Genomic DNA, 72,089 nt, shown 5'->3' with positions numbered 1-72,089 from the left:
TCACGCTGATCTAAGTTGCGGTCATGCTAGCGTATAAGGACCTATGAGCGTCTTCGCCTGCGATACTACTGGCGTGGTATGTATACCTTCGTGCGCAAGTACATAAGCTCTTGCCCTGAATGTCAACGCCGAAAATCGCTGTGCTGCCTTGCCGGTCCTATGCAGCCACTACCATGCCCAGAAAAGCCATTCGAACGTGTGGGCATCGATCTGTATGGCCCACTTCCGTCTACTGCAGCTGGAAGCCGATGGATCATTGTCGCCGTGGATCACCTTACAAGGTACGCCAAAACCGGTGCTCTTCCGGCCGCCACGACTCGCGACGTAGCCTCCTTCCTGCTTGGCCGCTTTGTTCTTCGACACGGGGCACCTAAGGAGCTACTCAGGGACCGAGGGAGGGTTTTCTTGTCTGAGGTTATTGAAGCACTGCTCTCTGAGTGCCACGTCGTTCATCGGACTACCACATCATACCATCCACAAACGAACGGGATCACGGAACGCTTCAATCGCACCCTTGGTGACATGCTCTCCATGTACGTGTCTGCCAACCAGTCGAAGTGGGACCTCACACTCCCATTTGTAACATTTGCTTACAATACGGCAACGCAGACGACCATGGAATTTTTGCTGTTTTTCTTGTTGTATGGGCGAGAGCCGTCCTGCACATTTGACACTATATTCATCTACAAGCCCCACGTAAGCGAATTTACGCAGATTTCAGACCTTGCTCGTCGCGCCGAGGAATGCCGTCGACTGGCCCGTTCATTTACATCGACCGATCAGCAGCGCCAGATACATCGTCACGACCAATGCGTCAAAGATTGCAGTTATAATCCCGGCTCCCTTGTGTGGCTTAGGGTGCCCTGCTCAACACCCGGGCTCTCCCCAAAACTGATCACCAAGTACCACGGCCCATACAGAGTCATTGAGCGTACGTCGCCCGTATATTACCTTGTGGAACCAGTCACACGAATTACAGATCATTGCCACCGAGGGCGTGAAATTGTTCACGTGGATCGGTTAAAGCCCTACTACGACCCTCTAGTTTCGTCGTGCCCTTGAGTACCCAGGATGGCTCCTTTTGCACCGGGGGCAATTGTAACGAGAACAGTTAACGCTGCACAACAATATTAGATACCGAAGCGCTATTTGCCCAATCGGGTATGCCCCGAGGATTATCGTAAAGACGACGAAGGCCCGACTCGGACGTTCATGCTCACGAGCTCATACCGGCTGGACCTGCGCTCGGCACGTTGCCTTACGCGACGCCTTGCTTAAACCCCCACTATCAACTACCGTCGTGACTGCTATTCCCCATCAAGATATATATATATATATATATATATATATATATATATATATATATATATATATATATATATATATATATATATATATATATATATATATATATATATATATATATATATATATATATATATATATATATATATATATATATATATATATATATATATATATATATATATATACATATATATTTATATATATATATAAATAAATAAATATATATATACGTATATATATATTTAGAGAGAGAGAGAGAGACAAAAAATGCGGGCAGTCTACTACGCCAAAGAAGGCATAGGGGAATGGTTAGACTATTTTTTACTGTTACTGAAATTATATTTTATTATATTATGTCAAGCGAGAAAGAAAGAAAAGCGCGTGCCCAGAGTGGGGACCCAACCCACACCTTTCGATTAGATCTCTAATGCTTTACCAATTCGCCTATCTGGGTGACTGTGTTCTCCTTCACTTTCAGGGGTACTTATATTTACTACAACTATATCTGACGCTTGAGGATGGTAGCCAGCGCCACTCCGACTACATGGGGAGAAGGGGACCTTCTTTTCAACCCCCGGGGCGTGACTCGAACGTGTACAGCCTGTCATAAGCGGGTTACTGGCGGGAAACCCTCTTATACTACTTTGGCATCAACGCTGCCAGAACCGAGGCCCTCGCTAAGCTTTCGCAGAATAATATGGTTAGGAAATGAGGGGCTCGTTAGGAAATAGAGAAAGAATTGCGGGCAGTTTACAACGCCAAAGAAGGCGTAGGGGAGTGGTTATACTATTTTTTTACCGTTAGTGAAATTATATTTTTTTATTAATGGAAAATAAATAAAGAAAGAAAAACACGCGCCCAGAGTGGGGACCGAACCCACGTCTTTCGATTTGATCTCGAATGCCTTACTAATTCGGCTATCTGGGCGACTGTGTTCACCTTCACTTTCAGGGGTATTTATATTTATTTACGACAACTACATCTGACGCTTGAGGGTGGCAGCCAGCGCCACTCAGACTACACGGGGAGAAGGGGACCTTCTTTTCAACCGCCGGGGCGCGACTCGAACGTCTACAGCCTGTCATGATCGGGTAACTGGCGGGAAACCCTGTTATGCTACCTTGGCATCAAGGCTGCCAGAACCGATCCTCTCTCTCTCTCTCTCTCTCTCTCTATATATATATATATATATATATATATATATATAGAGAGAGAGAGAGAGAGAGAGAGAGAGAGAGAGAATCAGAAATCAGAATCAGAAATAGGACAGAAAATAAGGGTTGGCAGTCTGGAAAACCTCGGAAAGCAAAGCGGAGGTGGTGGTGGGTCATAGGAACAGATGAAAAATTTTTTGAGTCAGAAAGAAAGTGGTGAAAAAGCTTAGGAGGGTTCAACGCCAGTCGAACACTCTCGAGATGTCGGAGACACTCGAGTCACGGCCCGGGGGTTGAAAAGAAGGTCCCCTTCACCCCGAGTAGTTCTAGTGGCGCTAGCTACAAACCCCCCGTGCAGGATACAAAAAATACCTTAATATAAATACCCGAGAAAAATTATTCATCTGTTCCTATGACCCACCACAACCTCCCATTTGCTTTCCGAGGTTTTCTTGACTGCCAACCCTTATTTTCTCTCTCTCTCTCTCTCTCTCTCTCTCTATATATATATATATATATATATATATATATACATATATATATATATTTATTGATTTATTGTATAAATAAAGAGTCGGATACACCGCAAGAATACCAAAGAAGGTTTACTTACATAGCAGCAACGGGACTTGCCTTCTTCAGAGTATAATTATATGATTTTGCTGCACATACATTCGGAACACATTTGTTATATAGATTTGCAGTAAACTGTGAGAAGGATTGCAAGATGTTCAGAAAACGGAGAGTATGCATGCAGTCGGGCTAAGCCTCTGTTGCAAAAAAAGAGAGAGAATGGGTAGAGGGAGAGACAGAGCCTCTGTTCCAAAAAAAGAGAGAGGAAGGGTAGAGGGAGAGACAGAGCAATAAAAGTCGGAAGGTTGCTCCACGACGGGGCAACGTACCTGGCATGGGCTGCAAGTACGGAAATTGCAGAAGCCTAGACAATCGCTGTTTTAAAAGGAAGGGAAAATTATTCAATAAGGTATTCAGTGGGTGGGGGGACTGGTTCGGGTGGATCAGTGCAGGCATGAACGAAGAATTGTTTTCGAAAGGGCCCCCTTGCGCATAAACAGAAAAAAATACAGTACAAAAAACAGCATTCCACAAGAGCTAGAAACTCAACACGAAATAAGTAGGGTCTGTAGAACACAAAGGCGTAAACGTTTCTAAGTGGTGGGGGGAACGGGGCCTCCTTCCCAAGGGTAAATGTCACTGTTGAGTGCATTAGGGAAATAAAGCTGCCTTATTTGGAGAGTTTCTGCGAATTCTGATGAAAAACTCAAGGGTAGAAGTATTCAAAAACGTTATAAAAATTACGAGATCGCCAATTTTACTCGAGGGATAAGCACGTTTGTTTCCGCAGCTCTCATTATACCAAGCGTCACCAACGCAAACGTATAATTGAGTTAAACTTTCCGAACCTCGCGGTTGTAGAGGGTTTTGAAAACGGATTGTAAAAGTGTTGCTTTAAGATGTTCGAATCTATGCCCTGGAATGTTCACATGTCTTGACAGGGGTAAATGAGAGAAATGGTTTGCATTAGAGCGGTGAGTATTGAATCGTATTTGGAAGGGCATTCCAGTTTGGCAGATATATTGCTGCCTACAAACTGTGCACTCTAGAAGGTATACGACATTAGCGAAGTCAGAGTTAAAGTTACCCTTTATATTTACAAAGCAGAATGAAGCCGTGCTGGTTGCACGCTGTGTAGTGGACATGTGTGGGCATACTTTACATAGAGATTTATTACAGGGCATGCAACCTTGTGTTTCCGTACGGGTGATAGGAGAATTAGTAAGAAAGTCGTCGAAATTCTTTTTATGCCGGCAGACAACGCGTGGTGGTTCGGGGATTAGGCTTTTTAAGCGTTCACTTCGAATTATAATATTGTGATGTTTTCTTTGTACGGTTGACATTCTTGGAGCGGAGGCTGAGTGGGTTCGAAATAAGTTTGTTTGCGGGTTAACGTTCCGGTCTTTTTTCTTACTGATTTTGTTCTGGTTTAATTCGTTGGCTCGATAACTTGTTCCGGGTATTTCTTATTCAGGAGAACGGTCTAGAGTTCTCGACAGTTTGAGTCAAAGTCAGCTTGGTTCGTGCAAAGTCTCCTAAAACGGTGGGCGTGGCTGTATGGTATTGCTATCCTACAGTGTCTGACATGGCTACTTTGGAAGTACAAATACTGCCTCGTGTCTGTCGGTTTTCTATACAGTTCAGTTTGAAGCCTACCTTGGGAAGTAGTAAATGGGACGTCCAGAATGTTTACACTGTGTTTCGAATAGGAATGAGCAAGGAAAATAGTAGGATGGGCTAGGGTAAATGCCTCAATAGAGGTGAGGAGCTCCGCGTCACCGTGCTGCCAGATCGGGAATATGTCGCCAATATGCCTTTTATTGCACAGTGGTTTTAAATTTTGAGTGTGAAGAAAGTTTGATTCCAGGTGACCCATATGATATTGGCGTAGTTGCCTCCGATTCGAATTCCCATGGAGATTCCGCTTACTTGCGAGTAATGAGCTCCGTCAAACTCAATATTGTTAAATTCAAGAATAGCCTAAGGAAAGCTGGGAGAGTAGAAGAATCTATAGGTTTGTCGCACGATGACTGCTCAACGCAAGCGGTAAAGTCGTGATTCTATCTTCATGGGGGTTGTTAGTATACAGGGACGGTAGTATACGTCCCTGCATACTAACGAAATAGTAAAAAAAAAATAAAAGCTTCGTTGATGGCATAACTGTTGACCTTTGAAGGAGGGGGAGATATTCTTGTAGAAAAACACTCTGTAATATCTTTGCAATGATTGATGGCTCAGAATCACCCACAGCCAGAAAAACACTAACGTTATTCATATACATAAGAAGGGAGATCCCAAGGACATCAAAAATAATTGACCCATAAGCATACTCTCTGTTGTGCACAAGATTTTTAGCTATGAGGATAAGCAGTCAAGAAAGCCAAGGAGAGTGTGAGGTAGGTCATATACTATGGCTGTAACCGGTGCAGATTTATAAAAAAATGGCCCTAATCTTCGCTGTGAAGGTGGTTGGAAAGAAAAGCTGTAAACGGCACCTACAGCAATTACCCCATCCGTCATCACTTGTATTCACACACGTGGCTCTACAAAGAGTGAAACCTGACATTCTGCCTTCCGTTACCCAGAATTCGCAGTGGTGGCATCTCGAAAGCACAAGCCTCTGCCATGGCCAGGCTAGAGCTGCAGACGTAGACGCTTGAGCCCGGACCTGCGTCGCAACAAAAAAAAAAACGGCAAGGAGCGTCATACGAAGGGTGAGACCGCGGAACATAGCCAACCTGATGTGCTAGCTCGCGGCTACATCCGACGTGACACAAGTGGGGACACATAAACAAGTCAGCATATGAGCTTGATGATTCCCATTTATACCGATATAAACTAGTTAGTTTAGCAGATTTGGGAGTTGCGAGAAAGCCGAGGGAACTCTTATAGTCACTATTGATAAGAAAAAGTTTCTCCTTTTGCCTTTTGTAATGCCTGTTAAAACACAACCGAACTAGTATCCCCGAATTAAGAAAACGGAGTCCCATTCGTGGCAAGCATAAAAAATTATTCAGCTATAAAACCTTCCTCCCATTGTTAGTCAAGGTTTCGTGTACAATGCGCCGCAATTCACTCTTATGATATTGGGGCGCACAACTACTGTCCCATGTTTTGAGTATGACGACAACAATGAACTTTTCCGAAACCTAATATTCGTAAATGATAACCGGCTACAAAAATAAAGTGCATTGAAAGGAAAAGGACGAGTTGAACGAATACAACTGAAAAGTCAGCTGATCAACAGTAGCTCTTAAAATATTTATGGCACTTATGGTAAAGTATTTAAAATAACAACAGGTTTGAAGTAAACGAAAACAAAAGTATGTCAAAACTTTGCATACCTACCTTTACAGTGAATACGTCAGAGGGTCAATGAAGTTTAGTTCGACTGGCTAAGCTATATTTACTAGGCGCGCGGTTGTTTGTACACAACCACTTTTTGTATATAAAGTGGAGTACTTACCTTCACAAGGCAGTGGGGATTCTAGAAGAGGACCGCTCGTAACTGTGCTTGGAGGTCCAAAATGAGGGCAGCGTGTCTTAGAATAACCTTTTTGGTGGCTCTTCTTTTAGCCACTGTGGGTTTAGGCAGCGGGTGAGTATTATACCGTTCCTTTCTGATATGACGGAATACTTCCTTTTTAAGAAACATCTTCAGGTTACAGCTCCTGAATTTATTTAATGTGGGTTTTTTTGTCACGCCAAAGCAAAAAGTAATGAGTAGATCTAACAATCAGCGCGGCATTATTAATATACGTCTTCTTATGTACCAACAAAGCTCATTTAGAGCACAGGCAGATCAAAGGAAAGCCGAAGTGGTATTGTGCAAATTCATGACAAACGTTTTACGTCAGTTTGAATCTGAACATTACGGCGACCTCTTAACCCTTTTTAAACTCATAAAATACCACTAAAATGGGGTTTTTGTGTTGAAGTTTTACTACACCAAAGGTACAAACAACAGGTTTTATATATCCTATATTTAGCAACAGATATTGAGTAATTATTTGGTTGCACAATGACACCCTGGAAAGAACCCGACTACCACAATTCAGATTACGACGCCATCAGAAATGTGGGCATGAGTGTGTCTTCTCGGAGATCTGGTAGTGCTGAGTGTCAGCCCGTTGAGAAAGAGAAAAAGGGGATTTAAGTTCTAGCAGCAGCTCCAGCGACATCGCTAGATCGAGCACCGCACCTCGCGCGGCAGCCCAAGTGACATGGCGGGAGAGGCGCGGCCGCACGAGCGCACTATAACATGGGGTCTTGCGGTTTGCTCACAAAATAGAATCTCCTTGTTCTTGCGGACGAACGGTTGTCCTGCCTGAGGCTCCTTCCTCTCTCCCGACATAGCGCCCTACACAGTAATCGTCAGAAAAACGAGTTACTTATCTTTAGGTATTGCAAAACATAAAGGACACTTGGTAGGGAAACGTAATCTAACGATGTCTATGTTAGGAAACATAAAAATTGCGCACCAAAAAATTACCCAATATCTGTTACTAAATATACGATCCATACAACCTGCTGTTTCTGGTAGTCAGGTTTTTCCGGGGTGTCATTTCTAACCACTTCCAATAGTTTATGGCATTCGATTTTGTTTTTTTATTCCATTATCCTAAAGGCCCTTACGGGCGTGACATAGGAGTCGCAGTGAAAATGAAAACACATTGTAACAAGTCAAACAACAACACCCATAAATGCGAATACAAACACATTCATGTCGAAATGCATAGTTGCAAACCATTATCCAATTTCTAAAATGCGAGGGTTAAAAAATGACCCAGGCTCAAAATGACAAAAACAGCAAACATTGAACCAATCTAAGAGGTTCAAAAATGACGCGAACACTGAAAAACACTAAAAAAATGTCTAAATACGTTTTTACTTTTCGGTGCTACACAAAAAGAGAAATACAAAAACGCAACTATATCGGTGGTGCGAACGGTTCCAAACTGTTCCAAAGACTTTCGGCACGACACCACCCTACAAAGGTGCATCTTTCACGAAAGTAACAAAAAAACTTCAGTTTTGTAAAAGTGCGGCAGAATATACTTGTTCGCTTTGATCAACCCACCAGCTTTAGAACTCTATTGACAAACAATGGATGAAAAAATGTTCATGAGCTTTCGTGGCATGATAAAGTTTTATTTATGTGGACACTATAAAACGGGTCTAATTTTTGGTTTGTTGGGGAGAAGGTAACCTGCAGAAAAAAAAGCAAAATATAATTAAAATTTCAATGCGGACTGTCTTGTATCAGCGGATGTTGATTGTTAACATTATGTTTAAGTGGCCGGTCCTCAAAGACATCTCAGCAATAACCTGAAATGCGGAGGCAGCTGTGAATTGGCGCGAAACTAAACCGTGAAAAGTTAACGTGTCTTTTTTTTTTCTAATATATATTTGTTAAAAGTTGCCAACACACCCGCACAACTTCCTTTGTTATTGACGGATACGACAATAGTTTATTCTTCGCTGGCGATAACATTCATCAACTGTTATTCCTATACAATCTCAGGATGCGACAGCTGCACGAATAATTTTGATGCCAACCAAATGACGCCAACCAAATAGCAGTCCTATTTGTCCCGAAGAAAAAGTTGTTTTCCTTCTTTATTGCCAATACGTTATAAGCGGGAGATTCAGAGTAGTGCGGTGTTGATATGCCCTGAATTCTCTTGCCTTCTACAAACGTGTCGTGTCATAATCATGTAGACGACGTTTCACATAATTTCACAAGAACCACTTCAGTACTTTGTCGTCCCCGGTGTTCCTCGATGTATACAAAATCGCGACTGTGGAATGATTCCTGTAATCTAACCTAAATCATTTGCACCTTCTTTGGGGCACTAGAAAGTGTTCATCTCTACATAAAATTTGCGCACTTAAGAATTTCTTTCTTCGTGAACATTACGTCCAATAGAAGAAGCCAAACAAGAACCTTTTCCTGAAAAATGTGTTCCTAATAAACTCTGCAATTTTTACTAGTATCGCTTAAGTATTTGGTTAAAGCCAAACACGCAAAAAAACCTTATTCGAAACCGGGATCCGTTACGCCCCAAAAAATTGAGTACCTTTTATGAGCACAGAGCATTTGGCGTTTCATACAGCTTGTTTAAATACTTGAAAGAGCTCATACAGAATACTGGGCCTTCTCATTTAAAGGCTTTTGTCTGCACCCATTTGATATATAAGTACGATATAAACGTTACCTACGTGCGATGTGTGTCAAAATGTGTGGTCAGCCAATTTTAAGGGTTTTGTTTTCCTTCTTTGTATTTTTTTGCACCCGCTGAAGATAACGGGAAATAAATTCAATATAAAGAGGTTTTATGGTTAGTGTTTTATGATTTATGTTTGTGGTTGTCTGATGTGTTCGCTTCTCACGGCGCATCTGTAGAGCGGTAAAGGGGCGGCGACCTCACGAACCGGTTTACTCAGGTTTTTTCTCCGTTATGTTTGGGAACTTCATTCATAGAACACAAATAAAGTGTAACGTTTAAAATAAACAAATAATTTGTTTGTCTCGGTTGAAGAAAATAACAAGGTACAAAAAAACGTAGCAGAATGAGTGAACGGCATAAAAAACCGAATGGTATAAAACTCACCCTATGGCCTATAGGTTGAGGGCAATTGTATCCCGAGAAACATTTTTACTGTACAAAAACGCTCCCTGTACTTAAAAGAATATATACCACTTGAAACAGTACGTTTGTCCCAACGCCTTGTTTTATTGATAGCACCGAAGTGGCGTTTTGTCACATAACCGCTCCCTAAATGTTTCCCGCCAACTTTATCGTACTTTCTAAGCAATCCCAGTATGTGGCCAGCATATTGCCTTTTGGATAAGCTGCTGAATTACCAGTTAGAGCTGATTTTGAAGCTTTTAAAACTGTTCTTAGAAAATATGATGCTTAGGGGCAAATTTGTTGCTGAGTTTCTTTATCCATTACCACCTTTCGGTGGAGAAGCTTCTTCTTGCCTCTGTAAATTTGCTTCGGAGCACAAAGGCAGCTTTTACTTACATACAACAGGAGACTTAAATATTGGTTATTATGCTAAGCAAATATAAACAACGCGTCTTAGTTATCAAACGAACTCGTGAGTTCGGCCCTTGGAGTTACCTGTTTTTGGAATAGGAAAACTCACTTTAATACAAACAACGACGAAATTGCCTTACCTCAAGGTTCAATTTATATTTAAAGCAATGAAAGCAAGATCAGGATTGTTGGAGGAGTTTCTAGCAAAAAAATGGAGTTCAGTTAACTTTTTGGGGTAAAATTCTGTCCGCCTCATTGCCTTGACCCTAAGTATACCAGAGAAATGGAATTATGACTGCATCTAAAGTTGCCACGTATTTCAGCGCAAGAAAGTGCATTAGCCTTCCTACTTGCTTCTTGTCTGGGCCGAAATGCAAACCCGTATTGTCTCCAGTTGAATAGTGTTCTTGTGCACTGTGTAAATGCTTAAAAACTGACCAAACAAAAAAACTATGTTGCATAATCTCGCGTTCATCGAACATTTACTCGCTCGAACTGGGGGCAAGCAAACTAGGTATGGTGGCGAACTTCACCTGTGAGTTTTTTTAAATTTTTGTAGGGTAAAAATTGCCGCAGGAAAACAAAATAAACAAAAATCTGAAAGTAATCATTTTAAAATAATCATCACAAATTGGGTACTTTATGCGAAGAATTTTGCAGACATTGTCGAGAAAGTCGTCTGCGACTTTTATCCCCATTGGGAGATACGGGTGCTGAGTGAAATGACTATCAGAATTTCTTCACTGCTGTATACATAAAAACCCAAAATTACCAAATATTTACTACAAAAACCTTCGGCATATATAAAATACCGTACTGATTTACAATTTTCGCATATATTGCTTTGCTTAAATAGAAAAAAAGGTACAACTGTACAAGTCACATACAGCAGTGCTTCGTAAAAGATATGCAATAACTATGTACGCCAACTTTCCTGAAATATTTTTTCAACAAAACTCTACACATACCATATGGCACCTCTGCCCCAGCAAAATTTGTAGAAATTTTCAAATCAGGGGCAAGCCGGGAAGAAGGGTGTAAGTGCTCTTCTGTGGAGTTTTATTTCTTTTAGATCTCCAACAATGCTTTCTCAGCTACCGATCACCCTTCACTCAGCTAGGGGAAGTATTGCACTTCTTATCATTTAGGTTAAAGCATCTATTTCTTAACAAACATAATTTTATAAACCAAAACAAACGAATAAGGAACGGTGCAATTTCGGCATTATAATACCTTTCTTAGGACTTTTTCCGTAATTTTTGTTGCTGTTTTGCAAACACAGCCTCTCAGGCTGTGAAAAATCAAATTTTCTTCAGAGCTTCGTTGAGCCCACAATTTCTGAGAATTAGGAAATCGTTTTGTGAAATAGCTCCATAATTATTAAGCTCTCTGCAGTGAACTCCATTGTATTCTTGAGAAGTTGCAACGTTTAATGAAAACGTCACAGTTAATTCGTGTCATTTGCCAGCACCTGTCGTATCTACATCAACAAAGCCCTGTAAACACGAGGAACTTTGTTGCCAAGAGAACGAATAGATAAACGTAGCCCTTCAGTTCCAACTTGTTCCAGAATGCGGGCCCTATTACCCTCATGGTCAAAACTTTCTTGGCACTATAATTTTTTTTGTTCTTATGTGGGAATCAAACATATAATTAAGTGCTTCCACAATGTTTAAGGTATTTCCAAAATTTCTTGTGAAACCGCCATGGTCCTCGCTGTAATTCCTCTGGTAAATCCTAATCGTAATTTATACTAAATGACAGTATATTTGAATTCCTCACCTGGCATTTTAACTCATCATCTGTGTTTTTATATCAAATGGCCTTCGAGTCTGAACACCAGCTCAATGACATACCGAAGCCTATTTCCTTCAAATTGAAAGAAGTCGTATTTTGCCTTCTTGTGCCCTTTATTAGAACAAACTGTTACGAAAGGTGGGGCATATGGGTGAAAACGTTAGTGCAGCACAACGAAACGATAACGCTCATAACCGTCAGCATTCGTAACCGTTGCTAACAAAAAACTGAAAAAAAAATATTTCGCAGATCACATGCAAGGATTCTTAAAGACCAGTAAGCCAAATAGGTGTAGCAGAGCACCGGTGTTTTGGAAACGCTTTAGCCCTTGCGAAATTTTGAAAATGATAGTGTTCATTCCATATGTCGGCTGCGCTCGCTTTTCTTTCATATCGTTCTTTTCACTAGAATACTAGAATATATTACTGTTAGAGTTGGCCACGTCAGGTGAATATGATTGCATTGAATGAGCTAATAAATAGGTCCAACGGCTTGTGCAAGCGTCCGCCCCCTCAACACAGCACAACAGCTCAATTTGGTGAATACAATTGATTTTATAAAGCGTATACACTGCCTACAGTTGCGGTTTTTTCTGTTACCAGAAGAAGGTAAAATGTTTCTATTTTGACATATTTATCATTTTAAATAAAACAAATTTTATCATTTGTTAAAATATATGGTCATGGTAACACAAAGCCGAGTAAAATGTGCTGCTTTAAAATATAGTTATTTAAGAGTGCTTCAAGCAATAATTTGCCTATTAGCGACATGCCTAGTATTTTTTATGTGTTGGAAATTTGCATGTTCCCAGAGTACTATATAATCACTTGAAAACAAACAAGATATTGCCATTAGGACCACAAAGCATCGCTTTAACTATTCAGATGTTGACATATAAGCGTTTCTCCTTCTTGCAACTAGCAACTGCTGAAATTGTTTGTTATCCTCATCGTGTAATTTTTGGAAGGCCAATACCACTGTGAAACCGTACTATCATACACTTAAATTGTAAAGAAGCTATTTAGAATGGCAATATTTGCATCGTTGATACATTGAGGAAAACTAATTGCCCCGATATGTTTTCGTAGCTCATCCTTGCAAAGATTTTTAACTGCTTACATAAATGTCTGTTAGTGGCGATGTGTTTGTATAAACGAGACAAGTAAGACTTCAAACATTCAAAATCTTCGTCACTTAACCCTTACCTATTCATTTTGCCTACTGTAATGTTCGAAGTCATGCAGTCGAATTCTTCTCTGAAATCCACAAATACGGATTCATAACGGCGGATAGTGTTTTATATCGCTATGAGCACTGAAACGTTCAAACGTGTTTGCTTAGCCACTATTCTTAGCAGCCCAAATGTCACTGCTAACTTCTTTCGAGACTTATATCTAAAAACGCCTGATAGTCTCTTCAAAGAATAAATAGTATTTGAGCTGCGCTTTTTTAATATGATTCAATACAAGTAAGGAATCCTTACTGTTTTTGTGATACTGAAAGGTTGTCTATTATTTACCTCAAGTTCTTAGTATGCAGTGCAAGACATTTGTCAATAAAAGCATCGTACGCCATCTTTGCTTCATTAGCGCTATGAACTTCACTGCAATTGACATTTCGCGCAGAATTTCAAGAACTATTCACGCATTATTTTGTTATGTGTACGTAGTCCTATTCAAACTTCACAAAAAATTTCATACTGCGTTAGGTGCAGATATAGAAATCACTAAATGATGACTCATGTCGCAGTTAATAACACCTGATTTTTTAGGTGATGATTTAAACTTAGGATTGCATACGTAAGAATTGTGGCACGGTGTAGCGTATGCAAGTTCTTGATCTTATCTCAATAAAGTTTGTATTTGCAAGAAGAGTGCTGAAGTAATATTTGATAGGCAGTCGCACATCTAAGTATTCAAGTCACTTCAGATCAGCGTGTCGTTGTTGTCGGTGACGCGTAAAGGAAACTTTAAACACGTAAAAAAGAAAAAGAAAACTGTAAACACGTAAAAAAAAGCTAAGAAAAAAAAGAGAAAAGGCTAACAATCTTGGGTCACGTTGTTTCTATAGATGACATTCTTCCCTACCGGGAAAAGCTTCGTGCAGTGCAGAGTTTCTAAAACCGATCACCCTGAAAGACCTGCGAAGCTTCATTGGCGCCTGTTTCTATTTTCTGCGATTCGTCCGAAACTTTGCCCCCATTAGCGCCGCTTTGACGCAGCTCCTAACGGCAGAGCAGAAATTACCGATTGGTCTTCTCCTTGTGGAAAGGCAGTTCTGGCTATGCGAAGCCTGCTGACGTCGCCACCAATACTGCGCCATTTTGTACCCCTTGCACCTACCGAAGTGCATGCTGGCGACGGTGGTGTCGGTCTCTGCTGTTCTCGCTCATCGCAAGGCAGGCTTCCATGAATACGTTGTTACGCACGCCAGTCGCACCCTGACGAAGGCGGAGCGGAACTATTCGGTCTAAGAGAAGGAATGTCTGGCTATTGTTTGGGTATCACCAAATTTCGTCCTTATTTCTAAAGTCATCCATTCAACGTTGTCACGGATCACCACGCTCTCTCCTGGCTGTCCTTACTGAAAGACCGTTCCCGTAGACTTGGACGTTGGTGTCTTCGACTTGAAGAGTAGGACTTCCGAATTGTATTCCTGTGGGGACGCAAACACAGTGATGCCGATGCGCTGTCTCGATCACAAATCGTGTGCTACACTCGTTGCCTGTTCACCACAGTGTGCGCGTTGGCGTCACTAACCATACAAAATGTGGCCTCAGAACAGCGCAAGGATCCGCGGATTGCCGCAATCTTGCAATACCTGTAGAGTCCATGAAAAGTTCGAGCTTCCCGGGCAAGGCGCCGCCATGCTCCACACTGCGCCATACGTGAAGAGCTGCTCTACCGCCGCAACTATGCATCTGAAGGCACGAAATTTCTACTCGTCATTCCCGGCCCTTTGCGTTCTGACTTTTCCTCTTACTACCACGCTGACCCGCAGTACGCCCACGCTGTAGTGTTGAAAACGTATCAGCGGCTCCGTTTACGCTACTACTGGCGGGGGATGTACGCATTTGGGATTAAGTACATCCGCTTGTGCACTGTCTGTTAGCGTAGTAAGCCTCTTCCTATACTTCCCACAGAAGCATTTCAGCCCCTGCCGTGTCCAGCACGACCTTTTGACCATGTTGGAAAAGACATGTATGGTCCAATTCCCTGAACACCCGCAGGCATCATTGGGATATTGTGACAGTTGATCATTTCACACGGTATGCGGAAACAGCTGCACTGTCCACTGCCACTGCTCGCCATGTCGCATTTTTCTTCTTCAACGTTTTTTTCTGCGGCACGCAGTGCCCAGGGAACGGTTGAGCGACCGGGGACGAGTCCGAAGTCGTTGAGGCGCTGCTCACTGAATGACGTGTTGTTCAGAGGAAGACTGCATCCTACCACCCAAAAATCAACGGAATGACAGAGCGTTTTAACCGCACCCTGGGCGACATGCTCTTGATGCATGTTTCTCGTGACCATTCGAACGGGGACTTAGTTCGCCTTTTCGTCACGTACGCGTATAATACGGCCACACAGACAATGGTTCTGCTTTATGGTGGTGAACATTCCTGCCTACTTCACACAATCCTTCCTTACCGGCCTGAAATCTCGGAATGTATTCCAGTCTCGTTCCTCCTGTCCCCGAAGGGGTTTGTTACAAAGATAGTGGGCGACCGTAAGAGCACCAGTCCACCAAGCGGGAATAGGTACGACTGATACGGAGGCTGACCCTACGACGGTCATCAATCCTCCAGTGGGTATATATCGCCCCTAGCGACAAAGCGGCAGCTCCATCGACAGTGCTTTGGTGCAAGACCTGCGCGCGGGCTGCAGACCTCGTTTGGAATCGGAAACGGCCAGACCTCCTTTGCCGTTTCATTAGCGGTGATATTTCAGCAACACTTCTCAATGACTCTTACATAAAGTTTGATGTAAAAGCAAGTAAAATGAACATAGTAAACTTCCGAAAAAGTATGGCCGCCTAAAGGCCTTACTCACGTAATCACGGGGCTGTTCATCTAGTTTTGGCAAGGTATACCAGTGGCAAAGTTGCTGCCAACATCACAAATGTGCGCACACCACACTCCCAATGGCCCCAAGTGCGAAGCTGTGGTGCAAAATCGCAGAACAAGCGACTTATTCACTCAGTGAATCCTTTACACAGTTGAAATGGGTAACAACCCTTCATCTGCAACAAACAGACACCTAGAAACGAGGAAAGGGCGTTTAATAGCATAGCTTGCCGAAACGCGGTTAAAATATCTCGCCATAGCAACAAGCCTAACCGGACCAGTCAGCGGGGTTCAATTTGAAGAAAAAAATGCTTGGCATGGCAGGATGCAAAGATTGTTGGCAAAGCTAACGAACACCTTCCACAGCATCAGACACTGAGTTACGGATTGAGAAAACTCTAAACAGGTTTAGCGCTACATCAGAAAGGCCATGTCGACGGACAGAATAGTACTACACGGGCGGTGACCGCCCGAGGAAAGGCTACCTTGATGTATAGTTAGTTTCTATGCAGAAAACACAAAAACAGTGTTTTGCACCCCTTTCGGTGTCCCAACGTTTCAGAACTTTATAGAGCATCGGGTTGCTAACTTTATAGGAGGCCTTCCAAATAGTGACCGTTGTTTGCGGAGCGCGCCACGAACAGTTTTTGCGCCTAGAAAAGCGTTCAAACTGCGAATAAACACACGAAAACACCTTGAATGGCTTCATGGCCAGCTGAGCTTCAAGCTAGCCAATTTCCATGCTCATACACTTCAGAATAGAACCGGCTAATATTTCCAGCGGCAGATATAACTGAATTTCTCATCAGTAAGCTAGCGTCTCAGCCTATTCCTTCTCTACTCCGCCTAAACAAAGCTAAAACGGAAACGCTGGCTGAACATCGGTGCAGGCGTGCGTGCTTCGTCGTTAGTGGAAAGCTTCTGTCCCTCCGTCGCTCTCCTTCGCCTTGCTCTCAGTGCCCAAGGCATTCAGCTATAGACTTGTGTATGTTCCACAATCAACCATCTTCCCGGATATCAAGAGGTTACACTAGAAAGGTTTAGCAGTGCTAGCAATGCTCCTAAGGACACAAACAGCCCTCCCTAAGTGGGGAAAGATGTGGTCACCCTGGTGCTTAAGATGGCCTTTACCTCCCGTTAATAACCACCTCAACTGTAGGCCCTCAGTCCCCCGAAGCTGTAGTGAATCTGTCCATGGCGGTGGTCAGAAAAGAGATGCACCAGAGGGTGCAAGATTGTTTGGGTACGGAGAGGCTGCCTCTGCGAAGGTTCAACTTTCAACAAGGTTCAAGGTTCAACAACTCTGCGAAGGTTCAGCGCCTGCACACTGTCAAGCGAGAGCAGTTTATCTGTACTGCTACACCAGCTCTTGGTTATTTAGCGAGATATTATTTTAGGTTTAGAAGTTAGATTGATAGAGAAGGTTTTATGGAGCTTAATACCGGGCATTTTGTGTGCTAAAATAGACACTAAAAGATGAAAGTACACGGGGTGAGGGGCGGTGGGGTTAATGACCAGAGAAATAGGAGGAAACGTGGAGGACTTGTCAGCATTAGTGAGCGAGTCGCCGCTGGTTGGATCAGCCTAAACAACCGATTCGGCCTAAAGATAGCACAGGCCTATGTGCCAACAACCAGCTATGATGATGGGGCCCTAGATAGCTTTTACAAGGATGTTGAATCAACAACAAAGAAACCAGAAACACACTTCGCGATTGTGATGGGAGACTTTAAAGCAAAGGCCCGTAAGAAGGAAATGGGAGAATGGTCAGTCAAAACGTTCGCAAAAGAAAATCACAACAGTTGAGGAGAAACACTGGTGGAATTTGCAGAGAAAATAACCTCACTTTAATAAAGACATTCTTCTTGAAACGAAAGAATGCGAAATGGATTGAAAAAGTGCGGATGGTACCCCGAAATAAAACGAAATTGACTTCGTTTTAAGTTACAATCAAGGTTTTGTGCAAGACGTTGATCTGCTAAGCAAGATTCGGAGCAGCGATCACAGGGTGGTAGATGCAAGCCAAGGCTGAATCTCAAAATAGAACCAAGAAAACTCGTAAAAATTAAGAACCCCACATGGAGTCATTCAGAGCCAGATCACCGGACTTTCAAGTAACACTTCTCAACAAGTTGTTGTCTCCGAACGAATACAACGAAGTCACATAGACAGGTTAAATTACAACCTAACATCGGTAATCAGGTAATTAGCAACATCTGTGGGAGAAGTAACTTGTAGGAAACAAATCCAAAAACATAAATAAAAACGGAGGAAATAACTGACAAATGTTTGATCATGAAAGTGTCATGTATGGCTGATCAGATGGATTTAGCCCAGTGGTTTACACTGATTACCAGAAGTAAAAAAAACGATAATGGTGCATATAACATGGTTGTGATGGAGGAAATGATGGAAATAGGGGAAGCCTAAAACTAAAAGCTAGCGATCGGCAAAGAGAGGATATACGAGCAGAGTGTTATTACGCACAGTTTGGACGAGATAAGAATGATACCAAAACAATTCTACACCAGTTTAAATGCCTTAGATGTTAGACCCGAGGAGACAACCAAAACAAGAAACTCAACTGCCGAAGTCTGCCGATAAAACTAAAGAGGAAGTATGAAAAGCATGAAAATAGGAAACGCTGAAGGTGACGGCGTAACTTGGATCTTTTTAAAGAGGAAGGAGGCATTCTATTCGAAACTATTGGTGTACTAGTAGCGGAATGCTTGCCAATTTAAAAAGTGTTCCTAGCCTTGAAACCCATTCATTATCTGCCTATTCAAAAGGAGGCAGATCCCAAGGACCTCAAGAATTACCGACCCATGAGCCTACTATAACTTTTCCCGGCCTTTCGCAACACTTTTGTGGCCGTGACTGTGGTTTGACATCGGCGTCGGCGTCGTAACTGAGCAAACAAACACGCCAAAATGCGGAAAAAAGTGTGGCAAAAGTGTTATACGGATAGCATTACTATGCGCCTCCACGAGATGATCGTTGGGTGAAAGCAGTGACACACGCTTTCAGGTGACGACATAACAGCGCCCTGCGTCCTGAGCTCAACGATGATGGGCGTTGAGTGAGTGAGCTAGGGCTGAATCCGTGCCCTGCAGGACTCCGTAGTCCATGCTGAAAATAACGAGTGAAGGAAGCGGGGAATGCGCTTCGCGGCCTCCCGGTTGGTTGACTCATCTGAACCGTGTCACATGTGAGTTCGAGAGATTGAAACACGATTTGAAAAAATTCGTCTGACGGCGGCGCCGTGCTGCGAGATAACGACACAGGGGCGCGCACCATCTAGCATGTCCTGATCATGCATTCCCTTCATGACACGCACTAGGTATGCGCCGCGGCCGATAGGACTGCACATCTCACTGCGAACAAAATTCACATTAAAGGGACACTGAAGTGATATGTAAACATTGCGGGATTACTAGCGCAAATTGTAGTCCGGAGTCCCCAGGCCATGGTTCGACCACTCTAGGCGCGTTTACGCGATTTTATTTAGTAGAAAAACTAATTCGAAAATGCTGTCCTCCTCTCTTTACGCTCGCCCATTTTCTGTGGCGTTTTCGTGCGACGTCAGGAGGGGATGAGCTGGCAATTGGCTGCGCCACGGCTGCGCTACTGCACGGCTCCCCGGCCGACAGAGTCAGTCGGCCCAGCGTTTCGTCCGCCGGCCGCCGGCGGGTCGTCGCAATCAAGGAGGTTAAAAAAATTGCTTCGTCGCAATTCGTTCGCTTAGTTGAAACGAAGCCAGGACACGCTTGTGAATGGAAGAATGTGGCTTTCTTTATTTCGTTTGTTTGTACACTGTATCTAGCTCCAAGTCAAGGTCGCTTCACACAAGCGCACAAGCGACGCTTCGCTGACTGGTACGCCAGTAGGAAAATATAAGGCCTCTTGAAGGCGGGAGAAGAGTCAGCGAAGTCAATATAGGTACTAAGGAAATAAAATCAAATGATATTTTTACCGTACAGCGTAAAACTAGGGCGCGGGAAGCACTTTTTTGCGCTGGGCGCACAAGCACAGCGGTCAGCAGCACGACTACGCATCTGTGAACGCTTTTCCGTCTACGAAATGAAATTGCTAGACGTGAGCTACTGTGGAAACTCGGGCGACGCTTACTGCACGATCGCAGTACAACAAATAGTCACCTGAGCTGCTTGAAATGCCAAAACTAAATAAAAGTGTAAACCGGTTATACCATATATACCTTATATTAGCACGGCCTTCGCGTCCCGCTCCGTGGCTCAGTGGTCTGGGGCTTAGGTATGCCACCGCCAGTGTTTTGCAAGTCACGAGTTCGAATCCCCGCGGGTACGTGCTTTTTTTTGTAAGTTAATTTTTTTGTTTTCCGCCGATGCTTTCTATATTGAGTTCACCTTTTTTTGGGCCGCAACGTTCATGGCTACACGAACTAGTTCACAAAACGCGCGCAGGCTGGCACTGGCGCGCTAGCGAGTTCTCGTTGGCGTGCTGTTGCCATAAGCACCGACTGCTTGCAGGTAGTGGGCACAGGCCAGAATGAACAGACCCTTGGCCTGGTGCGAACACGCTTTTTACAACACAGGCATGAGGGAGGCAAGCTCCAAATACGGGGGAAAAGCGCATGACCTTTGTGCGGCTGCGGGTACGCGGAGGGCGTTCATGCACTGCGTAGGTCTCGGCTAGTGAATGCTACGACTACAAGCCGTCCTGGGAAGCTTATCTTGTGCATTTTACAGCCGACAACATGGCAGAAGCGCGGTACGATGATTACTGAGATATTGAGAATGCCCATCCAACAATGCCATTGGTTATGTTTTACAGAACCGAAACCGAAACCGAAACTTCTGTGATTGCTAATCTTGGGCATCGTCCAATCACGGCGCCCCTCCTCCCAACGTCACAGCCTTAGTTGGTGCGGCCGCCGCAAACCGCGCATGGTAGTTTTTCTTCTTTCGCGCTTTGTAAAATAATTACTGATTTGTCCACCGGATAAACGATGAAAAGTGTGCTAATTTGAGCCAGTCTACGCAGTGCAAGCAAAAACGGGAGCTTGACAAATTCACTTCAGTGTCCCTTTAAGGAGTATAGTAACTGTAAGCCATTTATTTCTAAAAAAACCGAAACCCTAAAGTATGGGGGACTCTATTAGAGTGTTATATCAGATATATGTAGTTATCCTAACCCAGAAAGTTAACTAGGATGACGAAAATATTTTTAACGTGTATGCAAGAAAATTTTGTCCACCTCTTATTGTAGTTGCTACATATTTCTTTCTTGTCGCAACGCATTAAAAATCGTTTATTCTGTAAGAGCAGAATACAATTTTTCCCTAAATGAAAACCTGTTTCCAATTATGGGCTCGACAATGCAAAATGACAGTTCAAATTCTTGCGGCACATTTGATATATTTTCGATGGATTGAGGTGTACCTCTGAACGCATGTATATTGCGGCAACGTTACTATATTAATATTTTGTGCCAAATATGTAAAATATTCTCCGCAAATTCACCTGATCTCTAATTTGCCCTATTGTTTTCCGTTCAGAACAGCAGTCTCGGCGCTTGAGCTGTAATTTTTATTTCTCAATATTCCCAAACACATTGTCAATAATCCCAAACACATTGATGGGAACTTCAGTAACCTCTAAATAATTGTATCGTAGTATTAGGTTGAACCCCAAAGTATTCAAAAATACACACCGGGCATCAAACATTCTTTTAGTATCACATTAACAGAAAAACAGACACCCGTTTGGCTATGTGCAGCCCTTCTTCTGAAAATAACCGGGGTTGCGCAGCTTATTGCATACGCGATTCGGGCCATTTTGCTGGCAAACAAAGCAATTGTGCTTCAGAAAAAAACGTCCATCGCAGATCCGTCACCAGTGAAAGGTTTTGGCAGTGCTTGTACACATGCCCGACCAGAGTTGTCGCTGACCATCAGAAACGTTTCTGGCACGCTACGTTGAAGGACCATTCGATACGACTCGCTCGATGTAGACTTCAATTTCAAGAACTTACCCTCGTGGTGACGAACCAGTCAGGACGAAAGTACACGGCATCAGGCTGTCGGAAACAAGCTCCAGTAGGATAACCGTCACTAAACCTGAATAATGAGGAGCGTAGCTTTTGCTCAGCAGTATGTGCAATGGATATGGTAGTCCAACAGCAAGAGTATACACAACTTCGGCGCCTGAGGGAACACTGGAATGGTACACAAAGCGCAGTCCATCGGAACTGTATTCGCGTGTTACCCGCAGTGAATATTTGTCAGGGCATCCCGCACAAGAAGGATTGCAATTCTGGTAGGGTATTGTGGCGTATCGCTGCACCTAAAAACCTAGCTTTCAATTTACGCAAGCCTGTCATGACTGCCTTAGCGCTACGTGCCATCGGGCATAGTCGCGCACTTCCAAGTATACCAGAACGTTACTATTGGCTGCCACTTGCGAATGCTATGTCTATAATTCACAGCACTACACGTGGCATCATTGTCAAGGAACAGGGACGTTTTTATTATTTTGTGCGTAAACTCCGCCTCATTTCTCCACCAATGACGCCTTCCTAACAAATTGGAGTGAACGTACTTGCCATGTTTTCTATTTCGGCGTCCGGAAATGGGTGGATCTCGACTTGCGAGGCAGCCTGATCACGAGACGGATAGGCAAAAGCTACTTAGATTTGGAAGGTTGGAAATAATAAAAGCACAAAAAAGTGATATTCTGAACACTCCAAAAAAGCAAAACGACAAAACAATTACAAAGGCACCTCCATCTAAAATAAAACGACAGACGAAAAACGCTTACCGCGGTCAGAGTCTGCCCAGGTGGTCCAGGTTATGAAATTACATTTTGGGTGATTTTGTGACCTGATCTCAGGCATGCTGTTCCCCTCCCCATTTCACTTGCGTTCACGCAAATAATGGGGAGAGGAGACGCCTAAATTGCGCTACATGCAAACAACTTGCCAAACCGGTTGACACGGGTTCTAGGACTTAAAAACGATGGCATGTTTATAAGAGTTGTGAGAGTCTGCTCACAAGCCGATCCTGGCATACTAGTTATGGAGGCCTTTCAGTTGCAGTTCGGAAATACCTGTAAGGTGTTAGTTCGAGATCTGCGGCAAAAAGGAGGGGCCGCCAGGTCTTCTGTTTTTCGAGTCTTCCGCACTGGTACAAGTGGTGCCAATTTTTTTTTAACTACGGCTTACTGGTGGCCACGATGCCCTTCTATTTTTTGATATTCTTGAATGGTGTTTAACGAGACCTTGCCTAGTGATTTTCTTTCACCATTTGAATAGCAATGATCACAGTGACGTACAGCATCATGGCCATCGTGCAAAAGAAGAGAAGCTGGGCGAATGAACTCTGAGCAGCTCTTGCTTTCCATGGTGTGTCATGGGCGCTACAGCCAATAAACCTCACTGCTTCTCAATCCGTAACATTTTTGTCTGAGGTGCGGGGTGTGTCAGATTGAATGCTAAAGAGCTCCCAGGATGTGCGTCGAAGCCGATGGCGTGCTGGGCAGCTTCCATCACTTCTTTTTAAGCATAGGAGCCAGGAGCTTAGCAACTTGCGAAGAGTTCTTCTCTTTCCCCCCTTATGTGGTTTTCGCTTTACAGATACCCCCAGTGATACCTTAAATCATCGATTTAAAGGCAAACGAATGGCCTACATACTACCCTTTTGTGAGTCGATATAATTTCTGCGACAAAGACTAAAACTATCATACGTCGCGTTGTCTTTGTATCGGACTCCGTCGGTTAGCTAGGCCACTACAATAAATACTTCACACGTGCGGTAGCTGTCTTAAGGAAACACCCACAGAACCTATTTGAAAAGTGCGCTGCAGTGAGTCGGTCACTTGGCGCCTGGAGCCCGAGCTGTTGTGGGCTACCCACCTGGCTAGGCGAAGAGCATGCGAGAGACCACGACACGCAAGCAAGGCAGTATTCTCAATATTGGGGTGGACGATGCCAGGCGCTCGTCACGAGGAGCATGCTCAATTGCGCCCGCTTGGTATTTGTGTGTTTTTGCGAGCTCCTCTTTTGCTCCAAGTCCGCGCGCACGCCTGGGCGACTCCGCGTGCTCCGCGCACGCTCGCTTGCGCTTGGTATTTTCTTGGCATTGCATTCGATATAGACGCGGCAACCAAGGGCATAAACAGCTCTACTGTTAAAGGTATGTGCCCTCAAGGTTGTGGTTCTATGCACTTTGACGTTTCGAAAATACCTTTTAAAGTCTCCTCAAATCGCGAAAACGACGTTTTTGTTATGACAGCACCATAGGTCGTCATTCCTATCGTCATCTTTCCAATATTGCGAATGTCACATACTAGCGAAGCCCTTTTAAATTGTCATAAAATGGCCGGAATAATGGCCGAGATTTTTTTCATTCATCACGAAACTTTTTCGGCATTTGTGCCATTTTCTTGCCGAAACACTTTCTCCATACCACATCTTAAGATTACCTAAATATTTTAGGCGATCATTTATATGGTTGAAGCAATTTTTGGTGACTTTATAAGGCTGTTGTGAGACATCTGTTTGATATGTAAACTTTATTCGCTCCACGTATCCCTCATATGCCAATAAACTAGGTCATAGTTAAACACAAACTGGCTTCACTACCAATAGGCCGAGTTCCAGTGACTAAGGTTCATCCACACTTATATTGATGTCAGTTTACTTGATTGAGCCCCTGAAGTTTATTTGACTTTAAATAAATTGTTTAGAAAAATATTTGCAACAATGCAACACTTGAGACGAAACCCATTTCTGAGTTTTAACCACAATTAACGCTCGATTTCAGGGACACATGCCACTACCAACCTGTGAGTATTTTTAACATTTCAAACACAATTTTTAAACAGGAAATATATATATTTGATTAGAACTTACTGTACTCTACGTTTATTTCTCGTATAAATAAACACATCAATTTAGTTACGTTAAGCTACACTTGACAACATCATAAAAATTTTAAGCCGATAATAACAAGCCCAAGAATAAAAGCGGACATTTGTAGCAATCACATTTAAACATTTTTAGAAAAAATGTTTTTCTTACGTGTCAATTTTTTGTTGAAGTGAAATACTGCTCCGCAATTTTTTTTTATTGTGCACGGTTCTTTCCGCTCCCTGCCTTAGCTTCGTAGTCTCTGAGTGGATGCTATTCTAGAGGGCATGCGGGCCATGCCATGTGCACCCAGCCCTTCCCCGGCCAAAATTCGTCAATTTTCCTCGCCGCGTGTCACCAGCCCGAGATACGCCAATAAATACAAGCCGATACTAGCCAGGCTGGTACGAGCTGGAGGTGTGTTCTCTATCCTTTTCTCTCTACAGATGTCGAAGAAGTCTAGAGTATTGGCAAGGATAGATCGCCTGACAAGGGCTAAGCAGGCATCACCAAGGTATCTTTAGAGGGGTTGAATCCAGTTCTTCACTATGGTTTGAGCAGCTTACAAGAGGGATGTTGTCCTAGGCCAATGCAGAAAGGAATTTGCCAAGTGCACTGTTTATTTGTAGAAGAGGAAGTTGAGGTGATGACTGTGATTGCCGCTTCTTAATCAGCTGGCTCGGCTGCTTGTTCATCTTATCGCGGTAAATAAACTCACTCCATCAATCAAGGCGGTGGACATGCTGTGTAAGAGTGACCTAGGTCCCGTCGGCCCAAAAAAATTGTAGTTATGCGTCGGAGTAGGCGAATCGCCGGCTTGCCTTTTAAGCCAACTGAAATGGCGTCCCATAGCTGAGAAAACTCTTTCCCGGTGATTGTAAACTGTTTGAATCACACAAAACTATGCACGTTTTCTTAGGGAAATGACGAAGTCAAAGATTTGCCGAAATATTATGGAAGGGTGAGTATACAATCACTGGGACTACGCGGGGAAAGTAGCCATTGTAGTGTTATATCTCGGTGGATCGGCCATGCTGTGGCAACAAAACAATGCACCAACCGTCACAGCATGAGCTCACTGTTTTGAGGAGCTGAGGAAATTGTTTGGCTACTCCACTTCACGCAGAAATAAGTCCAAAGAGGCACTCGCGCAGCGAGGAGAGGTGCCAGGCGACACTTGTATGACATACTTAATAGGAACTGAAATTATACCCTCTTGTAAAGCTGCTGGTGGTGGAGGGCAAGGTAGGCATTTTTGAAAATTTGCATAGCAGAAGATATCTACGACCTTTTGGTGGCACGGTAAATCCTTTCTTCCTCAGCGGATGTGGTCAACCATTGCCACACACTTCCTGCTCTCAAGCTTCAGCGTATATACCCGAAATTTCGGTGTGTTTCCAAAGCAGACAGTGTTGCCAGATTTGGCACTGGTCCTACAGAGGACAGTGCATGATTGGTTTGGGGTAATATAAGAGAACTGGAAGACGAAGGCAAAGGATATACCGCCAATGCGCCCCAATTTCTGAAGCCTCCCGCCAATTGCATGTACCGCCAGTGTACGTCGTTCACATGCGTGCAATAAAGTGCCGTTAGGCCCACCTCAGCAAGGCGACTGATAGCACCTCGGCTAGTTTTCTCGACTCATTTTTAGTGTCCGGATATTCCGAGCGCTGTCCCAAGAACTGGCTGCGAGAATAAATCGCGAAGGCTCATTTCCAGCCATATCCTGGCAACCAGTCGAACCAGCCAGCTACCGGCAACAAGTCGACCTAGACTTGTGATGTGCAACATGTTAGATACTTCTGCGTTTTCATTGGGCACATTACTTGCTTCGGTCACTGCCGCCAGCTGTAGGGTTCTTGAGTCTTAGGTCCTTATTCCTAAACGTGACGTAACGGCAGAAGCCACCAGGACCTACGTTTAGAAGACCCGGCTGCACCGACCAACGGGACCGTATCGCCGTTGCCTGTCAACATAGCATCATGCCATCGCATCTGCGCTAGGGATGGTCACGTCGCGGCCGGCCTGTGCCCCAGTCACTGGAAAACTATCTGATGTCGCCTACGGGGCAACGATTGCACAAGTGCAAGTTTTACCAAATCCAATTTCGGTAGATATAGTAAAGAACAACGTCCATACTTCTCGTGAACGTGTGAACGCAACTGTTTTGGTGGATACTGCTGCTAGTGTTTCAGTAACAGGCCTGCGTTTCAACATTGCCTTGAATATTAGGTGATGATTCATTTGCATGGCAATATCTATTTCTGTTGTATTGGGGGATAATTTTGGGGTAGCTTGATATTCCTCAGCATACGTTGTGCTTGGCTGAGACACCTTCAGAACCGAATTTACTGCATTGGAGTACGCAAGGTAATACGTCATTCTGGGTATCAAGTTTTTCCAAGACCCTGGGGCAAAGTTGGCTTGCAGTGCGGGAGAGATGTAATAGCAAAGTAGCCTACAACAAGGCTGCAACCGAAACGAGCCAATACGTATTCGCTATTTCCGATGACGCGCGTTTGCCTCCTAGGATATCCACGTTCGTTTCCGTGAAGTCTAGCCTAATGAGGTGGGGGAGCTGCAGTGTGGCGTTAGTTGAGCTTCAATAAAGCTTGGTTTTGGAGTAGTTGGTATATATATATATATATATTAGAACAATAGCGCTGAACTTAGCACGACGACAACAGCGTAAAAAAAGAAAAAACGACACCCATTTCATGTGTCCTTTTTTCTTTACGCTGTCGTCGTTGTGTTACGTTCAGCGCTATTGTTCTATTATGGTTAGTTGAGGCGGAAGCGCACATAGCTAAAAAAATGTTTTTGTGTTCGTGCTTAGTTGATGAGCGCATATGTGGACAGTGAACATAGTTTGGGAACCCGTTATTCTTCCTTGTGGCCTGACGCTCGCCATATATGGTGAACATTTGCCATTTGCCATATGGTGAAATGCCAGTTTCACGTCTCACCCTGGACAACTGTGGACGGATTTATATCGGCCATTCATAAAATGGTCAACCAATCAACCCATTCTATGCAACGGCACGCTTTGCAAGTATTGCTGGCTCGGCAGGCTTCGGTGTTCAATTTTTGGGCCGGGTAAATGCCCTCCTTCACCTGCAGAGTCACGGACTCAACAACAAATGTACACCGGAGATAGAAAACACATCGGCCAGAAGCCTTGCCGCTTGTTTCCGGCTTTATGCGAACCTCCAAAATGACCAAAATGAGGCAATTGTTCATAGAGGTGTCATCCACGAATGTACCAGGTCATTAGGCTGCTCCTTTATTACGGGTCACAAATAACGAGAGAGAGAGAGAGAGAGAAAATGACCTTTATTAATAAATCCTGCGAGGGGGGCGGGATTCACCACGCAGGGCTTCACCGCCCCCGCCTACCCTGGGCCTCAAGGGGTACCCAGGCCTTGGCTTCGGCTACTAGGGAGCGCTCCCCCAGCAGGAGGGTCTCCCGTTCGCTTCTGCCGGCCCAGGGCTTCCTCGAGCCGCTGGATCGCGTATAGTTGGTCGCCCTCATCCGTCGAGCGGATGCACTTCTCGATGTCCGGTGGTAGCGGGCCGGGGCCCCGCACACCCCGCACAGGTTCGTCACAGTTCCAAAGTATGTGGGCCAGGGTGGCCAGTTCCACCCCGCACACACAGCACACACCGTCGCCGGGAATGTCCGAGCACATGTGCCGGGCCAGTGCCGGCGTCAACACTGTCCCGACTTGTAGCTGTCTGAAGAGCACGCCCTCGTGCCTCCCCAGCCCCCGATGAGGGCCGGGAAGCTCGCGGCGTCCCTCCTTGTACCACGCCAGTATCTCACTGTAGCCGGCTAGGGCCTCCATGTTGTCTTCCGTCCGCAGGGCTTGGGCACGGGGGGGCGTCGCGCGGTGCACGATTTGTACAGAAGTCCCGCACGTTAAGGGCCTCAGAGTCTTGGGTATGCACCTAGACTCTGGGGGCGACAATCACACGGCCCTGGAACGGCTCCTGTCGAAGATTGGGGTGGCCACCCGTCTCGTCAAACAGGTATCCACGAAGCACAGCGGCATGCGGGAGGCAAACCTCCTACGCCTCCTGCAGTCGTTTGTGCTGAGCCACGTCGCGTACGTAGGAGCCTTCCACGCGTGGCGGAGACATGAAAGAGACAAGATCAATGCGGCGATCAGGAGCTCCTACAAGGCGGCGCTGGGACTGCTGCAATGTACCAGTAACGCGGCCCTGGCAAAGTTGGGCATACATAACTCCCTGGAGGAAATCGGGGAGGCCCAACGGGCGGCGCAGATTGCCCGCCTCGGAACGACCGCGACGGGAAGAATGATACTGCAGAGCGTCGGGGCGAGTCCAACGACGACCGGGGAAGATCGCGAGGACCTGCCTGCAGAGCTAGCAAGATCACTGAGGGTGCCGCCGCTCCCGCGGAACGTGCATCCGGAACGAAACGAAGAGAGAAGACTCGCGAGGGCGAGAGCCCTGGCGGAGGCGCACAAGGAAGACCAGCGGGCGGCCTACGTCGACGCGGCGGCGTACGGCGGTAAGCCGGGACGCTACGCAATCGTGGCGGTCAGGGCGTCCGACGGGGAGATGGTGGCAGCCGGCAGCGTCCGGGCGGCCACGAGCGAACAGGCAGAAGAGGCAGCCATAGCGCTGCCGCTAAGAAACTGCCCAGAGATGACTACAATACTCAGCGACTCCCGAGCCGCCGTGGCAGGCTACAGCCACGGTCGCGTTGGAAGACCGGCTGCGAGAATCCTCCCGAGAGGAAAGGAGACCGTAACAACGCTGAGGTGGTTCCCGGCCCACGTCGGAGCCCTCCCCGGCGGTACGCCCAACCGCAACGAGGGCGCGGACGCCGTCGCGCGAGAAATCGTGCAAATAACGACGACACCTGGCACGTACGCGTTGATTACGTTATACTGAACAATGTTACGGCGAAGGACGCTTGCCTACTTGCGGGAATTGACGGCGGCATCTGTTGTCCTATTTTTGACTCCTACTTTTCCTGTGTAGGCCTTCAATCTAGCTACTCGGAGATTTCTATGCTCTCGAAAGACCAAGAATATAGCATCTTAGACACCAGATTGCTTGACAAAATTTATAATGGTATCCTTGGGCCTGTTTATTACATCTGGTTTGTTTGAGCGAATAATAGATACAGTCCAGCGGTGCTTGAAGCGATAAATCTGCTTGTGGTATTTAAATGCACTCATTGGCTTCTAAAGGACGTTGGACGAGCACAACCAGCTACCTTACGTTTTCCTCCAGCGGATCGACCAGACTGTCGTGGTGCAAAACTTGAAGACGTGCCACTAGGAGCAGCGCCAGGTGCTTCTGGTCGTCTTCCTTCTTAACGACAATAGAATGAGTACCGATCCAAAAATATTGCTCCGGTTCGTGATACTCAAAGCCCCGAACACTGAAAGTCATTTGCGGCTTTCTCGGATTGTGATCCTACTTTCCTCGGTTCTTCAAAGACTCAGCCAAGATCGTCTTTCCTCTCGCAGCTCTTGATCGCAAGGACACTCCATTTTGTGGACTCCTGAAGGCAGCTCGTATGGCTGCCGGCTTGTTGCCATCATCAGATGTCAACAAGCAGTCATGAAGACATCTTGGTGACATTCGATCCCATTTCGTTCCGTGTTGACCCTACGGCCGTTTTGAGATATACCGAGAATTTAGCGCCATAGTGGTCGGTACTTTTCTGGTGCAGCGGCTTGGTGGTGCGCAAAATGTTGTCGCCAATACAAGTTGTGTTCTTACAAAGCAGGAGTGCATTGAAACTGTAACAAAGCTAGGATGTCTTGGGATGATTTTCGCAAATCAAAAGTTCCGGCCCTACGTTTATGGACGCAATTTTATTCTACTAACCGATCGCAACTAACTTTCTGGCTTGTCGGATTACGCACCCCTCTGGTACACTCTCTTGCCTGTTCTCACGGTCCCAGGAATTCAATTTTATCGATGTCTACAACAAGGTCCACCACCACACAGACGCTTACTTGCAACCCCTGAGCAAACCATCCCACCGTTAATTCAAAAGGGCTTAGCATACGGTGCTTAAGCCTACGACACCTTTTTAAAAAGTAGAAGCTGAGATGCTCAGACCGTTTTCCAAATCGGTAGCAGGCAGTCGCTGGATACTGATATGTGTCGATTATCAAGAACACTTGTGCCAGCGTCTGTTTTTCCATCTGCTACAAATTGTGAGGTGGCACACGTTTTGTGGACTTCCTTAAACTGCGCCTCGGTACACCCCGCTCGGAAACAAGATATGTCGGCCACAAATTCTCTGCGGATATCGTCGATGAGGTCCTTCGCCTCTGTGTTTTACCGTACCGACACAGAACTCCATAAGACACGGGAACCATGACGGGACGGGGCAAACACATCGTACGCTTGCATATATGTTCGCCATGTTGATATTATGGGAGTACAAGAACAGGGACGCTGCGTTATCTTTTATAGCATAAGCTTAGAATAACGCTAAGCGCGAGATTACGGGTACGCACCCTATTTTCTTCTCTACCTAGGGCTACCGAACAGCTTCATCAACAATATCCTGCCCTTTCCTCACAACCAAGATGCTGCCATAGCGAAGACTATCTGTCAGGCTGAAGAGGGCCCCAGGATGTCCGACTATAATCAGTGAAATCTCAGGTGCAGGTCAAGACACGATATGACTAACGCCACACGCCAGCTTCACACTTTACCGGGGACTGAGCGGCTGTCGACGGCTCTACGAAAACTTGGTTTGTTTCAAAAGTTTTGATCAACAAACACCAGACCTTTCCTGTGCGCAAGGTTGCCTGACATTTCAGATAAAAGCGCCTTGAGTCTTGCGGGAACGGTGGTTTTCAACATCATTTTACAATGGCGAAAGTCCGTCATTCCTGCTAAACTGAAGTAGCTCACATTGCCCGCCAAGAGCCTTGTCACCGAAGATAACTTCAACTAACTGGGCAATCTCCATCTTGCCCTGGGCAAGTCTTACAGAGCTGTTTCTACGAGGCATGTTGTCCCGGGCCAATATCGCAAAGTAATTAGCCCAGCCGATTTTAGATGTGGATAAAGGCAGGTTGAGGCTGCTACTAGGGCAGCCGCTTCCAGATCTGCTGGCTCTGCTGTTCCTGCATTTCAGAGCTCCAAATAAAACAATGTTACTATCAAGACCGCATCAAAATGTACGTTGATTACAATGCGCCTTCACATTAAAAACATCTTTTAGCTAAAGCCGATGCCAGTACTGTAGCCCTGGAGTGGGGGGTGAAGTCACCGAGGTTAAATTGAAAAAGACATGTGGTGCAACTCATCAACATAAACTACGACGAGGTAGTTGCTTGTGTGCAGCCCGCGAGGGCGCTCTTTTTTCTTCGTATTACAAGTTATAGACCGTAGATGTTAAATTCTGCCGCCACGCAACAATACAGTGTACTCCGTGATGGTATTTAATGACGCTGTTTTGCGCATTCCCTCTTGGTCGGAAAATATTTTGACTGCTTATGCTGTTTTGTCTGTAATTGTGCAGTATGCGTTACCATTACGTAACGCGCAAGCACTTTGACAATATTTTCGTCGCCGTTCAAGCTTATGTTCTGCGTGACTGCTGGTGATTTTTTCAATCATATCATTAAGGTGTCGCTGTAATCACCCGCTTAGGAGATATTCTTTCTGTGGTGTACTAAAGCGGACGCTTTTTTGCCTTTTACCTAAGTTAAGTGTCCTAAATACTGGAGCCTTGTTTTTCGGTCACTAGACTCACCAAGGCATGACCACGACACCAGACCCTGATGGCATTTCATATCTAACCTTTTTCCAATGCATCGTGACGAGGGTCAAGCGCTATCCGCCGATCACTGCAGCTCAAGCCTAACAACGGCATTTGACGAACGCCCGTGTCACCATTTTGACCACGTAAACTACTAGTAAATATAAGGGTAAACTAAGGCGCAGTGTCTTTTCCTGCGCCAAGCCTATCACATGTGCCCCCAAAGTTTCCCACTATTCTAACATGACAATTTTATCGCATGGTCCGGCTCTTCAACATTACCGAGTTTGCGGACACCGTTTTCTGTCCAACCATGTGTACGGCATAATGATGCCCGTTGAGTGGGCCACTATTCATCATTGCAGCCCAATGCGATCCACTGCAGGACGAAAAAATCTCCCAGTAACCTCCAACTGTTCCTGTCCTGCGCGTCTCGTGTGCGCAGTTTACCCCCCAATTTTTCTCTTTTATTCATTCATCGATTTATTGGCCTTCTCCTTCTACACCAATCTCACAGTCATATTTCATCATATTCACAGCAAGAAGTTACATCATTTTTTTTCAAGTTGACATTTTTCACATTTACGGGAGTAAGATGCATGCAGCCCCACGCAGTTCGCACAAGTGAGGGTGCTAAATGTACAATTGTTGCTCGGATGATGTTGTCTGTTCATTTTTCAGAAGTTGTTCGGCCACGGCAAGAGCTTGTACGTTGCCCAAACTGCTGGCACATAAACAGCGCCGTGGGTTCGGGATGTAGGGACGTATTGAGCACCGGATAAAACCTGCATTTATAGGTTGTGGGTGTACAGAATGGTCAGAAATCAAGACGATGTGCTTGGTGGGAATATCTGTTTCGTCTCTGCGGACGGTGATGCGTCTCACGGGAGTGACACCCTGATCGTTCAAGCCCGAACGGAGATCCGCAATCGTTTCGTTCAGAAGATCTGGCTCTGATATCACACTCTGCAACCTGTTGCGGCTCTAATGGGTTGTGACCCAGATGTCTAGATAAGCCAGACTAGTCTGAGCTAGAAGATTTGTGGACTGCTGCTCGTCGTCTACCTCGATGAAGAGTTCACCAGTTCTTTATTTTTGCACTAAACAATTTTCCAATTATCGCTTCATGGTATTTTGCGACCAAGAAGACTGACTGAAATGCAAGAGGGTGAGATGGGGTGAGGGACTCTATGAAAAGAAATCGAGAGTAATTATCCGGTTAAGGAAATTTTAAGGTGGCGATGGGGAAAAGATACTTCGCTGCGGCTCCTTTTCAGGGACCGATCACGTTTTGGTGAGGAGGATTTGAAAATACCATAAAGCATTGTATCAAAACAGCGGATGGGGGTACTTTCTTCGCTCGGATTACCCTGATACCGAGTCAGGTCCTGGGGTTCCCTGCCTTGTAAACAGTCCGGGAGCCCATCCGCCGGAGCTTGACCTAGGCTCCGACGGCCGCCATTTGAGGTTTCGGCCCTTCACCTTAAAACTAATTATTAGGATTGGTTACAGCGTGAGTATGGGGGCTCGAGGTCCGCGGTGTCGGCAATACCGTCACCAATATTATTCAAGGTGCCCCGTGCGGGGGCCTTAGTGCATGCTCAAGATGACCAGTTGGTTAAAATTAGCCGATAGCAATTTACTACGGCACGCCTAATTTTCCACATGTGGCTTCGTCGTGCAAAACCGCGCAATCAATGTGGCTACGCACCCATCGAACGCATAGCCTAAAAAATGCCATTCTGCAATACCAGAGTATTTCTTTTACTAAAATTCAACAATGCGTTTTTCCTATTATATTTAGTGTTGCAATTTTTTTGGCTTTGCTTTCGTTTTTATGTACTGCGAAATGGTATTTACCAGGTTCAATTCCCGTGAATACAGTTGAAAATTTCTACTATTTGGTTTGGAATTTCTGACCTGAGGTTACATTAATGCCAACAGGTGAAAATGAGAAGCTAGCTACGGGGTGACAAAAGGTGTCAGCTCCTGATCTCCTTTTTTAAGGATACTCAAGATGAAAATCTGCATTAGCACCCACTTTGTAAAACTAACTGACGCACGAAAATTGCCCAATTTAATTGTTAAGGTTAACACAAACAAGCTTTTGCGTAAAATGCCCTTGTTTGGCTAGAAAATATTGCCGAATATTGAAACTTTTTAATGGTTCACCTGTCATAGCCATTCCGTATGCCAAGTGGTCGGGTGGTGTACTTCAGCAAAATGTTTCTTTTCGGCTGTAGTATATAGATTCCTGAAGGGACTTCTAACGTACGGGTGGCCATCGCGAAAGGGAAAGTTTCAAAGGCCACTCGCGGCCCATTTTGTAAATAATGAATCCTCCACATATTGTGCCGAGGCATAAAGGATCAGTCGGTTACACGCATTAGTACTCTCTATGTTTACCTGCCTTAGAAAATATACAAACCCGGAATGCTTCAAGAGCGTGGAGCCTAAACGGAATACAACGCAGTGAATCCACAACATACCCTCTTTTCAGACTTTCCCAATGTCGTGTGTTGCGAAACAACTTTAAGCATTAGAGCGCCGATTTCAACTTTGCCGTAACACGCCTCCTAATTTTTCAATCTAAGCTTGCACAACACAAAGTATACCAGAATAACAGTGGTTATGGCTCCCTAATAGAGTTCTACATACAGCTGCGCTGCGTATCGGGCACTTGAAAAGTGAGAGCACCGACAAAAACTTCCTGCATTGTTCTGCAGTCTGGTCACGTCAATGGGGTCGTTTTGTGTTATGTTAAGGCAGGACGCGCCAAACGTTTTTTGTTGCGACAGGTTGTAGTTGTGAGGTTCCACTCACTAACTTTTTGGATCGTTCTATCAATGCTGGTTTGGCGTCAATTTTTTTGGTGTATTTTCTTTAATGAAGGAATTCGAAAATTCAATTGGTACCAGTAAAGTGTTCACTTGAATATTGCTTTCGTAAAGGCTGAGGGTTTCACAAAAACGGGGTTCACATAAGTTATTTAGGGCGTGTGCATCAAGTTATTTATTAAAACATTTTGAGAATTTTTCACAGCTCGCTATGCACTCAATATTGTAGCAAATAGTCATCGTTTGTTTCGGGTTGTTTTACAGGATTCTTAAGAAACTTGTTTTTATATGCTTGTTTCGGTGACAAAACATGGCCGCATCACCTATTTTCTTGAGCGCAGTTTTCGTGCAGTATATCAGCAAAAATAAAAGGCTTAAACAATTTTTGGCGCCACTCCCTATTCCTAAGCAAAACGTTCTTTCATATTTTCACATAATTCTGTCAAGGAGCGCGGTTCATAGCGTTATTCATTACAGGACTCAGTCGGCTCTGGCTTTTTGGTAGTGTGGCTGAAGTTGAATTGGGTGCGCGATACATACAACGCGGCAAGCCATTTCGATGACGGTGTTTTTTACCCTAAATGTGACATATGTTAAGTCCTTTTTTTGTATTGGTTAGGCGAGCGAAAAGCTGAGTTTACTTCGGTTAAGCCTATACCCCAAAACCCGCGTTGTTGTTTGAAGTATAATTTGGCCCTTCCGCCAGCGACGTCCCAACGGCAGTGTTCTCCGCTCCTCCGGCAGTACAGAAATAAAATATATCCGCTGGTATGCGAAAGCCACATAGAGACAAAAATACGCAACCAAGACAGAGGATAGCATAAAAAAATCAGTGACGACACAAAGAACTTGCGTCGCAGATTTGCTTTCACCATCCTCCCGCTCGTAATACAAAGGAAAACAAGAATCGGACTTGTAGACGTCAAATAAATGCTAAAATTGATTGCATGGCCAAGTGGACTAGAGGAAAAGGAAGAACGAGTGGCAGGAAGAGTGTTTCGGATGCATGGCCGTTGAATATGTTGGACCCGAGTAGCGTCGCTGCGTTAAACCGCGACGAAATCATACCACTCCCCTTTAACACGGTGCCTTGAAACAAAGCTGCCGCTATTCTTCTCAGGGAGCTGAGGTCTAAACGGTGGCAGAAGCTTCTAATGAACGGCATCACCCTGGTCCATACCTTTTGATGTTGTGTCGTTTGGAAATACGTAAAATTTTGAAGAATGAGTTTTTATGACTTTAAAAATCATTTTCAAACATCTTTATAATTTAAATTCAGATATGATTGAAAGAATGCACACCTTTATCCTGTGTGATTGTAATAAGCATCATTGATTTAAAGCGAAGGCATGAGATACTCAAAACAGAAAAAACTCCGCAAGTTGTATAGCGGATAGCCCCAAGATTGCGCGCTCCTCAAACAAGCATTTTTGGAAATGAGGGTACTTGTTTTAATAGGAAAACTTCACGTGCCACGTGGGGAAATTACGTGAGCTGTAAATTGGCCCAAATTCTAACCGGTGCCCCTTAAAATAAACGCCTATGCAGAACAGCGGACATTCACTTGCCAAGAGAGCTGCCTTACTCTTGGTGGAATGAGCTTCCACTTAGTTAGCGCCGGCGTTTTTACTGATACTATGCACTTTAAATCAGCAAGTACGCGGCAAGGTAGTAGAAGAGGATGTGAAAATTGCAAAATCTAAAGCAGTACGCGGGACCTTTGCTTATACATGGCATCGTATTTCAACAGATTGCAAAATAGATATGTATATGGTTAATACAGAAAGTCACAATGCTTTCAAAATCAGGTCAACTCAACAAAAAATTCCAGTTAAACGACGCATGTGGAGCTACCAATAAAATATTGTCGTCCTTTAAAGCGGCCGCCATCCGTCGTACAACTTTCCGGGAATGTGAATTCAGGTGCATTTTACTGCCGCAAAAGATACGACAGCACATTTACAGTTACGCACAGGTGTAGCGCTCGCGAATGTGAAACTTCCTACCGCTTTTTCAAGTCTATGGCACCGTGGAGAAGTAAATTCATGAAAACTGTAATGTAATTTATATTCAAATACCTTGCGTGTGGGTAGTTTTAGACGTTCGCGTAGGGTAAGAAGTAAATTCCCATTACATGTAAACTGCTTAAGTGTGGTATGCCTACAAAGTTGTCAAAAAGAGTACCAACATGCTACAACTAGGTACGCCATATATGTTCAAATAGTGCCCAACTATTACATACCTGCCACCCTTTAACTTTGCATGTTGTAGGTAAACCGATTAGGCACCTCGAACATCAGCTAGATATGGTACAAAGAAAGACATTATGATTGTTAGGCGTGTTTTTATAATTTTATAGTTTTGCGGGACGTGTTTAAAAATCTCTTCATGTGTAACTCAGTTCTAAATTATCATACAGTAATGCAAGTACATTTCCAGCCCTTACCCGCAAGTTACTTTTTAGGCACACAACACACGAAATGAATCGCAAACAATTTACTCTATAAGGACAACACTAGGTATAAATTGTGTGAACGTTACGCAGAAAGTTGGGAGAAAATTGTTTGGTACACCTGTATTTTACTATCATTTTTTCAATTGAGAAACATATCCTCAAAAGAGCATGTGTGCAAACGTGCACATTGCACAAAGGAAGAAGTCCTGTGAAAAAAAAAACATTTTTTGTAATTTCTACTACAATTTGTTTCCAATAGTTCTCTGTTCTTATTATGAGATAGCTTTTCAAACTTCCATCAACCAATTTTAAATGCTAGCACTTCATGGTCGCTACACATTTTTTACTGGGCCGTTATTCGTCTTGAAGCCCAAGAACTACCAAAAATGAGATGAAGAACAATAGGTAATATCACCAAAATAAATGCGTTCGTTCGGTTTTTTTCTACCAGTATTCCAAAATTCCTACCTCTATAACGTTAGAGGCTTAATCACGAACTTAATCATGAACGCTTAATCACAAACGCGTAAGACATGAAGGTATACAAGGTGTACGCACCCTTCACGACCATAACGAAGGTTTAAGTCCACAAGTGCGGACGGTTTGGTAGGTCGTTTCTGCTTCAACAAAATTTACTCGGTCAATCTTGCTATAAGTGTGAGCTTCGTTTGTTCTTTTGGAAGTCATAATCAATGGAATTGGCGGGCCTTAGGCTGTGGCACGTCTTTTTTGTTCAAGCAAGTGTTCCCGCGAACGGCGAACGCTTGAGTCTTTCTCGTTTCGAGAAATTTTTGCCACGATGTCGGCGAGTTTTTTGCTCAATTTCGCCAATCTCCCAAAATGCATATGTTTGGCTTTACAAACGCGTGCAGGAGAGGCTGGGCGGTTGCCGCGAAGCACGCACACACGAACACTAGGCTTTTTTTTGTTTTTGTTACCTTCAGCTCCTAGGCGCGCGCGCGCTTGAATATTTCTTGGTATTTTTAACTGCGGACACAAAAATTACGATTTCTTACAGCTTGGCTGTTAAAAAAACGTCGTTATGTTAATATGCACAACTGAAACGCCTTCTGCATAGCTTACGAATGCTTGGCATTGACCTGTTGCTAGTTGGTCTCTCCTGCTGCTGGCATTTATATCAACTAGTATGTTACATTAAATGCTGATGAAACATCGCAGAAATGTTGGAAAATAAAAGGAAATGCGCTCCCAGTGCTAAATGTCAATCTGGATATTGTGATTGCTAATACATGAGAACAACCATGCGGCACGCCATAGCATTTCTCTGTATTTTAAAAAAGTTCTTTATTACAGTACTGGCCCCAACTACTGTATGAATTTTGTACAATTTTTTGTGAAATTTTGTATCTAAGTTTTTTGAGATCTTAAGATTTAACTTATTACAAACACTGTGGTATTTGACAGGTGTAATTTCTTTGGTATTTTCTAGAATGTGTTTTCATTGACAGTTACTGGACCAGTGACCTTTGCTGCAATTCTAATGTGTTCTTTCAAGTTTTTACTCGAATTGAAGAAACAACCCTTCGTATCTGTTTCAGTGTACCCCAGCAAATAAGAACTGCCAATCATTGTACAAGTGCACGTGTTCTAACAGAAAGTGTACACCGATGCTTGGAATGGGTAACCCCTGGAATGGTTAAGGACCGGCATTTGCAAAACAACAAAAATCGCATGGACAGAAATACCTTAATCACATTTCTAATATTCCAAGTCAACCAGATTTGACATCAAAGTTCCTATTGTGGTTCTCGAATAATGTGTTGTGTAGTGTAGTACACAATAAAAAAGTGAAACGGAGCACCTGGTATTTTATTATATAATTCAAGCTACATGTACTGGGTAAACAATCCCCTAGTTATGTCACATGTACAGCTGAAGCGTGCGGAGTATGTCCACACGCTGAAGAATAAAAAAATTGTTCATCGAGGTAAACTATTCGCTGTATTTGCAGACTGAAGGTGGAACTGCACAGTATATGCTATATTTTGTATCTGAACTTCAATCAGGGCATAATGTACAGTTCTACTTCAAATATATAAGCATACTGAACTAAAGAAAAGTGGACAAAACAAATTATGAGTTACTCCTTTTTTGGGAAACGTCCATATCCCACACTTTGTTTTACTTTATGATATAAAAGTTAAACTGATTGTAGGAAAATTTGACAGAAAACATTTTTTAAGCGTTCGTGGCAAGCATACTTACGAAAAAAAACATGGGAATTGCTTTTCGGTGCTTTGTGGTCGAACTGCAGTTAGGCACGCGTCTGGAGAATTGGTGTACACAGCTCAAAGGTCTGTGGGCAATAACATTGGCCAAAATCTTATGGAGCATATCCCGTTGATTGATAATGCTATACATTTTTTACATCACAATCGCACGCCTAAAGGCAATATAAAAATCCGTATTAAAATAATAATTTTTGTTGCCTCTAATAGCAAGTGTGACTCATTTTATTTTGTTCTCCACGGCCCCTGATCACTTCGGACAAGAAAAACAATTACAACCCCAAAAGAAGATTGTTTCAAAATTACCTAAACATTCCCTCAAGCATATGTATATGTATATGTTCGCAGTGAGTTGTCAGCCCTTGCTACATCCCGAAAATACTGTTGCGACTCAGTAACAAAAACGCACAAATCATTGTATACAAAAACTAATGCAAACATTCTTGAACTCAAATCGATAAAGTAACAGAGAACAGCTCTTCGTAAACGACACATATAAAAGTTCTAGTATCTCCAAATTGAAGCAGTTGGACTCCCTACCCTGTTATAGCTTAAATATTGTAGAAATACTGCCGGATAGCAATAATTATTCTTCAAAACATAGTTTCACGCTCTGCAAACACTTCAAGAACGCCATTTTAGCAAAGCGTTAGTTATAGGTGTTATGAGTGCTTCATAATATCTGCTCTTAACCATAGACGTGTTGTCGACCTTGTAACGTGTGAACGAATTGTAAACGTCATTTTTGCGTTAGTCGAGATAAGAAATAATTTTCTAGGTAGCCCACGAAACCCTTAAACAAAGATGTACATTTCAATAGATAACGCAGGTGTGAGGTCGTCGTTTCAGTTTACATATTAGCGGCATACGAGATCTGTTCAGACTGCCGATGCTATGATCTACTACTAAAAAACGTACAACCTAAAAGCCCTCACGCTCATTTAGGTGCAGAAGGTGTGCTACAGTGTAACATTGTTAAGCACATTGGCGGGCTGGGGCGAGGAAAGAGGGAAAGGGAAGGCACTATGCACGTGCATAAAAACTTTGGAGACGTTGTGCCACTCACAATCCCTCCACGGCAAAGAAAAGAATGAAAAGAACAAAAAAGCAAAGTTTCATAGTAACAGGAGATACGGTACCATGGGTGACAAGATCTTTCCTAAAAAGCCAAGCAATTAACAACCTCACTCTATTGTAAAAAGACATGGTGTGAAGATAACAAAAACAGACTATTCACGTACAAGTATATGTATATATACATATCTATATCCATCTATATATATATATATATATATATATATATATATATATATATATATATATATATATTCATATCAAGGTTGCAGTCGTCATTGCCAGTGCTATTCGGCTGTTTCCAACAAATTTCATATTGCCGAATGACGTGTGTTTGTCATGTTTCTTTGTTATAGTGATAAAAAAGCGAAAATATAGGTCTAGAAAAAATCCGCCGTTTTTCCGGGAGCGGGAGTCGAACCCACATCTCCGCATAACGGGTGCGGTGCACTAGCCATTATGCTTTTTTTATTACCTTTTGCACACACGTAATACAAGTCACGGATAAATTAAAAACCGCCTTGCAAACTTTGGCTGACGGAAGGACTTAAAATAAACATCAAAAGTACATAGCTCTCCAAAACAGGCAGCCATTCAAGTTCGGGGTCCTGTAACTTGTACACTTCATACAACAACCTGACATTTTGAGCAAAATACTAGCGCACAGTGAGCGCATTGGGGTCCGCATGTCGCACAGCCATTCTGGACCTCCACATGGCATGCAAACCTATCGCCATGATCAAATCATACGGGACTTCACCTTCACGCTCAACCGGAAGGAACCGAATGCCATGCGCTGAAATGGGAAGGTCTTTTTTTAACGTTCTCTGTAAAACGTCCCAAAAAAATACGGTGTCCCAGCACTCCACAAAAACACGTTCCACTGTTTCGGCTTTCGCACACAGCGCACAGATGTTTGAACAAACCAATAAACAGCCCCTTCTCCTCCATCCATGTTTTAACTGGCAGCGTTCCTGTATGTAACTTGAAAAAGAAAGTTTTCATGGATACTGGGACTGCCAGTTTTTTCACACGGGATAACACATCCTGCCCAGGGCCAGAACTAAATATTTCACGATAGCTTGGTACGGGGAACAGCATCTCCCTCAAATTATTTGTAAGGGTCTTTCTCGAAACAGTGGCTAAATATTCTACCGAAAATCTCACACTAACAAAACGAAAGGACTCAACCACTTCCTTCATATAGCCTTTCACGGCACCTCATGTATCACTTACAGAAGAAACAATATACATAGGCAAGGCATCTACTAATGTAATGTGCATTAAAGTGCGAAGAAAGGGATCACGTGTATCACGCAGAAACATAAACCGGCACACAAGCTGGCGAACAAATACATAACACAGGTCAGCACCCCCATGCCTTACTCGGCGAAAAAGGTTACTCCGACTGGAACGCTCCCGCACCGATGACCACATAAAGACTGCGAATACTCTGTGCATTCGCTGCACGTGGACTCGTGAACAATGAAGCACCTGCAGCACATACCACAGCTTTGCCATAAGAAAAAGGTTGCATACCGTGGCTCGTGCGAAAACCGACAATGCGCGACCACCCGACTTTGTTGGTTTTTCGCGCAGCTTCGCCGTTTCGGATTCCCAGTACTCGCCGCTATCCTGATAGCGATCCAGCGGAACTCCGAGATAACGCGCTTGTGTACGCGACCAAGACACGTTTTCAAATACAGATGGTGTTGACCCCCACTCCCCGTGAAAAAAACCAGCACACTTGGCCCAATTAACACAGCTGTTAGTAAGACTACAAAATTCCTTCGTTATCAATATAGCTGCGCTTACACTTTCCTCGTCTTCAAAAAAACCGCCACATCACCCGCGTATGTTAGTAACTTCACTTCGCTTGTGTATAAATTAAAACCACGTACTCCACTGTCATTATTTACTCTTAAACAAAAAGGTTCCAAATAAATTGCAAACAGAAGAGGAGATGCTGGACATCCTTGTCGCACAGAAGACAGTACAGGAATACTTCCCGTGACATTCTTGTTGATTATCAGTTGCGTGCAGCAGTGAGAGTACGCCATACGCACTCCCTGTATTATCACATTACCAACATTTATATGCTACAAAATACAAAAAAGAATCTCATGGCACACTCGGTCGAACGCTTTCCGAAATCATTTTGAAACATAGCGACCTTTTTAAGAACATATCGCAACACTCCAGCACACTGCGCGCAACATGAACATTTGTAACTATACTCCTCCCCTTTATGCCACAGGTCTGATGCGGCCCTACTAAACTTGTTATAACACTCTGCAATCGTTGTGCTAAGATCTTCGTAAGAATTTTGTAATCTACATTGGCCAATGTAATCGGCCGGTACCCAGAAACCGACTGAAGTTTAACACGATCTTCCGATTTGGGTATGAGGACGGTATGTGTGCGACAAAAAGACCGCGGCAATACCTTGGACTCGTACGCCTCGCGAAAGCTCATAAATAAAAACGGAGTACTATATCTGAGAACATTTTATAAAAATCCGCACAAAGCCCGTCAGGTCCTGGCGACTTACCTACTTTTAACTCCGATATTGCCGTCTGAATTTCGCCAAGCGATATTGGTCGCTCTAAGTCCTCCCTCACATCATCTTCCAACCTTGGCATGGCTGTAAGAAAGTCTCGCTTGAACTCATCAGTTTTTGGAACAGTGGGGCTAAACAACTCTGTGTAATGTTCTTGAAACGCACTTTTTATTTTCTCTTTGTCAGTGGTAAGCGCGCGTCGCCAATATATTTCCTCGATACCATTGCCCCTCGCGTACCGCCCTTCGTCTTTTACCGCTCGCTTTGTTGGCGCTTCACCGGCCAAAAACACTTCGGCCCTCGCCCTCACGGTCGCTCCCCGTTATCTTCCTGTATCGATGGCTTCCAGCTTATTTTTATTGGTTCTGATATCTTCTTTCTATGCCCCAGGCATTTCGCATTCGAGTTCTAACTTGTGTCGCAGATTATTTCATAGTTTGTTTTCCACTTCCCTTTCTTGCCTTTAAGCACTGTCCCCTTCTCCATCGCTACCATTTTGCATTCCTGTTTGAATAACCTCCCACCTTTACCGGCAGCTGGTGATTTCGTCGTTTGTTTGTTTTTCTGCAATTTCCTGTACTCTATCCGTAAATGTGGTGTCTTTTAATAATTATACAATAAATTTCCAAAGTTCCCAGCTGAACTTCTTACACTCCTCCCTCATTTCCCCAAACACAAATGAAACAAGGCAGTGGTCACTAAAAGAGACACTATCGACCGCGTAGTTCTTACACGCCGCAGCGAACTCGAAAGATACGTATGCACGGTCCAGCCGCGCATGGCTCGTGCCGGGAAAGTGCGTGAATTTTAAAGCATTTCTGCTCCCTGCGCAGTGCGCTACATCTTCTAGTTCGCAGTCTTCAAGAACTTCTGTCAGGTCCCTTGCACTCTGATCATTTGTCCGCGGCGACACATTTCTGTCTCTTCGTTCACACACACAATTGAAGTCGCCCAATAAAATTACTCTTTCTTGCAGCTTTAAATAATCAGACAACTCTTCAAAAAAAAAACCGTCCTATGCCGTGTAGCATTTGGTGCATAGATACACACTGCACGAAATTCTACTCCACAGTAGTTGAAATAACAACACACAATCCTGCCAGTTTCGCTCGACGTAACTGTTTGTACACGAATACCAAGTGAATTTCTAACCAAAATACAACACCTCCGCCCCCCCCCCCCCACGAAGTTTCCACAGAATGACTCACGCAAACGCTGTAGCGGCCACTAAAGGGCCTTATCATGCTCTCGGTGCTGCTTTCACTTTCTATTTTTGTTTCTTGAATTGCCATTACATCTATTTCTTTTTAGTTCATAATCCTTCGTAGCTGATACTGCTTGCGCCTAGCCCCAAGCCCTCTTACGTTTAAAGTAGAAATGGGAAGCGGCCTATTTAAAATAGCCATAATATCGAATTAAACACACTGAGAGCAAAATACAACGACCAGCTCAACGAACCCTCTTCTTCTGAAGAAAACTCAGACAGACCACGTGTAACAAACTGTCAAGTTACTTGTAAATACGGAGAAACGAACGTACCCAGCACAGATTAAAGTAAACCATTTCGAGGTCCTTCTCATTTTCCACAGAGCTGAAGTACGACAAGCTTCAACTCCTCAATTTCGCCTATGTGGGCGTGCCTAGGAGTAACACACCTGGCCACTGGGATATTTTGGGAGATCATGGGAGTTTTTGTATTGGCGTTCGTATTATTTCAAGTTCAATCCTTGTGCTCACTAAAACTGTCTTTTCCTGACACTGTCTTTATCAGGACTAGCTTATTCGTGACTAGCCTCACCGATAAAAATATGCACCTAGGTTATGGGTCAAAATGCTGAAAATATCAATTATAATAACCCTATTTTCGGATTTTATGTGCCACTGGGGTTGAAAGTGCACCTTAGTAAATAGAGACGGGGAACTGCGGAGGCCTTTCAATTTTTGTCTCGCTTCAAACTTTGAAATCACAACACACAGCCCTGCCAGTTTCGCTCGACGTAACTGTTTGTACACGAATACCAACTGAATTTCTAACCAAAATACAACACCCCCCCCCCCCGAAGTTTCGACAGAATGACTCACGCAAACGCTGTAGCGGCCACTAAAGGGCCTTATCATGCTCTCGGTGCTGCCTTCGCTTTCTATTTTTGTTTCTGGAAAGGCCATTATATCTGTTTCTTTTTCCAACGCCGCCTGTATTAACATTGCCTGACGCGTCGCGCGCTTTTCAATGGGAAGTGTAGGGACGCTTAGTTCAGGCACTGATCCGCTATGTGACGCGTGCCGGCGGACATCTCGCCTTACGTCACTGCTCGCCAGTCGCGAACGCTGCACCCACTTCTACGACGTGTGTCTGTCAGTTTGCCTGTTGGGCTTCAAGGGCCGTTTCGCTTACATCTTAGACGCGACGGTGCGCTAGTTCTTCGGCGCACTGGGGATCTCGTTCAACGTGTCGCTCCCTTCATACTTGCTGCATTTTTCCAAAGATAAATACGGAGGCGGACTGAAATAGTGTAAGAACATACTGATTGTCGGGTACACATATAGCTAACAGAAAAAAGATATTTTCTGCTGGGGCAGCCATTATTTTACTGATGTTTTTCTTTCTGGAGTATATAGAGAAGAAAAACTTGCGTGCAGGTTTTTTGTTCAGGCGCTCACTTTTACGATTACTTTCCAACAATATCACGTGCTTGTAAACTTCAGAAACTTATAGGAAACAAAAGGATAAGCAGCTGAGATCCCGCCACGCTGTGCGGGCGCTTCTACAGTACAGTCCTCAATTTTAGAAGTGCGTACCGATGCGGAGTGCCAACAGCGGGGTCAAAACAATACCTAAATGCGGAGGGGATAGAGGTGGGATGCCCCACTCAGAAAATTTCAGGGCCTGCGATCCGAGTAGATAAGCGCGCAAAGCCGGTATCAGCCTGCGGCAGCGCAAGGGATTTTGATTCGTGACAAAGGAAGTTTTAACAGTGACAGACCTAGACAGACAGGCATGGTGAAAAACAAGAAGGTAGGAGCGCCGCCTCGGGAACGCTAAACAAACTTTCCACTATTTTGCATAGTTTCCGAGAAGCGGCGCTGGCTGGCGGACACGAAAGCATGCTAGAAGGCTACGGAGCGGGGAAGGGTACGAGAGAGCAACAGAAGAGTGGCTGTTTGGCCATTTTTCGCTCACGCGTTAGGCAATGTTTATACAGGCAGCGTTGCTTTTTCATCCATAATCCTTCGCAGCTGATACTGCTTGCGCCTAGCCCCAAGCCCTCTTACCTTTAAAGTAGAAATGCGAAGCGGCCTATTTAAAATGGCCATAATATCGAATTAAAGCACACTGAGAGCAAAATACAACGACTAGCTCAACGAACCCTGGGCTCCAGTGTAGCGACGGCGGATATTCCGTGTGCGTTGCCGTGCCCTTGTTTGTAGACTCCCCGGAAACGGCTGTTCGCTACGCTGCGCTGCACGGAGAGAATCAGGGCGCATTGTTCGCGTTGCACAGCCGAAAAGGGACGTTACGTTATGTGTCCGGTGGCTTCCTGGGCCGCTCCGCGTTGACGATGGGTTTCACTTTCACCGACGCCCATCGAGCATGCGTCGGAGCCTTCGGCAGGGGTTCCTCACCGCTCGGCTCGGCGGTGCTGGCCTGTTTTCCCTCAACATTTTCCCTTGTACGTTTTGAAGAGCCAAAAAAGAACACCTGTCATCTCAACTTCTTCTTCCATGCTTTTCTCTCCCTCCAAAGCGAAGAGTGGTGCTTCGGTCACGCCCGCAGCGTCCGTGGCGATTTGGTTGCCCTGAACGTCCGGGACTTCGGTGGGCGTTTCTCCTACGGCAGGCGGTTCGGCGCTCGGTGCCACGGCGGCTGCAGGTTCAGGGGGCGTTGCTTCCTTCACCGCGTCCTCGTCCTCTTCCTTGCCCTTCGAAGCGCTCTCCGCGTCTTCGGCGTCCATCACGTACTCGGACTTGTGGTCGTCGTCCCCTGGTCCGGCCACGTTCGCGTAACTGCGGACGCACTCGCTATCGCTGTGGCCGTCACGGCGGCACCACCCGCACCGTGGGACGCGGCTGTCATGCGAAGAAATCGCATCGGCAAAAAGGACCAGCACAAGACGAAAAGACAAAAAAAAAGTGACGAGAAAGAAGACGCAATGCACGCGGCGCCCAAATTTATCGACACCGTCCACGGCGCCAAGGGCTCGCGACCATGGCACGAGCTTGCGCCGACGACCAGCCAATGGGAAGCAGCCAGCGACAGCGCCCGGAGGGCAGGCGTAATCGTGTTGGGAGAGCATCGAGAAGAGTGGAGCGTGACCGGGATGCACGGCAGTCGGGTGACCGGACCCGTGTCGTGCCCAAGGAGGTCCTCCACCGGCACAACCTCAAAGACATCTTCTCCACAAGCGAATCGTGTTACCGGGCAACAGTGAAAACCAGCGGACCCCGAGACAGCTGCGTTCGCCACAACGGTGACGGGAGCTCGGAGCGCGCTGCACTGCCACGGCATCGACCCACTGCGTAAACATCTTAACGCTGCCGCAGACCTGTGCCGGTAGTATCCACGCACTGCGTCCTTTACCTTAATTCCCGGACCGTGACTTTTTTTTGTTTGTTCAAACCCGCTTTGGTTTTCTATACCGCCTTTGCAATAGTCTCAATTGTTCCCCATTTGTTATTCATTCCGCTTTGCACTTTACTACATTGCTTGTATGTTATTTGGGTCTGGAGGGTTATAAAAACTAGTCTCGTTCATAAAGCTTATTCTTATAGTTTTTATTGTCACCGAACCTGACAATAATTGGCGTCCACGGCAGGACGAGGCTAGTTTATGTTGCATACCCCTGAAAAAAACCGAGCCCAAAATGGACACAGGAGAGCTAACTGAACTAGGGGTGCGCCTAGGCTTAAGCGGTGATGGGCTTGAGCAGTGGGTGCTTGAGGAGCAGAGATGCTGGCGGGAATACAAAGAGTTAGAGCTAGAATAGCTCAAAAAGATTGCCGAAATGGAGGCAGCGCGTGCGGCAATAGAGAAGGAGCGGGGCGAGCATGTGCGAGCGCGTGAAAAAATTGAAAAAGAAACTTTGCCGCTAAAGCTACGGCTCGCGGAACTTGAAGCCACGCTAAAGGCGGCACGTGAATCTAAGAATGCCGGGAAAAACTTTTATCAAGCAGCTTTCTCAATACCGCGCTCCAGCGCGGACAAACCTTTGACCCCTTATGAAGAGGCACGAGATGCCGACGAACCGTGTGATCGCGATATTATGGAACACCAGGTGGCCCTTCAATCAAATGATGATCAAGAAACTTCAATGAAAACGTTTGTGGCAGCGTCGCACTTGACGTTTTGCGGGTCTGCTGAGTCCAAAATTAACGATAACCGTAAATCGGGCCTACATGACACCTTACCTGATCAGCACTGCTCTGTACTAGAAAAGACCCCGACTAAAGACAGAGATGTCGAACAATACAAGACATCAGTCCAAAGAGACCAGGTAGTTCCAAAAATAAAGCATCCCCCTTGTTGGCTAAGAATGCGCTACTCTGGTCAGACAAAGAGGCGGAACTCAAGATCTCAAAGCTCTATAGGGCCGCAAGGACAGCTATATACAAACCCAGCGGTAGCTCGCAAAATGCAAAAACTACTAAAAGAAACGCTTCTCGGTATGAACAATTCCCACAGTCTGACAGAGAGTTGGCATATCCACGCGAAGCGTGTGAGGTAAGGGGAAAGCCTACTCGCTATTTTGCTAGACGCTTGTACGCAAGAGGCAGAGAGTGGCACCGCAGCCACTGCCGAAAAAGGGACAAACTATCTGCCTGATTGCTTTCTTGGTTGATGTGTGGTCCAAGATGTCACTTGAATGTCGTGTGTAAATATGGTTGGTGTTTTAACTCGTGTACAATGATCAGTGTTTTGTGAACTCGTATTTGCTCTTGGGGACATTCAAAGTGCAGTTGTGATGACTAGATAATCTGTCACTGCTCCCCAAGGACTGTGTACATGGTGTGTCGGACATGAGTGAGCAGACATTTTTCTGTGAAAAATTCTTAAGTGGGGGGACCTGTCATGCGAAGAAATCGCATCGGCAAAAAGGACCCGCACAAGACGAAAAGACAAAAAAAGCGACGACGAAAAAGACGCAATGCACGCGGCGCCCAAATTCATCGACACCGTCCACGGCGCCAAGGGCTCGCGACCATGGCACGAGCTTGCGCCGACGACCAGCGAATGGGAAGCAGCCAGTGACAGTGCCCGGAGGGCAGGCGTAATGGTGTTGGGAGAACATCGAGAAGAGTGGAGCGTGACCGGGATGCACGGCGGTCGGGTGACCGGACCCGTGCCGTGCCCCAGGAGGTCCTCCACCGGCGCAACCTCAAAGACATCTTCTCCACAAGCGAATCGTGTTACCGGGCAACAGTGAAAACCAGCGGACCCCGAGACAGCTGCGTTCGCCACAACGGTGACGGGAGCTCGGAGCGCGCTGCACTGCCACGGCATCGACCCACCACGTGAACATCTCAACGCTGCCGCAGACCTGTGCCGGTAGTATCCACGTACTGCGTCCTTTACCTTAATTCCCGGACCGTGACTTTTTCTTGTTTGTTCAAACCCGCTTTGGTTTTCTATACCGTCTTTGCAATAGTCTCTATTGTTCACCATTTGTTATTCATTCCGCTTTGCTCTTTACTACATTGCTTGTATGTTATTTGGGTCTGGAGTGTTATAAAAACTAGACTCGTTCATAAAGCTTATTCTTCTAGTTTTTATTGTCACCGAACCTGACAGCGGCACTCCCGACGAATGTGGCCATTCCGGTGGCAGCGCAAACAAGGCGGTACCAGTCCGGGCACTACGACAAGGGCCTGCTCACCGGCGATCCGTAGCTGGTGCGGGATATCGTCTACGGTGACGCCCGACTTTACTCGTAAGGTGACCAGGCGTGTCGTCGAGAGCTGCGAAGTGCAGCCCGGCACACGCCAGCGGTCACGGGTCACTTCGGTGACCTTCCCGTAAAGCGCCAGGGCGCCTCGCACTTCGTCGTCGGGGACGTTGTGGAGCACCCAGTAAAGCTTTAGGCGTACGTCCTGGCTCCGCGGATTGAAGATCAGGCACCTCCGCCCCTTCACTTGAAGTTCGGAGGCGGCAACCAGCTTCGCAGCTGCCTCGGCGTCCTCGAACGTCACGGCCCACAGGTGGTTCATCTGATATGCGCCCAAGGCCACAACCTCGGGCAGCAAATTGTCGAGGGGCGGCGCTAGTCGAGGGGCGGCGCGAGTTGACCGTCCTCAGAGCACTTGTAAATATAAACCTCCCCAGTAAAGTCTAGAAAGGAGCCGCTGCAAGATAGCATAACGGCGAGTCCAACGCACGCGTTATGTGGAGATGTGGGTTCGACTCCCACTCCCGGAAAAACGGCGGATTTTTTCTCGACCTATATTTTCGCCTTTTTCTCACTATATCAAAGAAACATGACAAACACACGTCATTCGGCACTATGAAATATTTTGGAAACAGCCGAATAGACTGGCAATGACGATTGCAACCTCGATATGCATCCATACTGAGTCCTTCATCCCGTATATTATATATATATATATAAATATACATATATTTTTTTTCCTCCAACTATCTTGGCGTCTCTCTCTTCGTTGATCATTTTTTGTTCATTCTTCCAATAAGGAAGATGCCCGCTTCGTGTTTGTGTTCTCCACGTATGTTTGTCTGTGGTATCGTTGGCCATTCGTAAACCCGCTTTCCACTTTCGACATATTTGCTCTCTTCCGAAACTACCGAAGCCATCATTCCTGTAGAAGTCTTGTCTCGAAGTCGAAACGTCGAAATAAACCCTCCGCTGTTGCTGTTACCGAGGTTTCTTACTTTGTGTTCACCACGCCTTCGGCCCCATCGCCAGCATGCCAGTTGTTTCAAGACCGGCCCCCGGCGCACCCTCGGAGCAGCAACTCACGCGGAGGTTCCCCAAACATCCGCCTACCTCTGCAGTGATCGGAAATTCACAGACTCGTTACCTTCACCAGCACTTCAATCCGTATGACACAGCGGCCCCTGCCTTCATCACCATCCGAGGAGCGACCACGTTCGAGATAGAAAGTGAGCTTCCAAGTATTCCAAGAACTGTGAGAACACTGGTGTTCCACGTCGGTACAAGCGAGCTGGAGCATTACGGCTGCGATGATACCCTTCCCCGTCTGCGCCGACTGGTAAACAACACCCTTCGAACCAGACCGGAGCTCCAGAAGTTGGTCGTGTCATGTGTGTTGCCACGTCACACCAACCGCCGGCTTGACCGACCAAACGACCACTTCGTGAAGTGGTTTAATTGGGAAGCCCGCAAATTCAACGAAACAATCCGGAGCTACTGTCGTCGCCCAACCAAAGTGACGTACGTGGGCTATCAGTTTGACTCACTCCCGCCCCGTCGTTTCCTGGCTGCGGACGGGCTTCACCCCAGCTACCTAGGAGTCGCTGTGATGGCGCAAACTTTGAGGGGTCTTCTGATACGCGATGCAACAACGACGGCACCCGGGTGGTCATCAAAAGCGGCCACTGCCAGCAGTCCCTCGCTTTACCAACCGGCAACCCAGACCAACAGAGTTCCGGTTCACGACACCGCGTCAAGTGAGCGATCATCATGCCAACCAGGAGAACAATACAGCAAGCCCGGCCGCCACAGCGGAGAACCCCGAAGACCGCCGCCACCCCCCCATTGTGAACACGGTTCAAGTGCCCTTTCCCGGAGTTCTGGCTGAAAACATCGACGTGGAGTTTCCGACAATTGCCCAGAGCATGACGCCCGGAACACCTGTGCAACAACGCCGCTCCATATTGACGACCGATAACCTACGCCAGCCGCCCACACCTGCTCCCCGCATTAGGACCGACTGATATGTAAATGGTGAGTCCGGTTTTGTGCCTACATTCCACAGCGCCACATTCCTAAAAATAAGAAAACTTTCTGACAAACGAATTAGACATGATCTTCATAAATCAACGCTTCAAGTGTACCTAAAACCTGGAGTAACCCCTAAAGGTATCACGCTCTCTCACGCGCCTTCCATAACGAACCTTGATCATCACGACCGACTAGCATGGCAGAACGTTCTCTCAAGTGCTTCTCTCGAACTTGTAAAAATTGCCATCAATCATAGCGAAAAAAAAGGTGAAACAGCTAACTGCCCAAACCATAGCTCTTATCCGCTCCAACGGGCCCCTGTCACCAGACGAAATAAACTCCTTAGCGGAGTTCGAAAAAGCTAAACACCGTGACCTCATAGACACAAAAATTTGCAAACTAAGACGAGATAGAGTTCCCAACCCTACTTTGCCTGAAATTTCGCCTTTCAACTATAGCCCCGACCCTCAACCACTTTCTTGCATAGTGAATAACCAACCTACTACAGAACCACGCGGCACCGCTATCGTAAACTTATCTAGTACTGCCCTGTCACCTGATGAAACAAAACTACTCTCGAAGGGGCTGAACTTCTGCCCCACAACCGGCTGCTTTAATGAATTCCAGTTACTTCAAGACCTTGATAACTTTGCAAGAAATTTAAGACTAAGAGAATACTTTTTAGATAAGCCTCCTAACGTTCAAGATGCGCAGACACGCCCAAACAGGGATTGGACGCCAAGCACTCAACGTGACGATTGCCTGAATCTGTACATCGCCGCTGTGCAAAAAGATGTCATGCGGGAATATGAAATTCACAAACGTAAACGTCAAAATTTAACAAAGTCTGAAAAAGCGTGCTTGAAGGGTTTGGAAAATAGAACTGACATAACAATTAAGCCTGCCGATAAAGGAGGAGCGATTGTAATCATGAATGTGGATTACATTCGGAATGTGGATTACATTCGAGAAGGGCACCGGCAACTTCATGATTCAAACTTTTATGAGCGCCTTGCGAAGGACCCCACGATTGAGCACCCCAAAATCGAAACTTCGGTATTAAAAGATCTCTTGGACGGGGGAAAAATAACCTCCAGTGAGCACAGTTTAATGCGACCAGTGCAACCCCGCCCGGGCCGATTTTACATGCTTCCTAAGATCCATAAAACTGGCAACCCAGGGCGCCCAATCATATCCGGCATTGGCACAATCACCGAACCCATATTGGGGTTTGTGGACAAACTAATAAGGCACATTCCCAGCGTCCTGGACTCGTACATAAAAGACACCACGGATTTCCTCAAAGTTATTTCGGATCTTCGTGTACCCAAGGACTCGTACCTAGTAACCCTTGACGTATCTTCCCTTTACACTAACATCCCCCATGACGAAGGGATAGCCGCACTAACCAGTATGTATGCGCTCCATAAACAGCCAGATACCCCAGACTGCCATGTAGTTGCGAGGTTAGCGGCCCTCGTCTTAGAACTAAATTCCTTTGAATTCAACAATGAGTACTTTCGGCAAGTTAGTGGAACCGCCATGGGAACCAAGATGGCACCAAGCTACGCCAATCTGTTTATGGGGAAGTTAGAGGGCACATTCCTGTCTGAATCCCACTTAAAACCCCTCCTGTACAAAAGGTACATTGACGATATCTTTTTTATTTGGACCTACAACGACGATGAGCTCCTCCACTTCATCGACTGTTACAATGCTGCACACCCGAACATCAATTTTACTCACACCTACTCTCAAGAGAGCATAAACTTCCTGGATGTGACCGTGACAATTGAAGACGGTGAACTCACGACAAAGCTGTATCGGAAGCCAACAGATCGCCAGCAATATCTACATTACCAATGCAACCACCCACGTCACTGTAAGAATAGCATTCCTTATAGCCAGGCCGACCGTTTCAAACGAATCTGCTCAAAATCGGAAGATTTCACTACCAACGCCAAAAATTTAAAAACCATGCTGGAGGGGCAGGGGTACGCAGCGCGTGTAACTGATGACGCCATAAAAAGGGCCGAAGCACTCAACCGCGTGGACCTAATTGCGAACCGTCCCCCACAACGCGACTTACAACGAACAGACCTATGCTTAACGTACAGCACCAACTTTCCTAACGTAAAAAACATCTTGAAGCGGCACTACAACATTCTCGAACAAAGTGAACGCCTCAAACGGGCGTTTCCGTCCGTTCCAGGCGTCGTCTACCGACGATCCTGGAACCTCAAAGACACACTCGTGAACGCAAGGACAAATTCATTGTCCGCGCATAAAGAATGCCGGCCATGCCTGAAACCGCGGTGCCTTGTCTGCAAGGCAATGCAACAGACAAGCACTGCTCAAAGCTCCAACTCAGAGTACTCTTTAAAATTCGCGGGAACATGACGTGCGACACTTCCAATGTGATTTATTTGATTGAATGCAATGTGTGTCGAATGCAATATATAGGGCAAACAGGGACCTCTTTCAGGCTCCGGTTCAATAATCACAAAGCGCACGCCAAAACGCGCCCGACCCTGCCCCTCTCCAGACACCTCAGCCTTCCAGATCATTCTTTCCATAAACTAAGCGTCACTCTCTTAGAGGCGGGGTTCAGGTCAAACCGCGAACGAGAACAACGTGAATCATACCTCATATACCGATTCAATACAATCAAAAAAGGTATAAATAAGGACCCAGGCACACTTGCAGCGATTAAAACATTGTCATCTACCTAACCGTATCAGTGGCGCTGTGGGTGTAGCCGGAGCCGGACTCTCGAAATCACATGCACGTGAGCGTTTGTTCAGTGGATTTTTCCCACATTGCTGATGTCTTTCCGTTTTTGTTTTCAGTTTTATTCCTTCTCTCCTTTTCCTCTCTTCGTGTTCACTCCTATCCTTTTTTTTCTTAATTCTCTCTTTTATAATATTGTCTTATAACTTTGGAAACCTTTTCTAAATCTCCGTCACAATCTTACAATTAATTTATGTTGCTTAGTGTCGGTGCTGTTTCAGCAATAACTTCTGTTTACCTTCTCCCCAAAACATGTGTTCGAAAATTGGTTGGGTGATTTACACGTTTGGATATGGCGCATAACCCGGAAGATAAGCAATACCATTCTGGGGTCTGCGTTATTACTCGAGCGCACATATCTTTGGCACTTTTATCACTATTCGCCCCCGCGGACTGGTTACATTTTTAACTGCTTGCAAATCTATTTTTCCCTCCCTTGCACCTACAGTCGTCTTCTAAGCCCGGCTACCGAACCATCGGGGTTTATTTTCTCCGTTCCCCCCCCACCCCCTATTACGTTGAGCAGCTTGCGTTCTCGTTTGGCTGTTTCCCCCCCCCCCCCCATCCCCCACTCAGCGGAGGGGAGACACCGACGACGCACGGGTTGTAGCTGAACTGCAAAGTGGCAGCTCTTAACAAAGACCTGAAAACTCGGCCTAGCGCCCCGTTCTCGGAAGGCGTCCGTCCGGCGAGGGAACGGTGGAATGGTGGCGGACCGTTTCCTTCTGCACGACCACAAAACGTCCTTTAATTGTCTCAGCTCCGGGAACGGGCCCATAAACGGGCTGTAAAATGCCTTGTTCGCACTTTCCGAACATATGGCGGGACACTCGCTTTCAATCAATGGAAACGCGATCCCTCGGAGCGTCTGGGCGTTAGCATGCTGACGGCTAACGGCGGAAGATATATTGCCTTCTCTCCTTTGTTCTACAACTCCACTTTCGGACGCTGTTGAGCTTTTCGCGTTTCCGCCACCACTCGAATTCCTGTTCAGTGCTCTTTCATCTCCCTTTCTGCCCTTTTTTTTTTCCTCCAACTATCTTGGCGTCTCTCTCTTCGTTGATCATTTTTTGTTCATTCTTCCAATAAGGAAGATTCCCGCTTCGTGTTTGTGTTCTTCACGTATGTTTGTTTGTGGTATCGTTGGCCATTCGTAACCCCGCTTTCCACTTTCGACATATATGCTCTCTTCCGAAACGACCGAAGCCATCGTTCCTGTAGAAGCCTTGTCTCGAAGTCGAAACGTCGAAATAAACCCTGCGCTGTTGCTGCTACCGAGGTTTCTTACTTTGTATATATATATATATATATATATATATATATATATATATATATATATATATATATATATATATATATAGGTACAGGAAATGATTACCCTAACACAAATACCTAGGAAACAGGAGGGGAGAAGAGCCCCGCCGGATGTGTAGTGGTCATCATACCAGACGTGTATTCTGGAGGTCGTGTATTCATATCCCACCCGGCGGCGATTTTTTCGCATTTTCTTACTTCCAAGAAAATATATCTAACCGACCACATCTTCTCCCTTGCTTTGTTTGGTTTTCTTCACTGCCTACCCTTATTTCGGTCTTCATTCAACGTGCCTCTGATTACCCGTGCTGTTTCTCTACATTTGCACAAAACAACGCACACTCAAGCCTTGTTTTACCGTAGCGGGTCCTAACGAGATAATACATATGAAAAATAAAATAAAAGTCACCCTGAAGTCTTCATAGAGAACCACGCTTCCGAAACTTTTTTTTACCGAAGTACACCTTACCAGTAATAGATATAACGAACTATAACACTTTCCCTTAACAAAACACCCACCACAGTGTATAAAGCCATCCTCATTGCTCAACCAGTGGAGCGGAACGAGTGGCGGTGCGGGCTACGTGAAGCCAGTGAGCATCGGTGTTGTGTGGTTCCCCTGAGCACCGACTTTGTCACTGCAGAGGTGCCTCCCGATGATGCTATTGTCGCAAATATCATCGACAAAGACGGCATTGAAATCGACAAAGACGGCATTGTCTCCGATTCACATAGGTTGGACTTGCCGACGTCATCGTAGGCACGACGTTTCATCGGCTCTCGATGCGGCGGTGAAAATGGCATCAACGGGGTGGCCACCTTAAAAAAGGAAGTCTTTCGCATGCGATGTTCCAAAGAAAAGACCGTCCCGGGCTTTTTTGTATTCATGCCTAGCGGACAATTAATTACGCAGTGTGTGCATTTAGCTTGCAAAATATTTGTGTATTAAATTGCTGTGGCTTGCGTGGCCGCGTTGCGGCGCGGTGGGCCACGAAGTGGTTTCCTTTCCATTCCGATAGTTGTTCGCGAAAGTAAGAATACGTTGCCGTAAACTCTTATAATTGATTTCACTAAATAATGAATAGAAAGAAATGATTGCCGATCTCTTCAAATTATATATAACGAGGTTCGAGTGTGTATGTTCTAAAAAAAGCGAGAATGTTGGAATTCTTCGGTTCTTTTCGATCAATGATTCTGTGATTACTACTTACAATTTTCGTTTTAAAATTTGTAGAAATACACAAACTTAGAGCACCTTCCAGCCACCCATTTTCTTCGGTTTCACCGTGATAGGCTTGTTCAATTAGAGTTTTTTGTTTCGGAGCACACTTTAGGACCTCCGTGTTTTGAATGTTAGAGATCGAGCACAAATTTTTCGAAGGTTACACGCTCCTATCATTACCTAATATTCGTGAGTGGTTGCGGAAAATATACCCTAGATGTGCGACAAAATAAATACTGGATGAATTTGCGCGCCAGAAGGTGCCGAAACGCAAGTAAGTCGAGCTGCGTTGGCATTCATGTTTATTTCTGCCAAATCGCATAACCGACGCTGTTTGCTCTTTCGGTTGAAATCGTCGGTGAAGGTGCCACGTCATTTTCTATGCACCATGGTTCTTTTCGAGTAAGTATACATTTCTTTGCATTGTAATGCGTGAAACCAAACACATATTCTAAGCCATTTAGGCGGTTTTACTGAAGATGCAGGTCTCTGGAGGTTGCAGGTTCACATTATATATGCTAACACTCAACGCGCATAAAGCATATAGTAATTCAGGTCTGCTATGCTCTAAAAAACACAGGTCCGTATGCCAGCTAACGAGAAAAATTGATGCACGAACAGCGTCCCAAAAAATACAACTCCTAACCTCAACATGCATTCCTTGGGTTGAAAATAGGAGTAATATTTTTAAGGATCTATCTTCAAGCGATGAATGGCTGTGTGACGTTGGATGTCCACCTCCTCTATAAATACACACTTCAGAAATAAGCAAAAGCTTCTAGGGGTCAAGGTTTTTGCCAAGATTTCCCGGCATTTGCTGTGTGCTTCATTTTAGGCTAACTGTTATTTTGAGTGAATAGGGCGTGGCTTTAGTGAAGGGGCAAAATTTGTAGTTTCAGAGTCATTTTAAACAAAGCACCAATAAAACTCGTTAGTTGGTCTTGTTTACTACATTCTACTTCTGGGAATTTTACTGGGCCCCTGTGGCGCCACTGGGAAGGCTGCTGTGTGATTTATCTCTCCGGAAACAAATATTACCCGGTACAGCCAATAAAAGTGCTTCAGCTTAGGAGCATTTAAACACATGTCAATAAAATTTTAGGTTGAAGTGAAGTCAGACATGGTGGTATGCTGAAAAAACAAGGCAACGAAGTGCGTAAACATGGCTTGTGTCTTTAAAGGGGTAGAAACATTGGCCCACTTCTTTTTCATAGTTTTCTTGAAAAGTATGTAATAAAGTTTAAAACAATACAAATACATGCGAGACCATACTCACAGGTCTGTCATAGCATATAAAATAGGACAGCCTAGGTCCAAGGCCCGCTCGTGCCACCGTATCGCTGAAACTTATAAGATGTTATCACTTTTATATATTTTACACCATTACTAATATACTCTTCGAATAAAACCGTAATATCTTGTTGTGAAAAATATCGAATAGGTCTAAAATGTTGAATGAAGTATGTGAACTATGGAGAGCCGTAGGAAACAGCGCAATGGCGGTTTGCAAATGGTAAATTTTTCAGATAATAAACGACTGACCCAAATAGACGAATAAACGACTCCGTATCCACACTTGGAAAACACTGAGTTGCCGAGAAGGAAATAACGATGTACAATAACTACAGCAATTTGCTGCACTTGTATCACAAGCGAACAATTAATTATAGCATAGATAGTTTATTGGGGTGCAACTAAGGCGTCATGTCCTTGCTATAAGCTACTTGTACTAATAGCGAGTACAATAATGTATATATTTATTTAGGGTTAGCAAACCATAACCTGAAAATTAAAATTTATAATAAATCGTTATTGCAGTTTACTCTTTTTGAATGGTTGATTGTAGCAACCATACCTATGTTTTGCACCCAACAAATAACGTCAGAAAGTGAGCACGATGCACCGTGCCGAAGGAAGTGATATTCAGCAAGTGTTTCGATATTTCGGGAGAATATAAAAAAAAAACTTCTTCTCAAGAAAACTCAGACAGACCACGTGTAACAAACTGTCAAGTTACTTGTAAATACGGAGAAACGAACGTACCCAGCACAGATTAAAGTAAACCATTTCGAGGTCCTTCTCATTTTCCACAGAGCTGAAGTACGACAAGCTTCAATCCCTCAATTTCGCCTATGTGGGCGTGCCTAGGAGTAACACACCTGGCCACTGGGATATTTTGGTAGATCATGGGAGTTTTTGAATTGGGGTTCGTATTATTTCAAGTTCAATCCTTGTGCTCACTAAAACTGTCTTTTCCTGACTGTCTTTATCAGGACTATCTTATTCGTGACTAGCCTCACCGATAAAAATATGCACCTAGGTTATCAGTCATATATGCTAAAAATATCGATTATATTAACCCTATTTGTGGATTTTATGTGCCACTGGGGTTCAAAGTGCACCTTAGTAAAGAGAGACGGGGAACGGCGGATGCCTTTCTATTTTTGTCTCGCTTCAAACTTTCCACAGCAAAAGTGCCTTTGTTTATCGAATCTATAAACACTTCTTGAGAAGAAACGTTAATGCTTTGTTCTCGTCCTATGCACGACTCTTTTACAGTGCCTTGGTATTATGAAATACACCATGCTTTACGATTAACCAGTGCCAGATTGTCAATCGTAGTTGTAAAGCAGCTGCTTTCAATGGCCCCCAAAATTACGGACGTATGGTGCACAAAATCATAAAATTATCACTGAAGAAAAAGTTCCTTAAGCAAAGTACGCTTATTTTGCGCTTCCTTCTCGGGTGTTCTGGTGTCTCTTCATTTTCCTTTGGACGTCCACTGGCCGCATTGACTCGGCACGCTTTCTTGCGTATATGTCGAGTTACGGTTTTTTTTGCGCGCCTTCGTCTGTGGACGCGACGTTTTTGTGCAAGCTTACATGAACCGCGTTCTACAGCTTCCTGAAAATCCCGAGTTAGGTGATCCGTCTTGTACTTACAGGCCTTTAAAATCGGGTGTCATACGGCATGGACTATCTTATCTATTATTACACCGTCTCCAACAGGCAAGAATAGAATGCAAATAACACCCCAGGCTCCTAATTCTGATACCTTGCTGATTTCCTATAAAAAACGAAATATATCATTCGCTGTTGAGAACCCAAAAAATTCCTTTGGAGAACAAAAGAAAAAACGGCGACAGTTTTTACGAAATCTAAGCGTAACGCTGTGCTATAGACTGTTCAACAAATTCTCGGCGGGTACACGTATTGCTTAGAAACGGCCTCATAAACAAAGTGCAAATCCAGGTGAAAGAAAATGGTCAATTTTGGGCTAGGTGGGATTTCCAGCAGCAGTTGCCGGAATTCGTGACTATCATGGAGGCACGGTTCCAACTCACTCAAGCTAAAGCCATTGAATTGGCGCGCAACTTCGAGCTGAAACAGTGTTGTATAGATATACCTACTTTGTTATAAAGGCGACATTTCCCCACGGCAGTTACAGAAGCAGTCATTAGGGCGCCATGAACTTGAATAAGTAGAGCTATGAAGAACTACCCGTCAATGCAGGGAAATATACTACTCGAAAGGGATAGAAACCGACAAAATACTAAATAGGGATTATCTTAATAATAAGAATACACATGCGCACCAATGTACACGTACAATTGTTAGAACCGAGCAATTACCATGCACAGAATGAACGTGTTGCTTCCCAGATAACCGTTGTTTGGAAGATTTTAGTGCTGCTATATATATATGGTGATTTACTCTCAACTCTTTTCCGCAACAGCACTAGTAGTGCAACGTGGAAAAGTTCAAAGTATCAGCTTGTTTTTACACTACCGAAAATGCAATCATATCTACTACATATCAATCATCGCAGAAGTGCACTACAGTTTACACGCCTTCTTAGGCGAAAGCAGAAAGCTGGGTGTAGCTCATTTCTCTGTAAAGGGGGATTATTAGCAAATTGAAAAACAAAACACTTTGTTGTAATCTCTGCAACGAAGCACGTAGCGAAACAGGCGTGGTACTAAAACAGACTTTAAGCGATTGTATTGGCATAAAGTGTGCGAAATATTTTATTTCCCTGTCACAGTGGTATATAAATAGTATCCATGGCCTCTTAAGATGGCAAGGGTACCCTACACTTATAAAGATTGGAGGGTTTCTATGTATTTAAACGACAATTTGGCGTGTTCGCGTGAATATTTTATGCGCAGAAAGATAACTTGAAGGAGTGATGTATGACTACCACATAGTCCCAATGAAGGGTACGGCTTCGTCAATCTTTTTCCTTGCGACAGAAAAGAGCCTTAGTCACGCAAGTTTAGTTGGTAACAATTGTACTTATATATCTAAATTTCTTCATATTATTTGGTGTGGTGCACTAAACGCCTTACTGGAGAAAAAACCAGGGTGACATCCCATTATTCTGACTCCACTCTCCACTCATCTCCACTCTCCGGTAGCTACGAAACGCTCTTCACGTACCCTCATAGCCTTAGACGAACAAATTAGGACCAGTGAAGGTGATTCCGGTAGCAACTAAACGCTTGCCGCGGACCCTCGTAGCCTTAGATAAACGCATCAAGACCGGTAGAGGTGTCTCCGGTAACTACGAAACACTCCCCGCGGATTATCATTGCCTTAGACAAACGCATCCGGTAGCTACAAAGCGCTCACAGTTGACCATGCTCGCATTAGACAAACACATGTAGACTGGTAAAGGCGTCTCTGGTGGCTACAAAATGCTCCCTTTGGACCCTTATTGCCTTAGACAAGCGCATGAAGACCGGTGAAGGTGTCTCTGGTAGCTAGAAAACGCTTCCTACAGACCCTTATGTCCTGATAAAAATGCATGAATACCGGCTGAGGTGTCTCCGGTAGCTACAAAACGCTCCCCTCAGACCCTTATCGCCTTATACAAATGCATGAAGGCCGGTAGAGGTGTCTCCGATAGCTACGAAACACTCTCCACGGACCCTCGTATAATTACACGAACAAATTAAGACCTGTAGAGGAGTCTCTGGTAGCAACAAGACGTTCCGCAGGGACCCTCATCGCCTTTAAACAAACACATGAAGACTGGTAGAGGTATCTCCGGTAGCTACGAAACGCTCCCCACGGGCCCTTATCGCCTGACACACGCATGAAAAGCGGTAGAGGAGTCTCCAGTAGCTACTGTTGAAGAACCGAGGCGGGGACCGCGGGACGTGGGTGATTCGTTTTAATGGCGGATGGGACTTTACAATGATGGTGATAGTTAAGGGCAGCTGCTAATAGCCACCTCTTCCTCTTGTAATATTTTTAACATCCTCCGGCCGCGCGATCAGCATAGGAAGATAATAAAACTAGTTTTCAGTGGCTATTTAGCGTCGCTCCCTTCGTTGCACCGAACACCAAAGTTCAGTAAAGTTCGTTAATCAGTCATAATTGAAATCGATGTAGTGTCCGTGGTAGCTGCACCTGAGCAGTCCATACTTCTGTTTCCACTTGTGTTTCCAGCATCGGTGGCACAGCCGTTCTGTGGAATCAGACCGTCGTAAGCGGTCCGTCTTAAACGTCGGTCGTCCTCGATAACCACGTAGCGATTCCCGCGGAAGCATATTGCTGAATGCGCATCGGACAGCCTGTGGTGTGTTGGAGGAATTACTGTGCCGGTTGGGTCCTTTCGTACGGATGTTCATCGCGCACCTTTCATTTCTCTTTTTTCAATCAGACGCCAGTTGGTCAGGTGCTTTGGGACAACCTTATTTCTGGTAGTTGGGTGTGCGCATAGCGGGGCCCCTGTGTTTCGCCGTTTCTGTGGTCTTCGTTTGAACGTCAGCGTCATCACATTTCCACGTTTCACCTGGGCCAGTAAAATTCTTTTCAAACCTTTGCTGCATCAAAGGCGCCATCTCTCCGGCGTCTCCATGGGTGAACCAGAGTTTCTTTTGTGGTTTCGATAACTCTGCTGAGCTTCATTATTCCGTGGTTTTTGTAGCCTTTCATTAGCTCTTTTCTTGCGCATTGATCTTGTTTTCTTCCCAGTAAAAGCTTGCACACCAAATGGCTCTGCAGGTCCTTGCACAGCGTTATCATTAGTATGATTATTCGTCATTCTTGTTGCCGGTAATCGAAAACTTTCGTCGTTGTGGTTGCAGTCATCTGAGAGAACAACAGGAACGGGGGCCTCCACTTGGTTATTCCTTGAACTAGCCCCTTGCTTGATGGAAACAGCTTGTTTCCTAAGTTCTGTCTGATGATGGAGTTCTTTCAGAGGCGTCGTCAAATTGCTGTTTTTGTTCATAAGGTTACTGTTTTCCAAAGCCGATCCGTTGACATTTACGATACCATCCTGCTGTTTCAGGGCTATTGTAACGATTTCATCGGAAGAATACTTTTCCAATTCCGGGAACAATCGCTCCATTTTAAATTTGGTCAACAGGATAAGATCTTCGAATTCATAGGGGGCTTCATATTCTTTCTCCAAATCATCTAAGTCGAGAAGTACTTCAATCTCGCTGTCCAGCTTTTTTAATATCCCATGTTTGGTCATTAGGCTTTTCTTGAGCGAAAGAAGCTCACCGATTGATGGTGTCTCTGCATTCATCCGTTATTTTATGACCTTGATAGGGGTAGTGGCGTCGTTGCGGATTAGGTTTCTCCGTTCGCGAAGGGCCTCCATATCGATGCTCGGCGTCGTTGATATCTCTTGGTCGCCGAGATGAGTCATGGTAGGCGAGAAATCTAACCCGTTTCTTTCGTTGGTCCCGGCAGGCGTCCGTTAAGAGTCCGTAGCGTTGTTGAGGCAGTCCGATCGTTGGTCACTTGGCGAGGCCTCGATTGATGCTTGGGTAGTCGCGTCGGCCTGCGGTCCGTAGTCAGCGGTCACAATCTAGTCCCATCGTTGTGGTTACTCACGTCATCGTTGTGGGCGGTGCGCACTCAGGTCTTCAACTGTATTATCCTTTGATCCTGGTCACGGCATCATTTTGTTGAAGAACCGAGGCGGGAACCGCGGGACGTGGGTGATTCATTTTAATGGCGGATGGGACTTTACAATAATGGTGATAGTTAAGGGCAGCTGCTAATAGCCACCTCTTCCTCTTCTAATATTTTTACAGCTACAAAACGCTCCCCTCGGACACTCGTCACCTTAGACAAATGCATGAAGGCCAATGCGGGTGTCTCCGGTAGCTACGAAACGCTCCCAACGGAGCCTCGTCGCCTTAGAAAAGCACATGAAGACCAGTGGAGGTATGTCCAGCAGCTACGAAACGCTCCCCGCGGACCCTTATCGCCTCAGACAAACGCATGAAGGAGAAAGGAAGTATCTCCGTTAGCTATGAAATGCTCCCCACGGACCCTCGTTGCCTTAGACGAAAAAATTACGACCGGTGGAGATGTCTCCGGTAGCTACAGTATGCTCACCATGGACCCTCGTCACCTTCAAAAAACGCATAAAAGCCAATGGAGGTGTCTTCGGTAAATACGAAATGCTCTACATGGAGCCTCGTCGCCTTAGAAAAACGCAGAAAGACCGGTGAAGGTGTCGCCGGTAGCCACGAGACGCTCCCCAGGCACCCTCGTAACCTTACACGAACAAATTAAGACCGGTAAAGGTGTCTCCGGTAGCTACGAAACACTCCCCTAAGACCCTCGTTGCCTTACACAAACGCAAGAAGGCCAATGGAGGTGTCTCCGGTAACTACGAAACGGTCCCCAAGGTCCATCGTAGGCTTAGACAAACAAAGACGAATGAGGGGTCTCCGGTAGCTACAAAACGCTCCCAACGGACCCTCGTCACCTTAGACAAACGCATGAAGGCCAATGGCGGTGTCTCCGATAGCTACGAAGCGCTCCCCACGGAACCTTATCACATTAGACAAACGCATGAATACCGGTAGAGGTGTCTCTGGTTGCTACACAACGCTTTCCTCAGACCCTCGTCGCCTTAGACAAACGCACTGAAGCCATTGAAGGTGTCGCCGGTAGCTACGAGACGCTCACTATTGACCCTTGTAACCTTACACGAAATTAAGACCTGTAGAGATGTCTTCGGTAGCTACCAAATGCTCCCGTCGGAGCTTATCGCCTTAGACCAACGCAAGAACAACGGTAGAGATGTCTCCGGTAGCTACAAAACGCTCCCCTCGGACCCTTATCGCCTTAGACAAACGCACGAAGACCGGTTAGGTGTCTCTGGTAGCTACAAAACGCTCCCCTCGCACCCTCGTCCCCTTAGCCAATCGCATGAAGGCCAAAGAACGTGTCTCCGGTTGCTGCGAAACGCTCCGCACGGACCCTCATAGCCTTAGACGTACAAATTACCAACAGTGGAGGTGTACCCGGTAGCTACGAAATGCTCCCCTCGGACTCTTATCGCCTAGACAAACGCATGAAGACCGGTAAAGGTGTCTCCGGTAGCGACAAAACGCTCCCATCGGACCCTAACCGCCTTAGGCAAACGCCTAAAGACCGGTAGAGGTATCTCTGGAAAGCTGCAAAACGCTCTCCTCGGACCCTCTTCGCCTTAGAGAAACGCATTAAGGCCAATGGAGGTGACTCCGGTAGCTATGAAATGCTCCCCACGCACCCTCGTAGCCTTAGATGAACAAAGTAAGAAGGGTGAAGGTGTCTCCGGTAGCTCCTAAATGCTCCCTTTGAGCCCTGATCGCTTCAGACCAACGCATGAAGACCAGTAGAGGTACCTCCCCTAGCTACGAAACGCTTCCCACGGATTCTCGTCGCCTTAGAGAAAGGCATGAAGGGCAATGGAGGTATCTCCCGTACCACTACAAAACGCTTCCCACCGTCCCTCATCACCTTAGACAAACGCATGAAGGCCAATGTAGGTGTCTCTGGTAGCTACGAAACGCTCTTCACGGACCCTCGTCGCCTTAGACAAGGGCATGAAGACCGGTGAAGGTGTCTTCTATAGCTACGATACGCTCCCCACAAACCGTCTTCGCCTTAGACAAACGCATGAAGACGAGTGAAGGTGTCTCCGGTAGCTATGAAATGCTCCACTCGGACCTTTATTACCTAAGACAAATGCATGAAGACCGGTAAACGTGTCTCAGTAGCTACAAAACGCTCCCTTCGGACCCTTGTTTCCTTAGACAAGCGCAAGCAGACCGGTAGATGTGTCTCCTGTAGCTACAATACGCTGCCCTCAGACCCTCGTCGCCTTAGACAAATGCATGAAGGCCAATGCAGGTGTCTTATGTAACTACGAAACGCTCCCCACGGACCCTCGTCGCCTTAGACAAACATATGAAGACCGGTGAAGGTATCTCCGGTAGCTACGAAATGTTCTTCATGGACCCTCGTATCATTAAACGAAGAAATTAAGACCGGTACGGGTGTCTCCGGGAGCTACAAAACGCTCTCTTCGGACCCTCGTCGCTTTAGACAAACGCATGAAGGCCAATGGAGGTTTTTTGCGGCAGCTACAAAATGCTTCCCACGGCCCCTCGTAGCCTTATACGAACATATTAAGACTGTTAAAGGTGTCTCCGGTATTTACTAAACTTTTGCCTCGGACCCTCGTCGCCCTAGACAAACGCATCAAGACCGGTAAGGTGTCTCTGGTAACTACGAAACACTCCCCAAGGATTCTTGTCGCCTTAGACAAACGCATCCGGTAGCTACAAAGCGCTCCCCACGGACCCTGCTCGACTTCAACAAACACAAGAAGACCGGTGAAGGTGTGTTCGGTAGCTACAAAGAGCTACCAGTGGAACCTTATCGCCTTAGACAAATGCATGAAGACCGGTGAAGGTGTCTTCAATAGTTACCAAACATTCCCCGCGGATCCTCGTCGCCTTAGACAAACAAATGAGGACCGGTGGAGGTATCTCTGGTAACTACGAAACGCTCCCAACTGACCTTTATCGCCTTAGACTAACGAATGTAGACAGGTGAAGGTGTCTCCGCTAGCTATGAAACGCTCCCCTCGGACCCTCGTCGCCTTAGACAAACACGTGAAGACCGGTGAAGGTATCTCCAGTAGCTACGAAATGCTCCCCACGGACCCTTATCGCCTTAGACAATGGCATGAAGACTGGTCAAGGTGTCTCCTGTAGATACAAAACGCTCCCCTCGAACCCTTGTCGCCGTAGACAAATACATGAAGACCGGTGAAGGTGTCTCCGGTAGCTACGAAACGCTCCCCTTGGACCCTTATCGCCTTACACAAACGCATGAAGACCGATGAAGGTGTCTCCGGTAGCTACGAAACGCTCCCCGCGGATCCTCGTCGCCTTAGACAAACCCATGAAGACCAGGGAAGGTGTCTCCGGTAGCTAAAAAGCACTACCCTCGGACCTGTATCGCCTTAGACAAACGCATGAAGACCGGTGGTGTCTCCGGTAGCTACGAAACACTGCCCTCGGACCCTGGTAACCTTAGACAAACGCATCAAGGCCAATGCACGAGTATCCGGTAGCTACGAAACGCTCCCCACGGACCATCGTAGATTTAGACGCACAAATTAGGACCGTTAGAGGTGTCTTTGGTAGCTACAAAACGCTCCCCTCGGACTCTCGTCGTCTTAGGCAAACGCATGAAGGCCAATGAAGGTGTCTCCGCTAGCTACAAAACGCTCCCCACGGACCCCCATAGTCTTTGACGAACAAATTAAGACCGGTGAAGGTGTCTCCGGTAGCAACTAAACGCTTGCCGCTGACCCTCCTCGCCTTAGACAAACTCACCAGGACCGGTGAGATGTCTCCAGTAACTACGAATCACTCCGAGCGGATTCTCGTCGCCTTAGACAAACGCATCTGGTAGCTACAAAGCGCTCCCCGCGGACCCTGCTCGCCTTAGACAAACAGATGAAGACTGGTGAAGGTGTCTCCGGTAGCTACAAAGCGCTACCCGTGGACCCTCAACGCCTCAAACACATGAAGAACGGTGAGGGTGTCTCCAGAAGCTACGAAACGCTCCCCATGCACCCTCGTTTCCTTAAACAAACGCATGAACACCGTTCCGTGTAAAGGAGAGCGTGATGATGCTCGCGTGAAAGGTAGCACCCAGTAGAAGAACACCATCGCATAAATGTCTTCGGGGAGCGTCTGGAGCGTGCGATTACGGAAGGTAGTGTAACAATCACATTGCCAGACCAAATGTATGGCTGTCGTGGGCACACGGCTCTGCTGTCTGAGTCCTTCGGCGGCGTCACCACCGCAGAATTTATGGCGAAGCACCGTGGATATAGCTGTGCTAGTGGCGAAACTGGGGACCCGTTTCTGTGTGCCTCGCAGTATCCCCTCCTGTATGCGAGGAGCAAGGCGCACATGCTGTTGCAACTGGGGTCCCTTTTCTTTAAGAAATCACCATAGTGTCGGTCGCTGGCTTTGTTGCGCGAGCTCTTTCTTGGGAGTAACGCTGGGCGGGCTCGCTTTGATGATGGGCACTGAAATTACAGTCTTTGGGTGTCCAGTAGCAGCTCACTTCTCGCTGTGAGCAAACTTATTACCCTAATTACCCGCATGTGCGGGAACTCAAGCGTTTTCGCGGTTATTTTAGGGTGAAAATGTAAATCTGCCAAAATTGCGAACGACTTCCGGAGGATTCCTGTGTATAGGACGGAGACCTGCTCACTCGCTTGCAAATGTATGCGCGAGCCGAATCACTAAAGAGCAAAAGCTTGTGTGATATGGTTATTGACGAGACAGGGTTTCTTACGCTCCGTGCAGTATGTAGGAGGGCAAGTATTTGAAAGTGCGTTGTGTCGACACCGGTGGAACTGGGAAGGCGATCTGCGTTTGTGATGCATTGGGTGTTGTCAACCCAGGCTACGGCACAAACTTGTAATGGGAAACGTTCGTCCTCCTCCACAGGCTAATTTTTTGGAGGCAGCGAAGTCTCGCCAAACCAGTGGATACGTTGGTGTGGAGTACGGTGGATTTAATTATGACGCTACAATTGGGAATTCCGGCAAAACGTTGTCGCCGTGCTGATTACCGAGGCAGGGGTATCATGTCGCAAGTAAGCAGCTTTCCATTCCTCATGGGAGGCCACACAGCCCATGGAGGTTGTCAGGGCATGAGACCACAGGCATACGGGGTAATATTGCAACCTCATCTCAGATGGAATGTTACGAGTTAGTGCTGGAAAGACGTGCCTTCTTGGCTGAGATGTTGCTCGGCTCATACCGACAGCAACATCATCTCACCGTTGGCATAGAGCTATCTCACTTAGTTGGTGGTATTTTGGGAACAATTTAGCAATCCGCATGGCCTCAAAATTAGGCTTCTCGTGTTGATATTGCTTCCCGCGTGTAAGGACATGGTAATTGTAAGCACCGAGAACGTGGGAATAGATTATACCGCGTACGAGCTGCTGGGTCTCCTTTTTTTCTTGCCGCAAGGAAAACTTGTACCTCGGTGAATGAGATGCAGCAAGGACTTTCACTGCATGGCAAACTTTTCTTTATCTATGACATGCTCTTATCGCCTTGGTCAATATATAATCCTAGAACCCTGATTGTAGGTTTCCTCAGTATCTCTTTGCCTACCATAGAAAGGAAAAAATAGTTGCGGATTCCCTCTGCCATCATAAACGAAACATTAGAAACTTCAACGTATTCAGCCTTCCAGCAGACACTGTCATTCCCACTCTTGGAATATAACAAATAATGCCATCTAGGCCATCTTGCAATACGTGCTCCTGTTCGCCCAGTACTACGATAGTAGAGCGAATGGTGGTCATCAGCGTAGATGGCAAAATTTATGATGAATTTCTCTAGCAAGTGCGGGAATCTAGCCATTACAAGATTGGAGGGAGTGGGCGAGAGGACTGCTCCATGGGGTACTCCAATCCTGTTTAGCCATGATGGTCTAATGTAACCTCGCACTTGCACTCTGGAGTTTCGACTGGACAAGAAATATTTGTAAAATGTCAGCATATAGCCACATACTCCCGTAACTTCCTCGCTTTCCATTGCAGCTCTGTATGGGATGGAGTCGTAGTTTTAGGAGACATCTACCGCCTCCACTGTCCGTGTCTTGTAGTGCTACGTGTGAGCCATTAGGACCTGGTGATGCAGCATGAGGAGAATATCGTGTGCACTTGAGCCTTGATGGAAGCCGATTTAATGCGGGTGGAACGTAGCAATTTTTTAAGATGCCAATTGAGTTACTCTACAACCATGCGTTCAACCAGTTTACAGTGGTTAAACTTGAGATATATGGGTCTAAGTTGTCAAGCTCATTCGTTCGTTTTCCCGTCGGTGCAATGTGTTTGACAAAAAAGTAAAGCCAGGAATTTGAAAATACTGACGATTACCTACGTTAAAGTCGTTTAGGAGGAGGCGTAAGAAAGATACTAAAAGGTTTAGAACTTCTGAGACGAGGTCGTTGTCTAGGCCTAGGGTGCTACGATAATTCGCCTTGCCAAAGCTTCGTGATGCTCGCTCATAGAAATTGGCTGATCCATGTCTGCCAGACTTGTAGAAAGATGATTGTCAGAGCTCTGTTGTAGTGAGTCGGGAGAGTACACTGTAGGAACGGGCAAGGTTACTTCTTTGGGAAAACACATCGCCTGCCTAGTTGGCCAACTGAGCTTCCGATATTTACTGGCTAAAGACGACTGTATTGGGAACGGTATGTCTCTTCATTTTCCTAACGACCTGCGAAAAAGGTGCACTACTTGAGGCCCACTCATATCACCAGTAAAACGCGAATAGACGTAACGCCACCTTTCTAACGCAGGCTTAGCAGCCTAATCACATGCATCAGCCAATAAACTGTCGAGGCGACAGTGCCGTCTTGGTGGTTTCTTTTATCTCTGTGTTCGCTTAGTGCTGCGAGGCGTCGGCGCCGTCGGTTACCGAGGGGAACATCTGGCTCCCTGGTGTCTACCATAAACTAAAACTGCAGGGTGGCCAATTATTTGGCTTTGTTATTCGTTTGTGCAAGATGATCTAGGCGGCTTCTCTCTGACTCGTAGTCTGCAGCATTGGCTCTTGTGGCCACCAACGTGTGACGAAAAGATAATTAAAAATGATGCTTGAAGGATATTTTGTCGTTTGTCTGGCATGATGACTCCGAAGCCACAGAAATATGGGAAAAGGGTCAACCACCACATATCGATTCTTAATTCCCAGGGGGTTAATTTGAGCTTATTCGTCTGACAGATGTTCGT

This window comes from Haemaphysalis longicornis, unplaced genomic scaffold (assembly GCF_048455015.1).
Source record: "Haemaphysalis longicornis isolate Haplotype H1 unplaced genomic scaffold, Haemaphysalis longicornis Haplotype H1 scaffold_6, whole genome shotgun sequence".
In the NCBI taxonomy this organism is placed as follows: Eukaryota; Metazoa; Arthropoda; class Arachnida; order Ixodida; family Ixodidae; genus Haemaphysalis; species Haemaphysalis longicornis.
Note: the sequence above shows the minus strand (reverse complement) of the source record.